This window comes from Oppia nitens, unplaced genomic scaffold (genome assembly GCF_028296485.1).
Source record: "Oppia nitens isolate AA-2021 unplaced genomic scaffold, nextdenovo-longstitch-racon4-pilon3 scaffold5_pilon_pilon_pilon, whole genome shotgun sequence".
Classification (NCBI taxonomy): Eukaryota; Metazoa; Arthropoda; class Arachnida; order Sarcoptiformes; family Oppiidae; genus Oppia; species Oppia nitens.
The window spans coordinates 4,995,755-5,067,843 of record NW_026533243.1 but is presented as its reverse complement, the minus strand read 5'-3'; the positions used below and the strand labels follow the sequence as shown (position 1 = coordinate 5,067,843).

The 72,089-nt window shown below is 25.2% G+C and overlaps 7 protein-coding genes across 9 annotated transcripts in view; 5 read left to right on the top strand and 2 right to left on the bottom strand.

The window, feature by feature from the left end:
• Positions 1-2,425, top strand: part of LOC128961087 (uncharacterized) — a 3,081-nt gene extending 656 nt beyond the window's left edge. The window contains exons 2-5 of the mRNA XM_054307295.1: positions 1-78; positions 138-236; positions 306-744; positions 2,128-2,425. The exon at positions 1-78 is cut by the window's left edge and continues 152 nt beyond it. Of these exons, the coding sequence (XP_054163270.1) occupies positions 1-78; positions 138-236; positions 306-744; positions 2,128-2,411 (900 nt within the window). The 3' untranslated portion in view covers positions 2,412-2,425. The remainder of the gene's footprint in view (positions 79-137; positions 237-305; positions 745-2,127) is intronic.
• A 23,163-nt stretch (positions 2,426-25,588) lies between these two features.
• LOC128960975 (uncharacterized) lies at positions 25,589-27,464 on the top strand. Of its 2 annotated transcripts, none has more exons than XM_054307163.1 (2): positions 25,589-27,100; positions 27,159-27,464. In XM_054307163.1, exons 1-2 carry the CDS (start codon positions 25,702-25,704, stop codon positions 27,407-27,409), a joined length of 1,650 nt encoding a protein of 549 aa, XP_054163138.1. In that variant the 5' UTR covers positions 25,589-25,701; the 3' UTR covers positions 27,410-27,464. The 2 variants fall into 2 exon arrangements, with proteins under 2 accessions (XP_054163138.1, XP_054163139.1); XM_054307164.1 differs by having other exon boundaries at positions 25,589-27,268; positions 27,384-27,464.
• Positions 27,465-29,116: 1,652 nt separating this feature from the next.
• LOC128960885 (E3 ubiquitin-protein ligase SH3RF1-like) lies at positions 29,117-36,120 on the bottom strand. Its single transcript, XM_054307043.1, has 6 exons — positions 35,723-36,120; positions 32,988-33,501; positions 32,186-32,353; positions 31,624-32,082; positions 30,046-30,448; positions 29,117-29,847 (listed from the first exon to the last, which is right to left on the bottom strand). Exons 1-6 carry the CDS (start codon positions 35,964-35,966, stop codon positions 29,587-29,589), a joined length of 2,049 nt encoding a protein of 682 aa, XP_054163018.1. The 5' UTR covers positions 35,967-36,120; the 3' UTR covers positions 29,117-29,586.
• A 6,458-nt stretch (positions 36,121-42,578) lies between these two features.
• Positions 42,579-43,666, bottom strand: LOC128961566 (H/ACA ribonucleoprotein complex non-core subunit NAF1-like; the record flags this gene model as incomplete). The annotated part of the gene is made up of 1 exon (XM_054307816.1): positions 42,579-43,666. A coding segment is annotated over exon 1 (1,008 nt), but the record flags the coding sequence as incomplete, so codon positions are not given.
• A 130-nt stretch (positions 43,667-43,796) lies between these two features.
• LOC128961946 (RNA polymerase-associated protein CTR9 homolog) lies at positions 43,797-48,267 on the top strand. The gene is made up of 11 exons (XM_054308279.1): positions 43,797-44,090; positions 44,165-44,524; positions 44,594-45,063; positions 45,144-45,456; positions 45,521-45,909; positions 45,982-46,285; positions 46,342-46,829; positions 46,892-47,225; positions 47,284-47,613; positions 47,677-47,880; positions 47,947-48,267. Exons 1-11 carry the CDS (start codon positions 43,946-43,948, stop codon positions 48,162-48,164), a joined length of 3,555 nt encoding a protein of 1,184 aa, XP_054164254.1. The 5' UTR covers positions 43,797-43,945; the 3' UTR covers positions 48,165-48,267.
• Positions 48,268-50,889: 2,622 nt separating this feature from the next.
• Positions 50,890-54,598, top strand: LOC128960936 (uncharacterized). Its single transcript, XM_054307106.1, has 5 exons — positions 50,890-51,800; positions 52,212-52,860; positions 52,923-53,360; positions 53,433-54,000; positions 54,073-54,598. Exons 1-5 carry the CDS (start codon positions 50,991-50,993, stop codon positions 54,440-54,442), a joined length of 2,835 nt encoding a protein of 944 aa, XP_054163081.1. The 5' UTR covers positions 50,890-50,990; the 3' UTR covers positions 54,443-54,598.
• Positions 54,599-61,224: 6,626 nt separating this feature from the next.
• LOC128960935 (prestin-like) overlaps positions 61,225-72,089 on the top strand; it is a 14,363-nt gene continuing 3,498 nt past the window's right edge. The window contains exons 1-7 of one of the 2 annotated variants that reach the window (XM_054307103.1): positions 61,225-61,291; positions 64,935-65,480; positions 66,432-66,604; positions 69,243-69,422; positions 69,703-69,864; positions 69,920-70,002; positions 71,584-71,923. In XM_054307103.1, coding sequence (XP_054163078.1) covers positions 65,036-65,480; positions 66,432-66,604; positions 69,243-69,422; positions 69,703-69,864; positions 69,920-70,002; positions 71,584-71,923 — 1,383 coding nt within the window. In that variant the 5' untranslated portion in view covers positions 61,225-61,291; positions 64,935-65,035. Of the gene's footprint in view, positions 61,292-64,934; positions 65,481-65,717; positions 65,770-66,431; positions 66,605-69,242; positions 69,423-69,702; positions 69,865-69,919; positions 70,003-71,583; positions 71,924-72,089 lie in introns of those variants that run through there. The other variant, XM_054307105.1, reaches the window with a different exon arrangement.

Here is a 72,089-nt window from a genome sequence, read left to right as displayed (position 1 = left end):
CCCGGAACCATCACTAATATGAAACATGTTTGGTCTAAGGTATCGGGCAATGAAAAAGAGTTATTAACACAGTTTACGGTAAATATCAATCAAATGTATTATAAATTATATAGTCTTTTCTACATATTATTTAACAGATAAAATATGCACAATATTTACGCAATTTGGACATTACATTATCGGCTACCAGGAGTGAGACACCCGATTTTGTGGCAATTTTGGGCAATCTCACCAATGTATTTGAAAATTTATAATAGCTATACATTTTTTTATTTGAATTTAACATTTATGTTATAATTAAACAGTTATTTAAAATGTCAGTCACAGCAACCGGTGACACACCGATTGACAACCAATTAGGACTTATAGGTGAAAAGTTTGGACCAAACTTTAAAGAGTTAAATATATGTGTTTGGTCTGGTGGTGATCATCTATTAGAAGCGGTCGGTAAGTTTACAAACTTAGAGACACTGACCATCAATGGTCGGTCACCAATGAGACACATTGACTTCCGGCTAAATACAAATCTGGAGAAGTTGTCTGCGTGTAAAAAGTTACGTCACTTAAGACTGATTCTCAAGAACCACAATCCAAATCTCTATGAAAATATTGACACTTATTTGCCACAACTGGAGATCCTTGAGTTAGTTGGGCTCGACATAGGCGACGGTGCGCTCAAATGTCTGGCAAAACTCAAAAATATAAGTTTTCTTGACATTGCTTCTCCTCTGCTCTCTGATGGCGGTAAGTCATCTCAAAACAACACACACACACACACACACACACACACACACACACACACACACACACACACACACACACACACACACACACACACACATACATACATACATTGGGCCTCACATTTGTATGCAAGGGATGCTTATCTTTTTGTGTATATTAATGTATGAGTGCGCCCGTGTGTCAGCATAAACACATGCATTACTACTGTACACATGTGGTGGTGATGTGCGGAACTGGTGTTTGTTTTTTTTTGTTGTTGAAAAATTACGGATTACCTGTTAAGACAGTCACTGAGTGGGAGTCCATCAAACACAACACTCCAACATATTTTTTAGGTTATTTATCTTAAAAACAAACATTTTTTTTTAAATGTCATTAAAGTTTAGAAAACATGTTTTTAAAATAATTATCCAATAAGTCAAAGGGCGGACAAATTAGTTTTAAAAATATTTTAACCAAAAATAGATCTAAAGTAATACTCAAATAAAGATATATTTCAATAAAAATTAGACAACAAAATTAGTGTTACTTTTTAGGGAAACAATTAAATAATCATTTGAGTGACTCCTTAAAAAAATATAATTAATTTAATATAACAACACAAACAAAACAATTATTTTATTACCAAATGTATGACTTGAAACTACCGGTCCTTTATTTAGGTGGACATTAACAAAGAAATAATGAGTTAAGCACACCATTAAACACACGACTATTAGATTAAAATTATACAGATTTTGTGGAGAGGAAATGGCCAGTTTTCACACAACATGTCTCTAAACTCCCGGTGCCTACTACTCATTATGCTATGGCACTGGTAGTATTATTAGATGTCGATAATTATGACAACTGCAATACTTTATAGCAAATTATTTATTCACAAAAACCCTTTCCCGAAGTGTTTCCATTATTTTTGAAAATCACATTAACTTATAATACTATTATTAATATTATATCTACTGTATATTTAAATAATTGTATGTAAAAGTTACCCTGCATATTAAATACACACTTAAATATACATTTATATATTTATATTGTATGTGTGCCCGAAAGGTATACCAAATACGGTATTCATTGACAATTATAATGATGTTTGCTTTCAAATCAAATTAAATGCTCATTAAATTGAAGGCACAGTTGGTATGATTAGACATTGTGTAGTAATAGTGACAATAGTTTGATTAATTAAGAGATATATCTGACTACGAAATTTAGTGTTTCATTTGTTTATCAAAAATTAAATATTATATATTTTCCCAAAACAAATACATTACATCTACTTACTATACTTTACATAATACGAGTTGAATGTCCATTAAAATGTTTGAACGTGTTTTGTGTAATTAATATATTAATGTATGTCTAATATATGTATTGCAGGTGTTATCAACATAATAGATAACAGTGCTAAGTTGACCTGGCTCAGACCTAATGGTAGTGATGTCATTAACCCGGATCACACATCGGTTGGACCGAAAACGTTGGACGCGTTTACAGCGGCGGCCCGGAAGAGACAGGACATTCAGTTTGAAATTACGTTTAACAGTAACGCAAAAATAGATTTGGACGCCAGGAAAGGTAGTCTACCGAACAACCTATCGGTCAAAATCATTGACACACCATTTCTACTGTCGTTTCCCGGCTCTACTCCTCGAGGCTTTTAAACAACTTTTTTCCCATCGAAAGTGCTTATTATTATGATTATTATTACTGTATAAATAACAATCATATGAAATGTTGTTATTATTGATTATATATAATTTATGCTAAAATTGAATTAATTTATTATTATATGACAAGCTTTGTATGCCATATAATTGATGTACTTTTATATTTATCAATATTTTCACTGAACTTTAACAGTGTATAAACTTTTTTTGAATTACTGTTTTCAAAACAATTGTTACTTTTAAACAATAAGTTTTATTTGTTTTTTTGCTTATTCTACTTATATTATAAGCTAATAAAGTTATTCTTTATTATAATAAATAGTAATCTTACTAAAAATAGTTTTTAAAACATTTAAATTAATTACAAAATTTATTTTATAAATTAATAAGAGTTAATATAATTATTTAAAAACGTTTAAATTTATAAATATTAGCATTTATTAAAAATTATTAAATAGTAACTTTTCAATAAATGTGGTATGTGTAATAATAATAATAATAAGCTTGAATTGCTGCAAATGTTGTTTAAATTAAAATTAAAGTGATAAATGAATAAAACATTTGTTTCGGTAAGATTTAAATTGATTGCAACTTATTTATAATCATTAGGTAGAGCACTACAGTATACTACTGTATATGTATAAATGTTTGCATAAATTACAACAACAAAAAAAACACTTTAATTGTGCAACAAATTTATAGTAACTTTGAATATGATTAACAATAATTTGATTTTTTCAGTTTGTATGCCATTCTCTACCAAATTGTGGACACATAACAAAAAGGTCTAATTGTATTGTTTTGATGGGAACTACACTTTCATAACTGAATTGATTAGAGAGAGAGAGAGAGAGAGAGAGAGAGAGAGAGAGAGAGAGAGAGAGAGAGAGAGAGAGAGAGAGAGAGAGGGAGAGATAGATGATTGGGAAGTAGGAAGAGCTGATTATCTAATATAAATCATTGAGTATTATATATTGAAAGCTAAACTCGATTCCAAGTACTGTCATCAGTGACTGAGCTCTGGTAAGTGAGGCAGTGATCAGTGATTCCCTGCTCCTCTCTCACTCTCTCTCTCTCTCTCTCTCTCTCTCTCTATCATTGAGTAAACTTTTAAAAATGAGCTAATATTGAAATACAATGAAATGCTTTTGACGGTTACCAACTCATAATGCGATTGAGAGACACAAGTCTTACGCCAAATATCGTACAACTTTTCAATACATTGAATATACGGTATATAAGCAACATATCAGTAGTGATGATAAGCCGGAAAATAGAGACCAAAATAGTTGTTTAACTGATATTACTATTTCTTGGAAACCATCAGAAAAATACATGCTTTGCAAGCCTATTGTACTGCTATTAATACAAATGATAGTTTAACAAACTAACCAGTAGTAGTATTAGTAGTAGTACGGGTGCTTTCATCAAAAACATGACTGTCCAATGCACACTATATTAAGTAATAAGTACACCAATTTTAGTTTCCCTTAAAATTTCAACATTATATAATATGTCTTATATTATGCTTACCGTAACTTTGTATTACCAGTTTTACTAAATAAGATAAACTACATATATATATATATAGTTAAGAGAGCAATGAATTATTTTATAATATATATATTTGATCTTTTCATCTTTAGTAATAATTACACTATTAATACTGTATTTAATTGTTCAAAAAATTACTGGTCATTCATATTGCTACTAATATATATATATATATATTTACTATATATACTAATATATTGCTATTAAAGAGCATTAAAATAAAAAATATTTTAGTTTGTTAATAATTTGTCATTTATTATAATTTTTTTATTTGATAACTTTAAAAGCAATGAATATGATATACCGTATATATAAATGTTATAAAAGATTGAATAATTTAGATTAAATCCAATTTATTGTATAACTATTGTTTTAACGATTTATTTATAGAAATAATTTCATTTGTTTTATATCTGTATAAATTAATTTTAAATTATTTAAGTTATATTGAATTACTGTTTGACAAAACATGTCTGAGTCATCAATAAAGTTATTTTTAATAATATATTGCTATCTTTGACTTTTTAATACCTTATTTTTCAAATGCAAATTGGTTTTTTTGTAGTAAATATGGTAATAATAATAATAAAGCTTTAGATATAAGATTTGTATTTTTAACGTCATTTGTTAAGTATAAATGATTTACTTTTTATTTTATGGTTTACATATAATCACAAACTTATTTTGGGGAAAATGTTTGTATGTGTTGTTTACTACATAGTTAACTTCATTTGTATATCAAATCAAATTTTATAAAAAAAGAGAGAATAGAGAAACTAATAAAAACTAAATAAAATTTTGAGATAAATTTTCTAAATACAAGTCACTCCTAAAAAACTAATCAATTATTCAAACAAACGGAATCATTGAAAATAAATGTATAAATAAAATAAAATAAAGAGAGAAAACTTTCAAATGAAGTCTCTCTTTATTTTACATAAAAATTCACATAATATATAATATATTTAATATTTTTGGTGAAGTCATAGCAGTGATACCACACGCGTTTCGACCAAATTTATTGGATATATTAGTGAACAAAATGAATAGACATTCACACAATGACATACAGTGTAATGCATTTAATATATGGTATGTCATGTTATGGCTGGAGTGCTGTCCACACAAATCATAGTTTAGTGAACAGTAAAAATTCATAATTTTCTCATAAAAAATGATTGCATAAAACATTATCTTTTAGTTAAGATAATTTTGACGCTTATCTCTCTCTCTCTCTCTCTCTCTCTCTCTCTCTCTCACTCTCACTCTCACTCTCTGTCTCTTAGCAATTTTCCCTCACCTCCCTGTCCTCAATAATTGTCAGTCATTATAGTCATTGATGGCTATGGGGCAACGAGAAACACATAAACATACAACAGTGCAAGTGATGCACACTCTGTTAATGCAATTCAATTGAATTGTATTATAATATATATAATATAATATGAAAACTTTGAGTTCACACACAAAACAACGGATAGTATTTGTGCCGAAAAAATCTTTTTTCATTACCACTGGACTCACGATATGCCGTAACACTAATGAAATTGTTATTACTTATGGAAATGGATGACAACGGGAGATACTCGATGGCAATGTTTAGCCATTATATGTCGTTTCGGGACGTTTTTAATCGCTTTCTGACCCATACTTAACTGTAATCCCAAAACATTTTTGAAAATAATTTGTTTGCAAGAATTATGTCTAATTCATTCACGCGTTTATTGTTATGGCATAACTGCTTCTGTCCCTACTGTCCACTACAATCAAAACTATTACTACCAGCACCCGCTTAAATCACATACACTTACACACGCTTACTGTTTGGCTATAACTACACACTGTTAGTTGAATCCAATATAATTATTGCCAACTTTTGCGGTGCAATACTGTTAGTGTTGTATAACCTAATCCTATATAAATAGCGGCTATTAGTTAGCAGTTATTTCCCTAACAAAAACTTTTTGCTTTCTATCGATAAACACTTGCCTTTACTATCAAATATTCAATATTATAAAACTCTAGATATATAATAAAATACTGAATAAGGCCTTTAAATATTTGTTAATCAAATAGATTTAAGTTTGAAAATTTTATATTATTATATGTAGTCTAACTGAAAAAAATAAACTCTCAATTGTTATGACAAGTCCTAACCTAACCTAATAAAAACTAACAAACAATTAAGACAACACTTGTAAACTTATTTCAAAACTCTCACAAATAAAATTTAAATACTAGTCATAAAACTAAATATATAATTCTCTTGTTTTACACGATTATTATTTGTTTGAAACAACAGTACATTACTATACTGTATATATAATATATTTGAAGCACTATTGTTAAATAAATTGCTATTTATATAAAAGTATACTTTATTTTTGCTAATAAAATGCTAAAAACTGCTAGATTTTTATGATAACTAACAGCTAGTTATATAAAATAATGAGAGGGAGAGTGGGTGAGTGAGTAAATTTTGTTGCAGAGTTGTAATGAATATGAGTTTTTAGTGTAAAATATTATATATTTGCAAATGCATTTCACAATAGCCATGTCCTATAGTATGCCCACTGATATTATAACTAATGGCATGAGAGCCAAGTGCTGTCGATATTATTAGCTTAACGTTACTTAAGCAACAAATCCATTGAATATATTGTTCAACGATTGCGAAACACAATCGAAAATTACAGCAGATGTGAGCCATTGGTTTCAATAGTAAATGCAATGCATTAGCATTATATTGAGTGCACAATAACTATATATACAGTTATAGTCAACTACTGTATTGTATTTGTGTTTAGTAGGTATGGGTATGGTTTGGTTGTCACTGGTTGACTGAGTGGTGTGTGTGTGTGTGAGTAGAGGATAGGAAAGAAGTAAATGAGTGAAGGATAGAGAGGTAGAGGAAAGGGAGACACAAATAACAGAAGAGAGAGAGAGAGAGAGAGAGAGAGAGAGAGAGAGAGAGAGAGAGAGAGAGAGAGAGAGAGAGAGAGAGAGAGAGAGAGAGAGAGAGAGAGGAAGACCACATGAGAAAGACTTTTGATATACAATATACTATATTTGACACTAAAAGTTAGCGTATATTTCACTGGGAATTCTAGATTTTTAGGATACTATTCTTTAATATCAAACCTCATGTGAATTTCAACTCTCATTACTTAAAAATATATACATTTTGTCATTTATCTTAAGATTATATTTGCCTTAATGTTGATCACTAAATGTTTGTTTCCAAATCCCAAACACTGATATATTTTGATGGGAAACTGTCGTTAATTTAATTATGCAAATCATTATAAACCAAACCATCACATTTGTTTAGCATTAAATTAATTTGTGAGACACAAAGTGAGAAATAAAACTTAAGGAAAAAACAGAATATCATATAAAATCTCAATTTAAAATCATATTAAATATTTTTGTGTGTATTATATATGTTTATAATTTCTAATTTGCATTTTTATTAGAAAATTTAATATACTGTATACTCTGAATGTGCAGTAGTTTTACATTTGCAATGAAAAACTTAAAAACACAGAATTATTGAATTTACAATAGTATTAAAAATAAAAAAGCAAACTAATAATTTATAGCATTATAATGTTAACGTTGTATCGCAAATTTTTAATGTTTGTTCAAAAAAAATGTAAGCAAACATACAGTATTAGCTAAAATTTTATTTAATATTATCATATATTTGAGAGGCAATATCATATTTTACATATATGTGTTTGTTGTACAAATTGCAAATACCAGTGACGGTTCAAAATTAGTCAGTAGGCTATTGGGGCACACATTTTAATAGCATTTTTTCTTATACAGTATTCACTATTTGATGTGCAATTTCAATGACTTACTGTATATTTATTAGTAAAAATAACTGCTTTTTCTATTTTTTAGTGATTGTCTCGCACTTTATGACTGTAAGTCCTAAAATAACGACAACATACTGTATATACAACACATTTACTCATTCACTTTTCAAACATTTATATGAAAGTTTTTTTTTATTTTCACTGTTTATTTATCTTTACTTTTTCTTTAACCTCTAGAAAATCTTAATCTTGAAAAGCATTTAAAAAAACAAAAAATAACTATTTTTAGAAATACTACTCAAAAGTACTTTTTGTTGTTCAGACTTATGGGAGGGTTTGGCGATTTGGGAAGAAATTTCTCTCTTTGTATACATAGAAGACTGCTATTGAGAGATAATAGCACTGGGATTAGGTAGAGGTAGTTGTTATTATTTTAATGCACGCTATTTGAGGTTAATTCATGAGAAATGGACAATAAATTAATCTCTCTCTCTCTCTCTCTCTCTCTCTCTCTCTCTCTCTCTCTCTCTCTCTCTCTCACTCACTCACTCACTCACTCACTCACTCACTCACTCACTCTCCAAATTGTTGTTATATACAGTAGAAAAAACTGGTCTATTCTTAAATTATATTTTTAAGTTTAGTCATAAAAGTCAAGTAATGGTTAGTACACACACACACAGTAAATGACCGCTCATTACAGGTATAGAAAAGAAGAGAAAGTTTTTTCTACTAATTTTTCGTTTTTCAAGGATTTTTTGACGACTTTTAACTCAATTTACTTTTTAAAAATTAAGTAAAGTTTGTATTTGCACTCTAAATAAAAATGACTTTTTATTTATAGTGTAACTCAAACAACAATATTGAAGCAAAACTAGATAATCATAGATAATGACATGAATTAGCAAAAAATTAAAACAATTACCTGTTTATTAGTTTTATGATTATAATATAATTTTTATTCATTTATAACTAATGAACTTTTTATTTTCATTTTATTTTTACAAATTATTTATTTTGGTTGTTATGCATTAATTCGTTATTTTACTAAATTAAATGAGTTTATATACTTTACTGTATGTATTAATTTAATCCAACATAACTTTAATTTAGAGCATTTATAGCTTATTCTACTGTAATAAATTTATTTGATAATAAATATTTTATTACATCAACATAAACACTTTGATTTATTTTTATAAACATTAACATAAAATCTTATATCAAAGTCACTGAAAAGAGAAACATTCAAAAAACTATTATTTATATAAAAAATAATGTAGAAATAAGATATAAATTACATCAAAATTGTCACATATATATATATATATATATATATATATAATGTATATTATAAAACATCTATTTTTTATTATATTAAACGAAACATAAATCGGATTATCATTAAAAACAGTACTCATATTGTATTACAACCCAAAAACAGTGGAAATTTATATTTAATAATCACAATATATTTTCTTTTTATGCCTTTTAATAGTTTAAGTTGTTTTAAATAGTTTCACGATTTGAATGCAAATAACAATATTATTTTATACTAGTAGTAAAAGATGGAGAGTAAGCAAATAAGTGAGTAAATGTGTGTTTGTGTGTGTGTGTGTGTGTGTGTGTGTGTGTGTGTCTGTGAATGAGTGAGTGAGTGAGTGTGTGAGAGAGAGAGAGAGAGATTATGTATATTATAGTTGTTTTATTTTATTTTATTTTTATATTTATTTTCTTTTTTTGCGAAACTCTGGCACTTTATTTGACAATTTTAGTTGATATGGCAAAAGTAGAGTTTAATTTGACAATAAGGGCTACCAATGCTACTAAAAGTGTTTGTGTGTTGTGATGCAATATATTTGAACGACTCTATCATAACATTATTAGAATTTAATAACAAAAATCCTTGATTTTAATGTTTATGATTATATATATTCTCTAAATTCAATTCAATAAGCTTTTCGAGTCATTTCATTAACGAGTTTTTCGACAGAATATTCTGGTAGTCATAGCATTCATTCAAATAAAGCTTTTGTCACTATATTGTCTTTCCATTAGTTTATTGGATACCAGTGTTTGTGTAATAGATTTTTGTAGAGGTTTTTGCTCTAATAATACTATCATAAAAAGTTATGATCCATTGATAGCTAACATTGATTTAAATATATAAAAACTTATTTTTAGAATTTAAATTTTCTGTTAAACAAACTGACTATTCTTATATTATTTAAAAACATAATAAATTTTGAGATATATAGTATTGAATATATAAATATAAATTAAATACAAACTAAATATCAGTGACATTAATAAAATAAAGATGAAATTTTGTCATTTACAAATTGTATTACAAATTATTTAAAAACTAATTTAGTATAGTATACAGTATATCAGTGATTAAAATTAAATTTTATAAAATTACTGTATAAATAAGCTAGTACATATTATATAACTAAGTATGAGCTTATCTTATTCATTGTTTAATATAAATTAACAGTCATTATTAAATATCTCTTAAATTAGTTATGTTATATATCATATGTATCACAAAGTTATCTTAAATTATGATTCATAATTAGAGATGGGCAAATAAAAAGTTTCTAATAAATTTCCCTGAGAAAGTTTCTAGAAAATTTCTCAGGAATAAATTTCTATAGAATTTAACTTTATTTATATACTATGGGATCCCCATATCTATAGTTATTGTAATATTATAGATATAATATACTATACAGTATAGTACAGTACTATACAAATGTGATACCTATATATAAAATAATTATAATTATTTAATAATAATTAATTTTGTAAAATTGTATTCATCATTTTATTATGTATAATATATATTAATTAAACTACAGTATGATATATATTATTTTTTAATTTGTAATTTGTAATTTTTTACTTTAATTAATAGCTAAAATACTAATAATAATATTTACGGTAATGTATTGTTATATGATAGCAATATCGAGATAACAAAATTAAAATGGGAATCCCATAGATAGAAATTTCTTTTAGAAACTTTCTAGAAATTTCTCTATTATTTTATAAATTTCTCTTTTTTGCCAACACTATTCATAATACACTTATTTTTAATGACTTGTATATACTTTACTATTTGTTGAATACTCTATTTAAATATATTTTTATAATATTAGGTATTGTAAAGTAAAATAAATAATAGCAATTAAATGGTTATAAAAATAGGTTTGTCCCTAATTTTCCAGTTCTTAAATTTTCTGTATAAAACTCGATCCCTATTAATCACATACTCTTTATTCATATTCAACCCATTACTTCAATATCAGTACTCTTTCATTACTACTGGTAGATGAAAACAGGGAACGGCTGTCACCCTAACTAACAGGCAAATAATACGGTACATACACATTGCATGCTCTCGTATGACCGGTACTGCCATTGAAAGCTGTGATGACAAGATATCTTTCATAGAAACTTAGGTCTATTTATATTGAAATATATATTTATATAATATCTATTATATAATATAATAATTTTTTGTATATATTTGTTATGAGTAAAGAGTTGGTAAGATTTATAGCACAGACATATGCTTTAAAATAGTCGGCAATATTTTAAACACACATTTTGTGTATTATTCTAAACAATAGATATAACGGCATAACCTAAACATTTGAAAAAATTTCTCTATTTTCCGGTTATATGTGAGCACCTGAACTATGGATCAACCCTTTTGTCTTGAACTGACTGTAACCTAAAAAGTCCCTATCATTTACCACCTTTCAAACGAACAGATTGTTTGGTGAAGAAAAAACGATTATTTATATATTTTACTGAATAATATTTTTAAAGTTAAACATTCAAATAAAGACAAAACACTTATCGCTGCAAATATACAATAGAAAGTATACAAAAGCTCAGGTGGTATAGTAGGGATTGGCTCTCAATTTTGGTGATATGGCTTAGAGATAGTGGAACACATAATAAAGGAAAAATATAATATGTGTAGTGAACTAGGTTATTTTGTTATTTTGTTTTTTTTTTGTTTAGTTTAACCAGATTTTATCTTAAAATTTCATTTACGCTTATACACTAAGAATAAATATATAAAAATTTATAAATAAATTATGTTGTTTTTCTTTAAATCTATGATTTTTACTTACTTTTAAAATTATTTCCAAATATAAACATAAAGTTGGCAAAAAAAATATTTGACTATTTTTAGCACTCAAAATAGATAATTATATTTTAGTTGTTTTTGTGTTTCAAACTTTTTAAATGTTTGCCGGAAATTATGGTAAAACTATGGAACAGTTGACAGAGTGGGTGAATGAGTGAATTAAATGGAGAAAGTAGTGATTTGGTAGTCAGTACTATATATTTATAAGATTAGGACAATTTGTGTGTCATTTTCTCAAATAATATAATTATAGCAAATAAGTTATACTTTGCCCCTTATTTTCTCACACTTTGAGCCCTTTCTTACAGCAAAAGGACAAACATTTGGTTAATAGTGATGAAACACCAGATGGTTTCAGAGGAGAGAGAGAGAGAGAGAGAGAGAGAAAGAGAGAATACAAGAGCAAAAATATAATTTTTACTCAAATGCCTATAAACTATATAAAACTATATAATGCAATAGTTATATGACTGCCGGTTCTGTAATTTTGTTTAATTCACACAAACATCGGGAACGACCCGTAATATGTGTTGTGTCACTGTCTGTCCGTCCGTTATAAATATATTGCGTTTACACTTACTTACAGTATATTGAAATGTAAATTATTTGTCATTTTTTCATAGAGTGGAGCCAAACAAAAATCTGCTTCCGTGTTGTCTTTACATAACTTTTCCCTCTAACCATATCATAAATTTTTTGGTAAATTTTAATTATTAACTTTATTAGTTAGGAAAATGTCTATTATATTATAATATATTGTTGAGTTTATTATAATAATGTATTTATGTGATTGAATTATTCATGAGATGATAGTTAATAGATTATAGAGACCACTAAAACATAAGGTGTTTTTAATTTATGTATGTTTTCTTTGTTTACAAAATTATAAATTGTTGAAATAAATTTATAAACCTTTATATTTATATTTACAAATACCGTATATAGCATTTTTGTTTTAAATATGTAAAAACATTTTGATATTTAATTATAAATTAATAATTATATATTTTGAGTGTCCGACTCTCCGGATGTCCGGAAACATTGATACACATAAACACAGACTTATTATTAAATATGTTGTCATAAATTTTATAATTACAAAATTTTATCGATAAAATTATATTAAAATATGTCAATATTTACAATTTTACTAAATTTTTATGCTTGAATTTTTATTATACTTATATACTTTAATGCAAACTTTACAGTAAGTTTAGTACTGTATATATTAAATGATAATTAATATGTGTCATTTATAATATCAGTTATTTAAATTATTAATTAGAAAATTCAAGTCAGTTATGATATTGCAATAAGTTTCACTTTATACAGTATATACTGTAATATTATATAACAAATATAAGAGACGAAACTTTTAATAATATAATACATTTGTAAGCATTTACTAATTTCTATTGAAAATTGTGACAAAACAAACACTAATGAACTTTATTTCACAGAGAAATGACAAATCATATGAAAGTATAACTAATTTTATTTATTCAATTTATTTATCACTCAATGCATATTTGGTTGCAAAACATTTTATTATACAGTATTTGCAAATTATTCTACAAAGTCATAGCTTATTGTTAATAGCTATCACTAAATTTATTTTCTAAATGACTACAAACTTATTTATTAATTAAATTAACTTATTATTAGTACAGTTTGTTACTTCAATTTTATTTTATACCTAATGTAGAGTATTGTACAGTATATTATAGTCATGTTATACACACTGCATCATACAATATATTGCAATTAGTCATTATTATTATTATTCTCTCTTTAAACATACATTAAATTTTGTTGTTTACTAAGAGAGAGAGAGAGAGAGAGAGAGAGAGAGAGAGAGAGAGAGAGAGAGAGCTAATAATTATAAAACAATTACTAATCGAGTATACATACTGTATTTATATAATATCTTAAGTTTCTTGTAACTTATTATAATATCTAAGTGTGTGTATGTGTACTGTATATACTGTATCATAAAATACATTCATTCACATGTCACATGAAATTACACTTAATTCACATTATTTATAACATTTTTGCTTCAATTGTTGGGTCGGATGTCATTTCGGTTTAATCATTGAACAAATTTTAATTATAAGTTTGACTTCAGAGACAAATATAAAAATCTTAGATAAAAAACTGACATATAATTAGAGTATATATTATATTATAGATAATGTGTATTACAATTATATATTTTATTGTTATTTTTGTCTCACATATTTAATCCTTATTTTAGTCAAAAATTTAATATTAAAAAAATTATAAATATAAATATATTAATTAACTCTAAAAAGATTTTGTAAATATTTAATTAGCATCTAAATTACTATTTCTAGAAAAATAAAATTATATAATAATAGATGTTTTATATTATATATGTACTATATATATACTATATTAAACTGCTAAATTTTTAAATACATAAAATGATTCATCGATCTAATAGATATATCATTTGTTATAATACGTTTAATTTAAATTTTGTAAATTTTTACAATAATAACAACATTATTTATTATTTATTTAACAAATTTAAAATAAAGTTAATATTTACATAATAGCATAAAATCTTGTTTTATGCAATAATTTTGTTTTTATTTTAACTGCTGTTAGGAATCAGTTTGAGAATACTTTTTAATATATTGATCACAAAAAAATTAATTGATTTAACAATTGATAAACAAAACAATTATTTAAATTTTCAAAAACAGCTTATTAATAAAAATTTAATTTATTATCGTTCAATAAATTTAAAAAGACATTTAAATAAAATGTAATTATTTATAACTGTATTTAAAATATAAAATAAGTTTATGAAAGACAATAAAGTGAATATATCGGGTTATATAATATTTAACTATGAAATAAATAGAACAAACAAAATGTTTTATTAAAATTAGTTATTTTCAAAACCTAAAAATAAACATTTTGTATAATAAATTTTAATATATATTATAAAAATTCAATAGCCATCAATTATGATTAAAACATAAAAAATAGAGAGAGAGAGAGAGAGAGAGAGAGAGAGAGAGAGAGAGAGAAAAGTTAGCACTTTTAAATTGTAAAGTATCTATAAATCATTAATCACTTATCATTATTAATATCTTATATAAAAATGAAAATGGTTTGAGGCGTACACTGAAAAACATATTATCTATCGACGGATTCTTTAAAAATAATATTATTAATTACAATATTACCAGTCCTTGAATATACTGGAAAATACAATATTATAATTGTAATATAAAATTATTGATTTGTTAGTAATGATATGCAATAGTAATAGTTATAATAATAGTTGAGATGGTTTTGTAAATATTATATTCTATTTATTAAATTATTAAATAATGATTAATATATGATACAAATAACATGATTTGACTTAACATTTTAATTTAATCATTGGTTATGTCAAAATTTTTAGTAATATTAAATTTTACTACCAATAATAATAATAATGTTATCTTTTGTGTTATCTTTACTGGCGGTATACTGTAATAGTTTTTAAAATAATAATATATGATAATTTATAATTTAATAATAAAAATATATACTTAGTCAAATAATTTTGATTTGTTAGTTGATTTGAAAAAACATATAAAAATTTTAATTATTTTATGCTTTAATAAAAAATTATAAAATTCTTCTAAATTACAATTTTGTGTTATAGACTATAACTTATTGACGACATAGTTATTAGCAATATTACAGATATGTATTAGAGGGAGGAACCGAAACGGTTTTATCACGGTTTCGGTTTTAGAGACGGTTCCGGTTTTAGAAACGGTTTCGGTTTTAAAAACGGTTTTATATTTAAAACGGTTTTAATTAAAAACCGATTTGAGTTTAAATTAATAGCACAAATAAAATTATCTTTAGAAATACTTTTGTTAATATAATTAAATATTTTTATTTAACTATTATTGCTTTATAATAATATAATAATAGCATTTAAAAATAATTATTTATAACTTTTAATTATTACTTTTAATTATTATTACTTTTAATTATTTGTTAACTAATTTTTTCTGTTTTTAATTAATTATTAATTTAGTTATAAAATTATATTTATAAGTTTATATGTTATAATAAATATACTAATTATAACCGTATTTTATAACAATAAATAAAAATATGAAAATCAATTTTTTAAATTTTAAGCCCACTTTTTATCCCCTTTATATTATTAACGTAATTTATGTAAGATAACGGTTCGGTTCCGGTTTCATTCGGTTCCTAACTTTTAGTTACGGTTCGGTTACGGTTCTGGATTTTCAGATTTTTCGGTTTCGGTTCGGTTACGGTTCTTGTCTTTGAGATACGGTTCGGTTGCGGTTCCTAAAAACTCTTCGGTTCCCTCCTCTAATATGTATATATATTATAACTTTTTTTTTGTTTTATAAGGTTTTCCTTATTTATTACAAATTGGACTTTTAGTGCACTCTTTTGAGAAACTAAAGCATTTTTGTTATAACTTAAGCTTTATTACTGTAGTATTCATACAGTTTTTCAAAATTAAATACTTTATTTAATATATTGTTATTTATTTGCAAATTAAGTACCGGTATATTGATTTTAACATTAATATTATGTATCATATTATATAAGGTACTGTAAATAGATATATCAAATTTTAGATTACGTATATAATTTTTTCAAATAATATTTTAAAAAGTTAAAACTTGTAATAACTAAATATAAATTTACAAATGTAGCAATTTAAAATATACTTAAATAAATATTTTTTCAAAATAATAAGTTTTGCTATTTAATTGAAATTTGCTTTTAAAATAAATTTGAATAATAATTATTAATTATGGCATATCTTGTCATACAATTGTCTATTTATATGTCACTATAACTGTGTACTAATGTCTAGCAATAATAAGTCATTACTTTAAATATATTTTTGTTTGTTGTGTCTGAAGAGTAATTCTCGACTCATGTTTTTACTGATAATGTCTATCCTTTAGACTAAATAAGTGTTATATTTTTAGTTTTAGTATTTTTCACTCAATGTTTACTTAATAAATGTATATTTGTCTCAATTTTTCCTTAAAAGTCAATATTCGTTATAAATTATTTATATTATTTTTTATTTCATTAAAATTAGTTTATATTTTTATTATATTTTTAAATGACATCAATTAAATTGTAAAATTTTATACACAATTTTTTAAATATTAAATATGTATTTTATTATTTTGATAGCATTATACTGTATTTGTTGAACACAAACACCAAAATTGTTTATTTCCTATAATAAGACACTTTGAATGATAGATTAGCTTAAACTATGCGTATGTGACATGAAATGTGTCACTAATTGTGATTACATATAAATAGTAAATGCTTTAAATTTATACTATAAATGGTTTTTTAAAAAACTACATAAACATTCCCTAAACTTATTTATCAACATTTATTAATATTGAAATCTTAACTATAAGTTTAAATGATTTTAATATTTAATTAAATAATTAAAATAGAATACTATATAGTCACTATATTATAGTGTATAAATTCATGAACATAATAACATTTAATTTTATAAATTATTTTAATATTTTCAAAATAACATGAAATTAATTATTACAAAAATATTTATTTATTATAACATTAATTTGCAATTTTTATACAAATATTTTTTTTGTTAAGTGTTTTATAAATTTAATGTTTTATTGTGAAAATTTGATTACTTTTATAGATATAATTAAATTATTTTTGATGTAATAAATTTATTATTACATAAAACATAGCTCTTTGTTGTTTTCAATGTAAGTACAACATGTCTTACAGTGAAGTATTATTTACATATAAAATATTATTATTAAAGCAACATTTCATTAGAAATTACTATTACTAATAATAACATTTTTCGTGTAAATTTGTAATAATTTTATAAATAACAAACAATTTATTATTTGTTTTTCGTATAAAAAATATTTAGCACTATTTAGTTGTCGTGGAGATATCAATAGAGTCTTACAAAGTTTTAATACAATATAAATAAATGCATTAATGGTATAGCATTTCAAACATCCTTTTCAATCCTCTTGTGATATTTATACTGTATATTCAACTGCTGTATACATACTGTTTATATGTATATAATATATAAAAAGTAATATTACTTAACTAATACTATTACAAATGGGAAGGGAAGATATAAATTGTTTGTTAGCACTGACCTTCAAATTGTCAGCAAATCATTGCATACATACTCGGGTGACACACAAACATACTCTCACTTTTTGACTATTAAAAGCCTCAATTATATGTATGTATAGTAGGATATCATGTTCAGAGCATATTATATAATATTATTTAGCAACACTTATATATATTATATTTTATGTTTTTTAATAATAATATATTATATTTTAGACAAACGCTTCCCCAAAGCTATTTACTAAATAGCTATTAAAATAGCTATTTTTAGGGGTATTGTAAATGAAAAGCTTCAGCGCTATAATCTATTGCATCTGACCTTCAGTTTCATTATTATTATTATTATTTGTTATATAATTATTTCTATCTATCTATCTATTTATATGTTGTTTTAAAAAACAAAACAACAGTGTTTTTAGGCACAAAAAACACATATCACATGATTTGTATGGCAAGTATGAAACACAGCCTATAGTGTAGTGAATCAATAGGTTATATTATATCAGTATTTTGTTTGTTAAAGTTATGCTACGAATAGTTGTGAAACAGTAATGAAAAATAGCCGTCAAATTCATTTGAATAAACATAGAAAACATGCAAATGAATGGCAGCTGTGATAATGAACTAAATTTATATAATTAACAAAAATAAAATTTAATGTTTTGCACAAACACATAGTGAACATACATATTTGTTATATATTTATGACTGTTATATATAATATGATGGTCTCATATATGATATACTGTGTATGTATACTATAGTACTATAGTTTATGTTATTTTGTTTGTGTTTTCAAGGAAACGATTAATGAGACGAAAAAAGAGAGAGAAATCATATTTCAAATCATAAATTCATTTAATTTATTTATTCTACAAGTGTTGTACACAATGCCTATGAGCCATACATTAGTATACATTATTTACTACAAAATATAGACTATAATTTAATTTATTTTTGCAATATTAAACTTTATATCATATGAATTAATTAAGAAGTTTTAGACAAAATTGTTTTATTCATAAAATATAAAATTTAGTTTTACAAGTTTTTTTAGATAATAATGATATATATAAATTTTATTAAGTTTGTTGTCATTATTCAATGATGATAAATAGAAATTGTTTACTTTTATAATATAACTTTTATCAATTGTATAAATACAAGTAATTATATAACTTTAAAAATTAGATAAAAATAGATTTTGAATTATACATACTTTATATATTATAGAAAGCTTATAATAGACAGATAATAAAGTGAAATATAAAGTAGAAATTGATAAATATTTCCGTTTTGGTGGGAATTCAATGAGAAAATAGTAAATTATAATTTTTACCCTAAGATATATCAATTTTCATTATGTATTTCAAACATTTTTTCAGTTAAAATACACTTTTGGTTCACATCTATTTAAAACATTTTGTGTAAAAATCGTATCCTTATATAATATATAAATTTATAGCAAACATTTAAATTTTGTCGATCACTGTGTTATTGTGTATATAATTCATGGTCACTCAGTCCCCATCACACACTCACCCACTTTGTGTGTATATATAGTATATGCCTCTCATATGTATATCAATAGATATTTTATTTGAGAAACTTCTGGCAAATGATTAACAAAAAAAAAATAATACTAAAATAACATAAACTGCATATGTTTTGAGAGAGAGAGAGAGAGAGAGAGCCTCTCATTGTTGGCAATACATAAAACCTTTCCGCAACCTTTCGGTGCATTTATGATGAGAGGACTTTCTCTCTCATTGACTGCAAGTATATAAGAGATGTGTCAGTAAGATATGTAAGAAACAGGAACTGGTGGTCATAAATAAAATGGCAAACTTTTGATATATCATAATAATAACAAAGCAATGGCAGTAGTTATAAGTGTTTTGCAATTTTTAACTCAACGCTTGCATTCTGTCTCCTATTGCCTGTCCTTTCAAACAAATCAATGCTTTTTCCACACAATTTCTATCCATTTAAACCAACTTTTCTTAAAGCCATTCACAAAGTGATATACAACTGTCACACAACTGTCCTAAACCCATAGGCATATATTGTACAAATGTTTCAGATATACTGTGATCTTATGGTTTATACTGTATGGTGTATACACTATACAATACAGTATGTATACGGCCACCGATTTTAATATGCCCTTCCTTTTGATATAAATCTCATTAAATATTTTATGATATTTAACCGAAAAAGAGATAATATATTTGCAAATTGCGATGACTTTTATGATCACCATATACTTGAACTTAACTGTATTTATATAAAGACTGTGATACCCACCCTAAACCATACATTTGCAAGAATACAACTGTCCTCACTTTACTCTCTCCGAGAATATAAAATTTTGTGGACAACTACGGCATTGTATAAGTACTCAAACTATGTATAACTATCACTGGTTTGTGCATATAATAGTCAATACCTTATGTTGTAATTTATATCCTATTTATTAAACATTTTCACATATCTTTCTATTTCCTCATTGTATATCTCGATATGATTGTTATTATATCGGATATAAATATAAAATTTACACCAAAAATATGTTTAAAGCATATATTGTACTATAACTCATGATTTCAAGTGCCTCTCATCTCTTTTTATGATATGTCCCACATTTTTATTATATTTATCATAATAGTCAAATATACACTTATTACAGTTAAAATGATTAATTTTATTTATAACCTTATTAATTATTACTTAAATTTAATAATTAAAGCTAAATAATATGTACAGTATAGAACATTTTAAGTAATACTACTAATATTTTGAGTAATACAATAATTTATTACATTTAAATTTACACAAAATTATAGTTAAAAAATATACTTAAAATATCGTTTATATAAACCATAATCACATTGTTAGTGAAAATCTTAATAAAATCTGAGAAAATTGTGGACAAAAGACATTTTTAAACTGTTGTGTATTAATCACAAAATTAACGGTAACTTTCCCCACAAAAATTACATATATCTTCAATAAATCATTGACTTTCCTTCTGATAATAGTGCAAAGGTTACCACAAAATAGTGGATATTATTTGAGGGACGGGAATACCAAATATAAATTTTTATATTATATGACTACTATTTTTGTCACTTTTGTAAAAAAATTATAGCTTTGGTAATAACTGTAAGCTTACAGTCATTTTTTAAAACATCATAAAGAACTCTCTCTCTCTTTCTTTCTTTCTCTCTCTCTCTCTCTCTCTCTCTCTCTCTTTCTTTCTCTCTTTCTCTCTCTCTCTCTCTCATGATTGTCAACTACCGTATGTGTTCACTGGTACCTAATTGAAGCCTATGATGAACTGGTAGGGCACACGAGAGGCCTTATTAGGGACTTAAAAGTTGCTGTGTGTGTGTGTGTGTGTGTGTGTGTGTGTGTGTGTGTGTGTGTGTGTGTTTGTATTGAGGGTAAAGTTGTTGTTAAAATACTACAGTATATGTATTTCATTGCGGAAGTATAATATCAGTGTATACAGTATTTCCTATACCGGAAAGGTTTGTATCTATTTTCCATTTGCTCTCCCTTTCCACTCACATGACTCTCCAAAACATTAGTTCCCATCTCTCGGATATTTTATTTATATAATAATCGATAAATTTTGGGCGTCTTTAGGACCTAAGTAGCAACTGTTTGATACTATAACATATGCCCTTTCTATATAAAGTAAAGTGGACCCCAACCCCTATGTCCTTGAACACAACCATACTATACGGTTGGGCTTACTTTCCTTCAATAGTATTCAATTGAATACGTGATTCCCTTCCCGTATCTTTTCATATGTTTCCCCTATCCTTTTGCCCACAGCTGACACCCCTTTCATACCCCCAACACATTTATAATATCCTCAAAATTGGGTCAAACATGTGATTACTGGCACAGAAAGGAAGCACACATTTTGGAACATATTTTTTGGGGACCAATAATACGGTTGTTTTGTTAGAGAGAATACAGTCTTTCATTATGGAAGCTAACTGTTTTAGATACCCGTGCCGTGTGTTATATATTATTATAATATACAGTATGTGTGTATTCAACAAAATAGTGGAAAACATTTTTTATTTGACAATTTATGAGACACTTATTAAAAGTGTTGTTTTATACTATATTTTTAATGACTCACTCTATAAAATATATTGTAACTAACATTCAATGAAAAAAGATCATCATTTTTGGTGAAAAGCCATGAATTATATGCCAGAAAACATCGACCATTCATTTGCTGAAACAAAAATATTTATAACATTTATGATTACTTTTTCAAATGTTAACAATTTGATGGCAGATTACAAACTGAAAGATAGATAGATAGATAGATAGATAGATAGATAGACAGACAGACAGAAAGAAAGAAAGAAAGAGAGAGAGAGAGAGAGAGCACAGAGATAGGAAAGTAAGGAAAAGTAGTTTATAGAAAGGGAGAGTAGAAAACTAAGATAATCAGTAAAAATAATTTTTATGTCTCTGAAGACTTTGAGTATAATAAAAGAAGAAAAAAATCTATTTCAAGGTTAACACCATTTCCACCATTACCTCCATTTCCATGATTATCATCAGAGTTGTAATACCATTGGTGACTACATTATTATTGTTAGTAAATATTGACTTCCCTTCCTTTCAATTTTGATTCAAATAATTATTTTTTCACAACAAATGTTTTCATGTACTAAAAGGACAGTTGTTTTCCAGTTAAACAACATTTCAATTGCGAAGACACACATATTTCCAAAATAACCAAATAGTTATATATTTAATAATTATACAAAAAAAATCATTTATATATTTTATCAGAAATATATAATTATAAATTGAAAACATAAACAAAATACTATATAATAATAATGTCAGTTAAATATAGAAATAGTTTTTTATTTTTATACTGTAATAAATGTATTCTATTATTATTATTATCATTTTCACATTATTATTTTGTTTACTGATATTTTTCTAAGCATAACAATAACAATTGAAAAGTAAAATACTAAAAAAATAAATTTAAAATATTATACATGTATATAAAAACTCGAGAATTATATATAATATATATTATATATTTATAATTTTTATGTATTAAAAACAGTGTTATTCTAACTCTAAATACTGTACATTAGATATACTATTAAATTTAGTACATAAATATAGTTCAGTTAAATTAATACAAAAGTTATCAATATGTAATATGTAATAATAAAAGTTTATTATTTTTATTGATTGTTTTTTATGTCAAAACTTTTTATATACAATATAAAAATCTATAAATATTGATGTTTTTCTGGAAAATATAATTAAATCTTCGGAAATCATATCTGTTATAAAAATTTCTTGATATTATTGAAAATATTTGACACAAAATTAACTGATTTGAAATTATGGGTTCAAATATCGGAATTAATATAACGATTTGATTTATATTTATGTTTCACAATATATTATATATATGTTGTTTAATTTTTTTAAGTTATGTATTATATGTTATAATCATATTAATGTTTTTAGACTATTCACGTCAACAAGTTTTAAATGGATTTTACAATTTGCTTAATATAAGCATATATTGTGTATATAAAGAAAGTGGAGTTTTAAAGCATATCATAAATTTTTATTACAAAACTTAAAAATATTTTTGTTGATATATTTGACTTTATATATATATATATAAACTTTATATTGAATGTATTGATATCGATTGTATCATTAACTCAATTCCCAGAATTAAAAAACTTCTCACAAATATCTATATTTAGTTATATTCAGTACTTTATATAATTTATAATATTGATAGTTATAATAAAATTCAATACAATTATCTGTTTTTTGGTTTATTTTATTTGATAGCTTAGAAGTGGGGCACAAATATAAAAAAATTGTTTTAAATCTTGACTTTTTTAATATGATAATGAATTTTACACTTAAATAAATAAATAGTAATTTGATATTTTAGTTACAAAAATATCTTTTGAAGATTATTAAAATATCAAATATCGTTTAATAATCGCATTTTAATGTATTTAACAGTTTCTCTCTAATCATATTTAATGTGTTTTTATTGTTTTTCTAAAATTTTCATTTGTAGTATTTTAATATTATTTAAATCTTCAAATATATTATGTCTATTAATAATGGATTACAATTTTAAACTAAAATCTTACGAAAAACTATCATTATTATTGTATAATACTTATCCCACATTTAAATTAAAAATTATCCAATTATATAAAAGCTAATTATTTGATTTATAATATATTATATTATAATAAGTTATACTTATTAAGTATAATAAAATTATAATAATATCAGAAATGTTTTTAAAATAACAGAAGTTTTTAAAAAATATATTATCATAATATTAATGAAAATTAATTAATTAGAAATAAATATAAAAACTAATTTATTATTACAATAGTTGACTAATATTGTAGTTATTATATCAAATGAAATCAGTGTTAATACTGTATGAATCATACAATAGAAAAGTATTGTATTAAATATATGTATATTTATTAATCCATACGATATATATACTGACATCTATTAGACGATTCTAATAATAATTTTTATTTCAAACGTTATGTAATAGAAAAAACTCAGAGACTCTTAAACATCGGCGACGGCGATGATAGCGGCGATGCTATTAATTACAATTATTTGGTCAACAATACGTTGAATTTAAAAGTGACCAAGGGCAATGTTGTAGATAAATTTAAACTAAATAAAATTGTAATTGGTCATTTTTTAATTAATTGTATTATATGCCAGATAATTTACAGTCGACTGTTTAAAAAATTTATAAATGATAGTCGACTGCAATTATCTGGCAAATCATACAATTAATTAAAAAATGACCAATTACAATTTTATTTAGTTTAAAATTATCTACAACATTGCCCTTGGTCACTTTTTAATTCAACGTATTGTTGACCAGATAATTGTAATTAATAGCATAGCCGTTGTTTAAGATTTTCTCGAAAAAAATCTCAATTTTGATATGAATTTATAACAAATACAATAAATTTTATTAATTTTCATAATTTTATTATTGTCGACATAATTATTTAATATATTTATAAATTTAGATTTTAAATAATATAAATATATTTCATGTTATATTTAAAATACACATATAATTTATATATTAGGCGATAACTAATTATGTTTACTTAAAAAAATAGTTTACCTATTAATATAAATATTTGATTTATTAATAACACAAATAAAACTATTAATAATTTAATATAAAGTATTTTTAATCAAATTTATAAAATAATTATTTTTATTAATTTTGAATTTAATATATTATTAATTATTAAAAACATTGAATAATATAATAATATAAGAAAACTATAAAATATTCACTTTTTTCAAAAGTTTGCGAAAAGTTTTGACAACAGAAACACGTGTCACTCGTAACACAAGAGGGCGTAACACGTGTTGTAAGGCATGAGTTGATCGTTGGTTTGAAAACAAATCCAACGTTTTGTTGCAGTTTTGGTCATAACTAGTGTTGTGTCCGACGATGTCCTCTAAGTTTGAGTGCTATGTGACCATCAATAAGAAGAAGTGGACGATTGTCATCAACAAGAAGATCAATTGTGTCAACTTTGGTGATGTCTATCGACAAATATGTAAGACATGTGATCCCAAACTCAACATTTCTCACGAGACACACGTCTTCGAGATGTTTGACGGCGACCACTTCAAGCCGTTGACCAGTTTCGGGGCACCAATCAAATGTTTGGCCAGAATTCGAGTAAATTTACCGCCAGATGTCGATAAAGACAAAGACCAGTCAACTGAAAGAATCGATAATATAGACAACAATTCACGTGCGAAACGACACAAATCAGATGATAATAGGGATAAAAGTGGTCAACAATTTGTCTCATCATTTAAACCATCAAACGATGCGACGACCAGTGGATCGTCTGTACAGACAACACATCATTCAAACAATGAGTACAAGAAGTCTAAACACAGCAGCAGTTATAAGAAAGAGTCGGATCGCGAGTCCAGACGTAAGGAATCACACAATGCTTTTAAAAACGAAGGAATTGTTGTTAAAGAAGAGAAAACTTGTTGTGAATTGTGTGGCAAAACGTTTACCACAATGACTGACGCCGTCAAACATATCCAGAGCTTTGAACATATGAAGAACAAACGTGAAGACAGTTTTGATGAAATCGATAAACAGTTTTTGGCTGAAATCAGAGACAAGAAGGATATTCGTTGTTTACTGAGTCGAAAGCAAGAGTTGAGTAAATTTGGGGAAAAAGAGAAACGAATTTTTATAAAACACGGCATTCGTCTGAAGGATGGCATCGGTTCCCAGTCTTATGTATGCATCCGATGCGACCAATCATTTCATGACTCACTCCAAATGGTTCAACATTTCAATCATTACATCAATCAGAAACCAATGCCAACCAATGAGTCTATTAATGAGTGTCCGACTAGTGATAAAAGGACAGCAAAGAATGTTACAAATAGTGACGATATTAGTGACACTAAAATTGTTGATTTTAAAGTACCCGAAGACGTGGCCGACAAAGTTAAACAATTAGAAAGACAGGGCTTTCAAGTGATACCTAAAAGTAAGCATAAGTTTGTAATGAAGTGTCGTTTCTGTGATTTCTATACCAAAAGCATATCGAAGTCATTCAAACACATCGAGAGTGAAGAACACATCAAATGGAAGACTGAAATGCCATTCAAAGGAATCGATCGATTGATTGTTACAGAATCGTCAAACAGTTCCGAAATCGATTGTCTTTTGGCCCGAATTGAAGCCATTCGTGAGATTCCCTATACAGTGAAGGAAGAGTTCTTGAGTCACGGCATGAAAGTGAAGGATGGTTTGGGTGCCAATGCTTATGTCTGTACCAAATGCAACGTCTTGTTTGAAAGATTAAGTGACTGTAAGAATCATTTGAAAGATTTTAAGAAAATTAAGAACTCATTGCTTAACAAAAACAGCGATTCGATCGCCGATGAGTTGGACATTGAAAAGAGTGCCGATTTTGAGCTATTTATCAAACAATTGGAAAGTAATTGTGAGTCAATCGATTCAATTCTTCGCAATGAAGGTATCAAATACAAGAAATGTGATAAATCTGTTCACAAACACTTGTCTGTCGATTGTGATGAAGAGATTCCTGACATTTATTATCACTGTTTGTTCTGTAACACCAATTTCTATAGTAAAGAGACGGCATTATATCACGTGAACCGTTCATTTCATAAAAAGATCCGAAGGGGAGAGTATATGACTCCCATTGAGGCCATGTTTACTGTAAAGAGTGATCGCATTGACGAATTGGACATTGGATTCGCTCGTATGGAAGCATTACAACGATTAGACAATAAGACGAAGATTGACTTAAGAGATAAAGGCATCCGACTTAAGGATGGTATCGGTGCTGACGCTTATGTATGTCTTAAATGTAACAAATCGATAGCTTGTGAGACCATTGATTCGGCTCTTTTTGCTATTATTCGGCACAACACGAGTCGCGATCACTTGAAGTTTGTCTCACATTAATTGATATAAATTTTCTAATGAATATGAAATCTCATTAAATGTAAAATAATTGCTTTAAATTGTTATAACTATTACCTAAAATATAATACTTTGTGGTCATCAAAGAATCAAACAATTTGTAAATATTCTGTATTTTTGAACAAATAATTTTCATTTATATTTAATTTTTGTTATGTATTATTTTTGATTCATAATTTAACATGTTCTCCACATTAGATGATTTATTCAAATTTATAAATAATTTAAAATTATTTGTTTAATAGACAAAGTTGTCCACAAAAATTTAATTTTTTTCAGAGTAAAATCAATTATTTTTGAAAATTGCAAAAGTTGTACATTAAAAAATTGAGTTAATAGATATTTAACACATCATTAAATTTATAACAATTTATTTTGTAAATTGTGGCCATAATTGTAAAAATAAAATACCGGTAGTTTTAAAATTTAATGATGTGTTAAATCGCTATTATTAAGTGCAAGTGTTTTACAGAATATGTTAATATAATTCTTACCGTCACTGTTCCCAAAATGTTTCAAAATTTTGCAACACTAGAGAGTATATAAAATTAATTTAAATTATGATTTCTTTTCAATGATAAATATCCTGTAAATTGGATGTAGTATTGATAGCAATGGACAACAAACGACATCCTTATCGGACCAGTTTTATTGACTGCCATTTTATACTTACTAATAACGCATTATAAAACACATAACTTTAAATTATATTTATTATAATATCTATTAAAAAAATAATTCAAATTTGTATTATTTATTACGGTAAATGTCAATGTTTTTTTTTGTTATTACGGTAATTACAATGACTCAAAATATTTATCAATAAATTATATTCAAAAATTGATCATTTTTATATTGGCTTATTATTTTGTTAAAATAAATAATTAATGATTAGTTATTTTAAAACAATGATTTCACAACTTTCTATCAATTTATTATCACTTATTTACTAATTTTTCCTATATAAGTATTATATCGCAAATGTGTAATTATTAATCATTTAATAATTGTATAATACATATAAAAATTGTTGGCATTATTTAAATACAAGTATATTTGTTTTATCATTATATAATATATTATATATAACATATATATATAAAGTATAATCAACGATAGAAATGTTGGCCTCAATAGAGTCGCAACACTTTTTACAAAATTAAAAATCAATGTTAATTAATTGAATAAATTCAAACATTAAATTTCAAACAAAAAACCAATTCATAATTGAATTACAAAATTGTTTTCGTATAAAACAACTTAAATTTAAAAGTTAAAACAACTTATTTGTTAACTAAAATGAATTATAATTATATTAAAAAAGTAAACCTAAAATAAAAGCATAAGTTTTTTGCATAAATTTGATTATAAATTGTCTTAAAATTGCTTAAATCGTTTTTCACACATCTTTAAATATAATCCATAAACAATCATTAAAAGCATTAATTAATAATAAATTCAAAAATGAGTTTTTAAGACTTAAATTACTTTTATCTAACAATTTGTTCGCTATATTTGGTTAAATCTTTCAAATTATTATTTTTAAACAAAGATCAATAAAAAGTTTTGCGAAAAACACTTTAAACAACACAACAAAACACTGAAAAATATATAACAGATATAATAGTAATTTTGATGTCAGTGGTTGTCAAGAGTGTAATACAACAAATAATAACAATATATTATATACTGTAATAACAAACAATAATAACTTAATAAAAGATTTGAGTAAAAGAGTAAATTTTCAAATGGAAAGTCAGATATTTGACTTATGGTATGGATTGAGAGGTCGGGACTCATGAATAATTGCAATGATTGGATAGTCAATTGTGGGTTAAGTGGCCATTAAAAGCTCTCAACAAAAGGACCGGGAAAAAGGCCAGTTTTTCCGGTACGCTGTAGTGTTCCCTTATACCAACCGTCCTCTCGTTTCTTATGGACATAAACTACATCACCTATTTGTAACTGCAATTCATAGTCACTATTTGGTGGATAAGGCACAACACAACGAAACCTTTCCTTAACCACTGGAGGTCCTATCGGTTGCGACACTTGTGGTGAAACCTCTTTCATCAATGTTTTGGAAGTCATTCGATTCTTAATGACCTGTTTTCACATCATATCATATAATTAATTATCAAAATATTTATCTATTATTTTTATATAACTGAGTGAATGTGAAAAATAGATTAACTCAATAGTACTTATAAGTGTATGATTAGTGTATGTCATCGGAAGTGATGATTAGTAAAGTATGAGACAAGCTATTTGTTTTCACAAATTTTATAAACAAATAAAACTTACAGTATTTGAGTCATCAAAAGACGATTGCTTTTTATGTGCGGCCGATTCAGTAAAAGACTCGTTAGGACACGAACCCGACCTAACATGTAATGGAGCCGTACTATTGGTACTATTGGGAGATGTGTCCACAAACGATGGATTATCACATGAAAAACTATTATTAGTGTTCAATTGATTTTTGCGTTTAGGTATTCCTGAAGTGAAACGTTTGATAAAATTTGATTTGTCTTTAGTTTTAGCCTCCTTTTTATCAATTGGTGGCTTATGACTGCTCTGTGTCGACATCGATGATGATGAAGACGACGACACGACCGACACGTTAGGCGGTGGTGTTATTGATGTGTTTGATATCATAGATAGCGTGTTTCGGGTTGCGGCCACTTTCGGCTGATGCCATTGAGTACTTTATATATGTAATCATGTATATAAATAAAATAAAATTTATATTTTAATATCTTATTTAAATGCTATTAAATCATCATAAATATATAATTATGATATATCATATATTATACATCACTACAAAAAAACATATTTTGCGATTTGATAGTAGATATAAAAATTCATTGTTAATATTATGAAAAACATTTGAGAACTTATAATGATATTCAAGACTTTAATGTCATTTTAATAACACTTTTCATATGAGAAATAAATTTTTGACTTTAAAAAATACTAATAGTTGTAATCTTTATGAGCAAAATATTTATACATTATATACTTTGTATAAATAATAATTCTAATAAAATTATAATACTTTTGTCAGTAATTCCCATTAAAATAACTTACAATAAAAAATTATATTTAAAAAAGTTGTTTCTCGGAAAACATTAAAGTGAATTAAATGTTGGCATCAAATGCATGTCTACTCCTCTAAAGCCTATTCAAACTCTAATGGTTTTCTCATTTAAATAAAGTATAGTAAGTATAGTATTTCATTAAACATTTAGTAAAAGCATATGAATTTAGCTTTTTATATCATATTATACTAATATTTATAATTATGTACAAAATTATTATATAATCGGTGAGAATATTACCGGAACTCAAGATTACTCTCTCTCTCTCTCTCTTTCCCTTTAGGGACACATCTAATATAAAAACTGAAATATTGAGTTAATAATACATTATTTCTCTATATATTTGGTTTCTATAAAACATCATAGTTAAAATTGTTAATATAAAAATTATTTCAATTAATATCAATGTTTTTAGTTGAAAATAGAGATCATTAACACAACATTTGTTAGGATAAGTAATCGTTGAAAATAACAGAAATGTCTTATACAACTCATTAATCAATATAAAAATCATTTGTATTATTAAAGACATAGTTTGCAAACTATTTTTAATTTCAAAATCAATTACTTAAAGTGATTAATGATTTAATTGTAATTTAAGAACAATAATATCGAAATAATTCCAAAACTTTTTGTCCTTTAAATCATATAAAATAATGAATTTGTTTTTATATGATTATTCATTGATAATCAATAAATTATTAATAATAATTTAATGACAAAAACAAGTTATTAATTAATATAATTAAATTAAGACATATTTATAAGTTATGCTGACCTTTGAGTAAGTGAGGACTGGGATGTTGACTGCTGTTTCGAGATTAGAAGTGACTGATTGATTGCTTGAGCCAATTGACTTTGTGGTGAGTTTGGATCAACCGATGGTTTATTAGGCACTATAATACTACTTAATGGACGAGAGGGTCGTTGAGTGGGTGGTGGTGGGGGTACTAATGATGTTAAATTTCGAGACATGTCGTAAATGGGTTGACCAGTAGGTCGCGGTCGTGCATAGACTGTTGCATTGTCTGTGGCAGTGTTTGACTGAACACCAGTATCACCTAATACTGGATTTATTGATGGCTTGGACTGTAGTACAGGCTTTGGCTTTAAAACCGGTGGCTCTTTAGACAATTGGTTATTCTGAGACATTGGCTTTACATTTATTATGGATTGCGGTGTCACTACATTACTGACATTAACTGCACAGTGATATTGAGACACAGGAACCGTCATCCTATGTTAACAAATAAATAGATAATATATAAATAAATATATATATTAGTTATATAGTAAACAATATAACAGTACTAATAGTGACATATAAAGCAATGCAATACTTGGCTAATTGGACATAATTTCCGGGAAATACACCAAATGTGCCGCTCTTTAGTGACACCCCTTTATACCATCCGTCGTGACATTTCTGACCGACCGAATAGAGCTCTCCTTTTCGTAATTCTAACTCATCTTTCTTTTGCGGCCTATAGTTATACAGTGCAACATAGCTATTGATACGACCAATTGATAGCGCCATACAATACAAAACAAACAAAACCATGGCATCGACAGACACGACAAGAGATGTCCAGTCAAATAAAATTAATATATATTATTAAATTGTAGTCATTTATAACATAACATAATTAGTAAAATTAAATAAAACAAAATTTGTTTCAAATGTGTTCCTAAAGTCTCAAATACTAATAACAATTCCCACCATTTGATTCATTTTTATAGCTAATAGTCTAGTGTTTAATAAATATAAATAAATTAAAGAACTTATTATTACTTCATTACAAATAAAATTTCATTACTCCCTTAATGCTAGACTCGGAATTAATTAATTTATTATTAAACAGTTACTATTATATAAACTAATTTAATACAAAATTATATTAATAAAGTCATCAGTTAGTTATTTATAAGCCAAAAGTCATGAGCAGATAGGATTTGGTGTAAACTATAGCTATGGATTCAAACATAAAAATGCAGTTAAATACATATTATAGCAGTTAAAGCACAAATACATAGCAAACATGATTGAAACCTAATCTAATAAAAGATGTTTTTTCTATTTTTGTTTGGTATGGCTTTTACTATAAATTAAACATCTATTTAGTTAAGACAAACGGCACGTACAGTATATTTGTTGACTGTTGTTGTTGTTGTGTTTCATTGGGTGGACATGTATTTTGCACTTCTTTTAAGTTTATATTGTTGTTATGATTATTATTGTTATTATTATTAGTATTATTATTATTGTTGTAATTGTGATTATTTTCTCTTAAACTCTTGCGTATGACTGCCGTACGGGCGAACTCAGTGGACCACTGGCTCTCTTCGTCTTCTTCAATAGATGTACTCAACATCTCCATAGAGTGTCTTAATGACGATTGGCTTTGTTTGACGACATTTCGCTCTTGACTGACATGTTGTTGATGTTGTTGTTGTATTGTTTGACTTTGGTTTGGTTGAGACTGTTTTGTCGTTGACTGACTTGTAATGACTTGTTGTTGAGATTTATTAAACAATTGATTTATGGAAAGGCCAGCCATCGATGTACTCGTTTGTGAACTCAACGGAAGCAATTCATTGATACCCTGTTGTTGGCCATCATTGCGATCGCCCGATGGCTTCCTATTGCTTTTGATGCCTATAGTTATTAATTATAATCATATAACAAATTAATAATAATTTTTAAGTCATTAAGCAATAAATGATTAAATATTTTAAAACTTTGTGTTAGCATTCATTTAGTACAACCATATCTTTGTCCAAAACTGACAACTGATTTATCTGATGGACACAAAAATGTCATTAAAGCTAGTAATCCATTGTCTCTCCTATTTCTCTTACAATGCATTTAATTATTAATGAATTTGCAATACTATGTCATTAATTATGTGTATATATATGTGCTGTCATTATATAATACAATTTGTTGTGTATAGAGCACAGTCAGCCCAATACTATTGACAAAACTATTTTATCCCAACACACGTCTCGTCCGGTCAAAGTCATGTCACGGTATACTCCCATAAATGTATGACTTAATCAACAATACAATACACCTTATTGTTTAACTTATAGTACATTAACCGCTTGGTTATAATATCATTAACAAAAAAATATGAAAATATTTTGACTAAAAATACGCTATAATTTACACAATATATGTATGAAAGTGATTCAGTGATTGATTTAAATGAAAGAGTCGCTGAATATAATGGTCTATCAATGAAACGGAAGGTCATATAAATAGCATTTTAGATACGGTTTATGTATTTTGTATGGCATTTCTTTTGCTAGCAAATAAAAATCGATACTTAAATGAGAAAAATTTTGTGGTTTTGATTACAAAATCAATACTCAAAAGGAAAAGCCATTAAAAATGTTAAGAAAATGCGAGAAAAATGTCAATTATTATTATTACGGGTTAAATGTTTAAATTTGATATATTAAAAATCATTTTGAAAATCCTAACTAAATAATAAACATCATTATTATAATATACTCTAACATTGTTACTATTTTATTACGGATGACACTTGCATTTATAAGATGCATAACTACTATTTGTTTTGACATTTTAGTGTAAAGTAGTTACAGTAGTAATAAATTATATATTTCTATTTAATAACTATAATCTATTGTATTAATATATTGAAATATAAAAACAAATTACTGGTAATATAACTTAAAAAACCTAATAAAACAATATCTCTTTCATTTTTTCTTATAATTATGTTGTAGAGCACAAAGTTTTGGAAAAGCAAACAATAAATAGTAATTAAAGTAAATAAAAGATACAAAAAATGAACACAAAAGGCATTATATAATAATATAGTAATAAAAAGTGATAAATAGTTTATCGATAAGAGTTTGTTATAAATTTTACTCAAAATTGCGTTTAAAAGAGAATAAAAATTTTTACAAAAAATCGGTAGTAAAACAACTAAAAACAATAGTAAAGTCAAAGTTTAAAAATCATTTAATAATTAATTAAATTTTCTCATTTTGTTTACTTTATTTTTATTATCGCACTTAAAATAAAATTTATAATACAACCATAAATTATAATTGAAGATTAAATAATGATAATAATTCCAGTAGTACAGTATAATGTATGCGATAACAAAAATAAATATAAAAACTATTATAATAATAATAATAATACATAAGTTAAAGTAAATATAAAGTTGGAGACAAATAATTCAAGATATTGAAGAAAGTGGGTCTCAATTATAAAAATAAAATTTTTAATTAATTCAAGACAACCAATTGAAACATAACTTATTAATTTTTTTTTAATAATTATTGATCAGAGAGTAGATGGGGTCAGACCTTCTTTGCCTTTTTAGGTTTTTTTATAAAAAAATAAATAGTCAACTCATATATTGAAAAATATAACAATTAATTAATTACATGTTTGAATCATTTTTATTAATTTTTCATTCATTACATGATCACTATATAGAATAAAATTATAAAAATATGTAAATAAAGTAAATGTGCAAAAATGTAATTTAATAATTAAACAACCTAGATAACATATGATAAGTCAAGTTAAGTCTAATTATATGAATATCTATGCATATCTCTAATAAAAACAGTTTCATTTTGCTTTACAAATTATATGTCCGTCATTAACATATAATTAACAAAAAAAAGAGTTATTAATAATATAATAATAACGTGAGTGTCGGGAGATTAGTAGCTAAACTATAAGGTGAGCCCTAAACCGCACCCGTAGTACTGTCGCCCACCCCTTCCTCATGTATGTAATAACGTGAGCGTTAAGTAAATGTTTTGCCATTTATATGGCAAACAATTTTAAATGAATGAATAGTTTTATATCATTATATAAGGCATACCTTCGAGAAGACGGATAAGTAATATATTGGGCGGTAATTCATCGATAGGAGTGACGCACTGAACCCGACACTCGGGACATAACAGTTCCCGTCGTGAATGTACGATCTCTAGCAGACATCGGCGGCAAAACGTGTGCTGACACGGCAGCACCCGAGCCGTCGCATCCAATTGATCCAAACATACCGGACATTCAAGAGCTTTGTCCAACAGATCAGTCAACAAATTACTTGTCAACACATCCATACTGTTTGACCAATAATTCAGTTCCCGAGTGTCTTCACTGCCAATACTTGTTTACGGGTCGAGTCTTTGGATGTGATTAACCAAACAAGTGGTCAGAGAATAAATAAACCGTTGATTATTGACATTATATCTATATTTCTCTTCATAAACGATATGATATATATATATATATTTAAATACAATTTAAATATTAAAGTAAACAGAGATTAATGAAAAATCATTTTCATTTGATAGCTATGTTTATAATAAGTTTTTGGCAAATATTTTGTTTCATAAGAAAATGGTTTATAATTTTCAGTTAATATAAATATTATTATTGTTTGTCTTTATTACTAAATCATTACAATAATAATAATAATAATAATAATAATAATAAACTCAATTAAAGTGTTTGAAAATTGTATTCATATTATTATTAGACTCGATATTTATCACAAATGAAAAAATACAAGTTATTATTGTTCACACAATTATATAATTTTAATAAAAATAAATATATATAAAAAAGTAAATGAAAAAAATGATTTCCTTATTATAATAAAAACATGAAAAAAGTAATTGAATTATAATAACACTTATAATGAATGTAATGATAGAAATGTCATTCAATTGGTAAATGCCATCAATTGATCACTCATTTGGTGTCATTTCATTGGTTTATAAGCAATCATATCATTGATTATTGAAATTAATATATTGTTAACACTATTAACATAATAAACACAATTATCATCACTAGTATTGACAATATGTCGACAATTGTGAAGACCAGTCAAGACATACCACAATCACTAACACCAACACAACTGTGTTGTCGTCTCTCTCTCACAACAAACACAACAACATTGAGAGCTTAGAGTCAACTAAAAGTGCAAAGCATTGGTATCAATGAGTGTGTGTTTGCAGACAATCATTGTGTATAAAGTAATAATACACAGTATGTATGGGCCATACAGTATGGCATACATAGACTACACCAGTGCTTCTCAATGGCAGCACAGGGCAGACACAGTCAGTGAGTGAGTGCAGTCTCAGCACATTCCCAAATGCCAGTCCCCCCTCTCACGGCTCACATATGCACTGGCAATGTGTTCATACATACCGTAGCATTGATTTACAGTACACATTGTACTACATATAGTACAGTATATGGCGATAATACCGGTGATGACGCTTAAAGCATAGGCAGTAATATCAGTATTATTTGGTGGCATTTATTTCCTTTACTCTACAGTTAGCCCTAAGGCTATCATTTGATTTGCTTCTCATAACTAAAAAGGAATTCATCGCTTATATAGTTTTTCGGTAAACACATACACACTGTCACTCTCTTTATGAGAGGGGATGGCTATCACACATAGGGATAGCCAACAGGTTTGCCTTTTTTCACTGTTTGCCGACCGGACTATCACTTTATTTATAAATTATAAGATGTATTATATAGTATACCCTTAATATCAATATTTTGTTTGTTTTACTTAAAAGGGTTTAATATTTGAATCATTCAAAAGCATACAATTGATAATTAATTAAACAATTATCATTAATGTTAGCATTTATTCAAAAATGATAACATTTTGTCTAAAATTTGATGACCCCATCAAACATCTGTCCCCCTTATCCGGCACCTAAGGGTATATATGTATTGGTATGAAACACTTGGTTATTCCCTAATTTCAAACCAAACATTTTAGTAAATAGTTTCTCATATCAGACAACAAACATAACTTATTTTTGTTGGAAAAATCGTGTTTAGAAAGCAAATGTTACAATTATTTATTAGTTACAAGTATTAATTATTTTTATATTTTAAAATAAATTGTTTTTAATTTTTATTAATAATCATATTTTGGGGTCATTTTGAAGACAATGATAATGTAATATAATATAATGTAATATATAATGACCAGGGTCATAGTTTTGTGTTTTTTGACAATTTATAAGCAAATCACACAATTTAGTCAAATTTACTTTTTTTATTTCTCTTTTTACTCATTACTTTTGGATTATTTTTTTAAATATATATTTAATATAACCTAAATTTCTAACATAAATTCACTGCATAATAAAAACACACAAATTTATACATATTTTAATTAACACCTGTATTTTTGCCATTTTTGAAAAATTCCGATTATTATGGCTTTGTAAAAAAACTGTTGATAGTTATGTAATTTTTTCACACTATCACTATTATTATTATTTAATTAACCATAAAATTGATTTGCTTTTAACCATTATTTAATTTAATACATGGACTATTACTTTCAATATTGAGATTCTCTGAAAAATAATTTTATTGATAACTTTACAAAAAATATGGTGTATTTAAAGATTATTATATTTTGTATTAATTTTTATAAAATTTATTAATCTTATCAGACACGATATAATCATAAAATTCAAATAAATTTGATACTTTAATACAGTAATAATAATATAATTATAATAATAATTTCTTTTGTTGCAGATGTTTATGATTGCAAAATATATTTTGTGATCAAATATTTATAATTAAAAAACTACAGTAAGTCTATAATTATTAATTATAGACTTATTGTAGTTTATTATAATAAAATTAATTTTTCAATATATGAGACAAAAATTTACATAAAATATATATTTTAGAATTTAAAATTATGCGGTTTTTAAGAAATTAAATATAATTTATTTAAAAAATAACTTATTTTTAAAAATGAAATACATAAAAATTTTGCTTTAATAACATCAGGCATCATAATTTAATAATTATGCCTTAAATTTTATGTACATATGTTTTGCTGAAAATTTGCTATACAAGTAATTCAGTAATATAGCTAATGTTTCCTTTATTTTAAAGAAGATATATATATTACTGATTATAAAAAATAAAACTTAAATATTTTCTCTGAGTTATATATAATTTTTAAATAACATAAAAATCTGGTTTAAACTAATAAAATGTATGGAAAGGAAAGAGAAAAAATATAAATAATTTATGCTTTAATTTTCAGAAAACATAAAATAAGTAAAAAACAAATAAAACTTAATTTTTCTAGAGATTAAATTCTAAATAAAATAACTGTTTTCCCATAAATTTATTTACTGTCCCATTGTTTATTTAATGCATCATTAAAATAATGACAAAAACTACTATATGGTATGTTTATGTTTAATATCATAACAATGATTTTTAGACATTATATTGAGTCAAACAGTTTATGAATGAAATAATTTTACATAATATCTGAAGTTCTGAACTTTAGATTTTGTTGAGATGAGAGAGAGAGAGAGAGAGAGAGAGAGAGAGAGAGAGAGAGAGAAAGAGAGAGAGAGTTATAACTTATAAGCATCTCATTTTATTTATTAATATAACTACTGTTTGTTAATTATATTACATTTAAATTTTTGACGACAGAGACAGTGATTAGGAAATTAACTCAATAATCATTAAAATAATGGAGTAATAGTCTAATAGATAAAGGAATATAAGTCTATGGCCTTAAATAGTTAACAAGTTTGAGTCATTCATTTCAGGGATGAGCTGATCTCCTGTACCTGTATTTCAAGTGATTGTGTGTGAGAAATATTTTTGTATTATAAAAGGGGGACAAAACCTGTAATTTCTCAATGAATGCAAAGAAAAAAAGCAAAAGAGAGATAATATAAGTAATGGATGGGAAAGAATGCTTAACATTACACAACATAACAAACATTATATAAAAAGTCTCATTCATTCAGGCATTTAAGTGAAGGACGTATTGGTTGTTTGAGCAAATAAATTGAGTTACCATTAGTTGGCACTCATGAGTGAAAAACAACTGAATCACATCCACATCACATCACTTCTCTCTTTCTTTTACTCTATGAATGGCGACTAAATAAATGTTAATCAATGAGAACCAAAGTTGACATTTTACAAATTATGTATATAATAATAATTTACAAAATATTTTATTGTATGGAAATTACTGGATATAAATACATGTATATGTATATAATTTTTACAAAACTGTTTTGTAATCTAAAAATTAAAATATAAATATTTGATTAATTAAATCTTTTAAATTGTTTAAATGAACAACAAAATTCAAATAATCACTAATAATTAAATACTATGTAGAATATTAGGATTATATTTACTTGTGACTGAATTTGTGTAACATTAAGTTATTTAACAGCTTATGTATGTAATATACCAACCCTATTGAAAACGCTTTAAGAGCACTTCCTGTCTGTTTAAATAAACTTTCTTTTTGTTGTCTTATATTGACTTATGAGTGTGGGATGGGATGGCCTGTAATGGATGTCTTAAATTATACATATATGATATGATATATCCCATTCTCATATCAAAAATCACAAACACAACACATATTTTATTTTTATATAAAATTTACTCAATTAGAAAAAATCTTTAGAACTGCATATAAGGTATAATGTATTTAGTTATTAGATTATATTGTTTGTATAAATATGTAAATTTTATATATTGAAATCACAATATAAATAAGTTTATGTTATTTAAAAGTTAATATTTTGATGCTAAGTTTATTTTTTAATAGCTTTAGTTATTTAAACAAAATTATAATTATGATTTTTAATTATTATAATTTTAAACAACTAATTTCAACAATTTTTATCATTTTTAATTTTATTAACTCATAACATTTCAAATTTATTTCAAGTTGAAATAAATAATTTTAGGAATGAAATAAAATTTCAATACTTGGAAATAAAATGATGAAATCTTATGAAATACTAATTGCTTTGAATATGTTAATTGCAAACACTATTTGCCAAAAAATAGTTATAACAAAGTCTATTATTATTATTATTTAATGTATGAAAATATTTATACTGTATTTCTCTCTCGTATTCAATGCTCTCTTTGTTAATAACGATACAGTGTTTTATCATTTTATCAGTAGTAGTAATAGTACTCTATCTAAATGTATACTAAATATATAGACAATACAATATATACTGTAATAAGCAAACACAGTATTCAGGTATGCAATGAATCTCTATTAAGATACCAAAGTTATACAATGTATACATTATATTATATATAGTACTGTTTATAAATTAGCCTATAAATACACTTTATATGAAAATCATATTATGAATATTTGTATGTAAATATGAATATTTATAATAAAATATTTTATCAAACAAATATGCATTTTAAACATGAATAGTTTTACTACTTATATAATATTGGTTTATTTAAATAACTTTATCTAAAATTTTCTTTCATTAAAATATAATATTTTTATTTAAATAATTCAATTCAACAGAATAATAATACACAATAAATCTCATTTTGAAGAGTTATTCAAAATCTTTTGATATACATTTATAAATTGCATTCATATATATTCATTAGTTAATACCATTATAATGATTGTACTGTACATACAATGCATAATATGAAAAAATTGGAGTATTTTATTGAGCATCTAATGTGTTAGTCTATCATTTTCTTGAATCAATAGTCTAACTCTAAGTAACTTAAAATAACTATAATTTATTTTGCATTTCCAAATAAAACTTATATTGAATTTTATTGATAGTTAGAAAAAAACAATATAACTATACTTTTTTAATATTAATAATAATTATTTTTAAATAAATTGAATTGCTTTTATGCTGGGTATAATAAATGTATAATCAACTAAAACAAATACAGGTACAATATATACTGTATATAATATAACTTATACTCTAGTAATGGGAATTAATGATATACAAGATTTTGGTTGCAGTAAAAAACCAGTCAATGGTTTCAGTCATTTAACAATTATATATACAATTTATAACGTTATATCCCTTTAAGCCAAATCAGGTTCCGGTAATCATTATATAATTGCATTTAATATTATATCACATTTGACTCTATTAGTAATAAATTAATGCATTAAATATAATAAATTTTGTATACAATTATTTATTCAATATTTTAATCAATATATGAAAATTCATATCTGGTGCCGGGTATAAAAATAAGTGTATGTATGTGTATGTGTGCTAGTGATTGAGTGTCGGCACTTAATAAACATAACCAGACATCGCTATCGATCCCAATTGCCATACCTTTAATGAAAGTATGCCAATCATTTTAAGATGTTTTCCACAATACATGCAATTTATTGATTAATGAGTTTATATATCAATCAATCAATTATATATATATAAGCTATTCGCCAACAAAATTATTATTTCATAAATTACAGTAATAATAATACATATACAGGTAATATAAAAATTTATTGATTAATGATTCTTACGAATATATCTTATATATTAGTAAATTACATTTACCGGTAATATTATAACACATTAAATATACAATTATACCAATTAATAAAAGTATTATTCAGTATACCGTAAGACAAAATGATATAATAAGCTTATTATAACTTTTATATAGAAAATATTAAAGAATTTTTAAGACAATTTATAACAACAAAAATCTTTTCATATACTAAATATTCGTTTAATAAAATAATATTTACTGTATTTTTATACATTATATACATAGCATAAACATAATATAATGATACATAAAAATTATGATTATTTATACAATTAAAATTAATTTAAAAAGTAATTATAATTTAATTGATATGTTTGTTGAGTTGTTGGCTGACATTGTGCTGGTATGACATTATCTAAAACACCATTATTTTGATTCATTTGTTGATTATCTGTACCATTAACTACTGTTTGCATCGCTGATTGAACTATAGATGTGGGTAATGCTTGATCTATCGGTGCTGTATTTGTATGATTATAATAATTAACAGTTTGTTTGCTATGATTGATTGATTTGTTTTGCGGCCGTTTTTGTTGTTTTAATTGATTGTGTGGTCGCTTTGCCCGAAGCTTTTTCATTGTCTGTCGTTCGGCCTCATCGTCGGAAAACTCGATACAGTCTTCGGGGGGTTCGTTATTGTGACGCCACGAGGCATCTGATCCTTTCAATCGTCGGAGTTGTTCAGCAAATATAAATCCTGTTATCGGTTGCTGTTGTTGTGGTGCATAATATATGGGTTGTCCAACTATTATGTTGTCGTCCACAATGTCTTGATTGCTGTTAAATCGGACCGCATATCGCGGTTCAATCACTGGTCCAAACACATCAAATATCTGTCCCAATGGTTGACCGTTATTGAAGAACAGCACTGAATCTAAGTCAAGAGCTGGCATTAATCTAAATGATTGAATGACAACCAATTGGTCGACAATTGACGAAATGGTTCCCAATTGTGTTAGTTCTTCGATTTTGACACTAATTGTCAACTTTTCAATGGGTGGTAAATCATCGAGACTTAGTTCACCCTTTGTTTTTATTTGTCTTTTAGGTTTATTTCTTGTCGTTGTTTGTTCATTATTAAACTCTTTATTTTCATCGTCTTCTATGGTAATACACTCAACATCTTTGTGTTTGTCGATGTCTTCATCCGAGTCTTCACTTGAAGACAAACACCAATCGGATGACGAAGAAGATGAAGACTCATCTGGCGATGGCTCTCGTGATCGGCGGCCAGTTATGACTTGAATCGAGTTTGAGTCCGAGTCTGTGTCTGAATCTGATCCATACTGACTATGAATAAGTTGTAATGCATTTGAAGACATTATTACCACTTAATTATCAATAAACCAATAAATGTAATAAATATTCAAAACATTATCACATGTTTTGTCTAATGTTTCACGTGATTAGTGTTAAGCTTTATAGTTATTACGAAATGTTTGTACTAATTAATACTTAGAGATAAAACATTATTTTAGTATATTATGCCTTATAATAAAAAGGCCTAAATATAAAGTGATATTTTCATTACGCTTTCAGTTTCATACAAAAGTTGTATTGAATTTAGTGTTGAAGTGAACGACAAAACATAACATCAATTAAATCATTGACTTCACTGAACATTGCATTGTTTATCACCATTGGATCAAATTAGTGGTGATAATAGTAGTGGTCATCAATAATGGCGAGAAACACCATTGAGATACCGCTGAAAGAATCGGCCGACGAAGTGATTGAACTCGATTTAGATGAACTGCCCGATTGTCGAGAAGTCCTTCAGATTCTGCAGTCAGAGTCGGCACCGCTTAATGTTTGGATCCAATTAGGTATCAATTGATGGCAATTATCATTACAAATGTTGATATCATATATAATTTGAAATTTAATTTTGTTTGTCTAGCGTTGGCTTATTATAAGCAAAACAAAGAGCAAGACTTTGTTCAACTTCTGGAGAGTTCACGAACTGATGCTTCGCTCAACTATTCGGACTACGAAAGGGATCAGATGAGGGCGTTGGACACATTGGCCGCCTATTATGTCAGTAAAGCTAATCGGGAGAAAAATCGCGAAAAGAAGCGCGAATTGTTCGCTCAGGCGACTGTCCTCTACACGAATGCCGACAAAATCGTGATGTATGAGCCCAACCATCTGGTCGGTAGAGCCCACTTCTGTCTGTCCGAACCCGATAAGATGGAACAGGCAGACGCACAGTTCACGTTTGTCCTCAATCAGGCACCAAATAATATACCATCACTTTTGGGTAAGTGTACAGTAATATGAATAATAGTGACTGAAGTCTAACGATTTGTTCAATAATGATCACCGATAGGCAAGGCTTGTATTAGTTTCAATAAGAAAGAACCAAAAACGGCGCTCACTTTTTACAAGAAAGCCCTACGAATTAATCCCAATTGTCCGGCAAATGTACGGTTAGGAATGGGTCACTGTTTCTACAAAATGAATAAACCAGAAAAGGCTAAACTGGCATTTGAGAGGGCCCTCCAACTGGACCCACAATGTGTCGGTGCACTTGTTGGCCTTGCTATACTTGAGTTGAATTTAAAGGCACCCGAAGCTATTAGACGTGGAGTGCAAATGTTATCCAAAGCTTATACCATCGATCAAACTCATCCAATGGTTCTCAATCATTTGGCTAATCATTTCTTCTTTAAAAAAGATTACAAAAAAGTACAACATTTAGCTCTTCACGCCTTTCATAACACCGAAAATGAGGCGATGAGAGCCGAAAGTTGTTATCAATTGGCGCGAAGTTTTCATATTCAGGAAGATTTTGATCAGGTTTTTTGAATGAAATATTTAGTATTAAAATTTGTTATGTTTACTAATATATTGGTATTGCCGGTAATTGTATTGAACAGGCCTTCCAATACTACTACCAGGCCACTCAATTTGCTTCGGCATCATTTGTATTACCTCATTATGGTTTGGGTCAAATGTATATTCACAGAGGAGATGTCGATAATGCCGCCCAATGTTTTGAGAAAGTACTCAAATCGTATCCAAACAATTACGAAACGATGAAAATCTTGGGCTCTCTATACGCTCAGTCCAATAACCAAACAAAGAGAGATCAGGCGAAACAGTTTCTCAAGAAAGTCACTGAACAACATCCCGATGATGTTGAGGCGTGGATCGAGTTGGCACAGATTCTCGAACAATCAGATCTTCAGGGTGTGTATTGTTTATACCATAATTATTAGTATGTATTTTTTAAATGATTTATCAAAAATGATAGCCGCTCTCAATGGATACGGAACTGCTATTAAGATTTTCAAAGAGAACCAAATGGACATTCCGGCAGAAATTTATAACAATGTGGCCGCACTTTACTTTAGAATTGGAAATCTTAAGGAAGCGATGAATAATTATACGATGGCTTTGAAGAGATGTAATGAAGAGATGGAACACGAAGAACACTATTTCAAATCAATATCAGTGACCATTAACTACAATCTCGCCCGACTTCATGAGGCTAATCATGATTATAATAAGGCAGAAATTATTTATAAAAATATATTGAGAGAACATCCTAATTATGTGGACTGTTATCTGAGATTGGGATGTATGGCTAGAGATTTAGGACAGATTTATGAAGCCAGTGACTGGTTTAAGGAAGCACTTCAGGTATTTATTGATAATTATTTCTATAATTATGGATAAGAATTGTTTGAAAATAATTTGAAAAATGTTGTATAGGTTGAGAAGGATCATCCCGACGCCTGGTCACTAATCGGGAACTTGCATTTGGCTAAACAAGAGTGGGGTCCGGGACAGAAAAAGTTTGAGCGCATTCTGGCTCAGGAATCAACATCACAGGACACTTACTCTATTGTTGCATTGGGTAACGTATGGTTACAAACATTACATCAGCCGACCAAAGAAAAAGATAAAGAGAAGCGCCATCAGGAAAGAGCTATTCAAATGTATCGTCAGGTTCTTAAGATTGACGCCAAAAATATTTGGGCCGCCAATGGTATCGGAGCTGTTTTGGCGCACAAGGGTTTGTTGAAGTTTTTAAATTTATTGATTAAATTATTTGATTTTATCTGTTTATAGGTTACGTAAGTGAAGCGCGAGATATTTTCTCACAGGTTCGGGAGTCGACCGCTGACTTTCCCGATGTCTGGATAAACATTGCACACATCTATGTTGAACTGAAACAATATGTAAGCGCAATACAGATGTATGAAAACTGTTATCGACGCTTCTACTCGTATACCAACACCGATATAATGCTTTACATGGCTCGGGCTTACTTTAAATGGGGAAAAATAAGGGAATGTAAGAATATTCTTCTGCGTAGTCGTCGTGTTAATCCACACGACACGGTCTTATTATTCAATTTGGCGCTTGTCTTACAAAAGTTAGCCGCAAGTGTCTTAGAGGACACAAAAAGTTCATTGAGAACAGTCCTCTCAGCAGTTCATGAGTTAGGTTTAGCACAAAAATATTTTGGATTTCTTAAGAAAAATGGCGATAAAATGAAGTTTGATTTGAGAATGGCTGAGATCGAAGAAAAACAGTGCCAAGACTTGTTGTCGCAGGTATTTATTGGTTAAGATATTAACAAATTAATTATTATTTTTAATATATTTCCACACTTTAGGCACAATATGTTGTCATCAGAGCGAGACGTATGGATGAAGAGGAACAGGAAACTCGTCGTAAACAAGAAGAAGAAAGAGAGACATTCAGACAAAAGTTGTTGGAAGAGCAGCGACAGAAAGAAGAAGAAAAATCTAAACACGAACAACAACTCATTCTTAAGAGACAACAGTTTGTCGAACAATCAAAGAATAAACTTATATTCCCTGAAGTAAGTGAAGACAAACCAAAAGCAAAGAGAAAGCGTTATATGGATGACGACGGCTTTGTCAACGATAGCTCATCCGATGGCGACGGACCCGAACGTATCAAACGACCACTTAATCTGGCAGAAGGTATGATTGATATTTGTTGTTGAATTGTTTCGGTAGTCATTGTTTATTCATGTTTTAGGAGAAACCAGCGAAAGTCATCGCAGACGTAAACGAAAACGAAGAGATAGATCAGAGTCAGGATCTGATGCAGATGTAAAAGAAAGGAATGAAGAGAGAAGAAAACGGAGAGAAGAGGAAAGACTCAAAAGAAAAGAGAAACGAAAGAAAGAGAAAGAAAGTCGAGGACGTGTTCACATCCATCAAACCGCTGATTCAGTAAAATCACAAAAACCCGGAAAGTTTAAGTCGAAAGAGTATATCGATTCAGACAGCTCTTCGTCATCGGGTGAAGACAAAGAAGCAAATCTTGTTATCAATGATGAAAACAGTGATAATGATGGCGACACAGGTTTGACTACATTTTAAGTACACAATAGTTCATTACATTAGTAATCATATCATTAAAATATAGGTTCAAAACGCAAGTCTGTATCCGATAAGTCATCGGATTCAGAGAGATCCAAATCATCGCGATCTCCATCGCCTTCCGGCAAAATATCATCGGATGTGTCGTATAGTTCAGCATCTGATGATGAAAAGGACAAAAAGATTGAAAAGAAAAGAAAAAGAGTTATCAGTGATGACGATAGCGATAATGAAGAGCAGAAGAGGATAGGTTTGAATTTTGTTTGATTACCATTTGAAATGATAATAATATAAATATATCTTATTTGATATAAAGTTGCTGAAGACAAGAAGTCATCGGATAATTTAGATAAATCTGAAAAAGACTCGGATTCAGAGCGATCCGAACGATCGGCTAAATCTCCTTCACCGGTAAATAAACTATCACCAGATGTGTCGTACAGTTCATCTGATGAGGAAAAGGAGGACAAACCGGATAAGAAAAGAAAGATTGTAATCAGTGATGACGATAGTGACGATGAAAAGAGTGACTAATTTTAATTAAATATATTTATAATTATGTAATTTGTTAAGAAAACAGCAATTTATGTATAACTGTATTTCATAATTAATTTCATCCGTGTATTCAAATTAATATCATTTTATAGTTTTAATTTAAAATTATGGTATATTATGTACTGTTATTAAGTCCCAACTATTTTTGTTTTGTCAATGTATTGTTGATCACTGTATAGAATCTGTTTATTATTTTCACTAATTATTATTTTGTTTAATTATTAACAATAAATAAAAATTTTACATTTCATAAAATAATCAATAATTAAAATATTTAATTTGCAAATCTATAAAACATTGTATAATATAACTTTTGATTATTAATTACCGTTTATTAATTAATGGTTAGATTATTACAACAACAAAAAAATGAAACATTACTATAACTATACGATAATACAGTATCTAAACTAATTTTGACTAAATATAAATACATAAAATAAGTTATAGCATCACAATATTGTGCACCTATTCTACAGTATATCTACTAAATCTATGTCAACTACACACACACACACACACAGTACTATCAATTATTGATAATTTATTTTTATCGATAATATACTGTATTATAAACAATTAGACTTTTAATTTAAATGCTTATACAATATAAATGTCATATATATTATAATGAATTTGAATAACAATGTTTCAGGTTTAAGTAAGAGGGGGTTAAGCCAAATGACCCCCACCTAAGATCGAGATTTTATGATTTAACCCAACTTTTTGACAAAAATTGAAACAATTGTGGCATAAAAACGACGAGAATGTCTTTTTTCAAGTTTAAGAAAATTATTTTTTTAATTTAATTTTATTAAAGTGTTATTGTTTTTATAGATTATATGAATGTAATTATTGATTAAAAATAGATAAAAATTAGGTTAAAATTAATCTAAATATAGTATTATTTTAATTAAAATATATAACTAAAAAAATATAAAATTAACTATTTGTTGAAAAGACAGTAATATTACAATTTAAATAAAATTAATAAATAATATATACTGTATATTAATAATAATAAAGTTTTTATTAATAATTTTTAAAATTTTTTCAATTTTATAATTACTTGAATTAAAAATTTAACCAAAATTAAGTTAAATAATTAATATTCAGTCAATATTTATATAAAAATAACATTTAAAAAATAAAAATATGTACCAATAAACTAAAATATTAACTATTATTTAAAAAATTAATTATTTTATATTATATACAACAGAAGCATTTGAATGTAATAAATAATATCATAAATAAGTTTATTAATAAATTATATTATACACATATAATACAGTCTTTCACCTATTTATTTCAAAGTATTTCAAAACTATTTCATAAGTAAACATATTTATTTCACTCTGAACACAGCTATTTCAAAAGTAAACTTATTTATTTCATTACTCAAAACTATGCTTTATTATAATACATTTAATACTTATTAAACATCTTAAAACTCACAAATAGTTTTTTAAAAATTTCAGACTATTAAAATTTTGCACTTTTAAATAAATAAGATGTTTATTTTAAAAGTTTAATCTGAAATACATTTGTAAACAATAGACAAAAGTTTGTTAAGTATGTAAGGTATTGCACTAAAGCAAGAGTATTGAAATAAATAAGTTTACTTTTGAAATAACTGTGTTCAGAGTGAAATAGATATGTTCACTATTGAAATATATTTGTTCGCTTAGAAATAAATACGTTTACTATTGAAATATATTTGTTCAGAGTCAAATAAATATGTTTACTTATGAAATAGTTTTGAACTACATTGAAATAGAATGGTGAAACCCTGTAATACAAATTTTTATTTAATAATATAATTTGATATAAAGTTTGTGGTTTATTTCGGCTTATAAGTAGTGTCTTGATTTTCAACTAAAAAAATTATTTTGTCGGTTCAACGCTTATAACTGGGACTTAGTATGTCCACCGAAGTTGACCAGTGGACGCTATTTCCGAAATTTTATTATAACTATAAATAACTATTTGTTGTGTTAGCAACTATAAAAACTTATAAATAATTATTTCATTGATTTTGAAAAATATAAGCATTAAATTGTAAAATTAAGTACAAATATATGTAAAAACAAAAAGTAATAATTATATAAATTATATAAAATGTGTAAGCTGTTATCAACTCATATTACTTTTTTAACAATAGAAATAATTAGTTTATTTATATAAATCATTTTTGTAAATATGCTGCAAACAAATGAATATATATCAGTTGAAATATTTATAAAAAAAATAAATAACTATTTCAATAACTATTTGGCTTTTTTAGCAACTATATACAACTATTTAATACAGTTTAAATAACTATTTTAAAAACTATTTGATTTTTTTAAGCAACTATTATAACAACTATTTAATAGAGTATAAAAAATTATTAATCAATACACTACTTATAAGCTATTATTCAATATATTGTTTTATTTGATTTCAACTTTAACTCATTCATTCATTCAAATGCTTTTGTTGTATAATTTATAATATAATATAATATAAGTATAATATTTGTTAAAAATAATTCATATTTATATCAATTAATGCTTTGAATAAAAGTTTAAAAATAATTATTTAGTAAATACTATGACTTAAATAAAATTGAAAGACATTACATATTGATATTATAATGCATTTGAAATATAAGTTAACATTTGGGGTACAAAAACATACATTTAATGTAACACTTGTTGTTAATGGCATTGATTTGAATGTTATGAATGAACGCATACTCTGTGACTCACATGTCATGTGTTTATCATTTGAAATCATTTTTGTCATTAATTTACGCAACAAATGGACACAAAACGTATGACCAGAGCGTCAATCGGCGGTCTAAAGACCAAACATGTGATGAATAAATATTTTATGAATGATCTCAATGTTCAACGCTTTTCGGGCATTTTTTCGGCCACTTATTGTTGGCCAAAGTGCGGTACCGACGGTCAAGAAATAGATGCCAAATGTTGGTCACAAGTAATGGTTAACTCTTACGATTGGTTTATGACAAAGATGTGGACAGAAGTAGTGGCCAAAGTACCCATCATTACCAACGATGACTCTTCAGTCCAACAAATTAACGAATTGTTGTTTGCGTTGATTCTTAAAGAGTTAGATCTGTTAACAGTATCGCAGATGAGATACTTTGAGACAGTATTGGATCTGTTTAACGATGAGATATCATTTGGCGTTTTATTTTGGCTTAAATTGTGTTCACAATTCAATTGGCGTCTCGTCTATACTGATCTCATTAGTCAACACAAACACTCCAAAGAGTTGATCCATGTATTGGTTGACGAGATTGAGGCCAATGCTAGTCAAGAATGTTTAACCGAAGATGATATTCAATACTATTATTCATTGATTGATTGCATTTGTGTCCACTCAATGACCACTAATATCATTGACGGAAAATTAACATTAAATGAAAGGACAAACAATTTCTACATTGATATTCAAAAGACATGTCAAGAGAGGTCATTGAAACGGAAACGCGATATCTGTGTCCAACAATTGGCAACATTTAATGTTATGACACAAGAATTGATTGGTTTTGGATTAAACTTATTGTCAAATCAACAATACATTCAACAAGATTTACAAAAAGTTATTTATATTTTTTATTTAAATTTACTTTCAATCTATTATTTATTTAAAGAGACAATTAGTAGTAATAAGTCATTAAAGTTGAACAATGATTGCATTGAATTTACAAGAAATGTTGTAATACAGGCAATAATCACATGATATTAACATATAATTGTTATAAAATAATTTGATTGATTGGTTATCATATGAAATAAGGGTCAAACCATTTGCTAAATTGCACGACAGATACTCATGTTATTTGACATAAACTTGTCATTTAAAGTCAAACAATTAATGTATTAATGAATATGTGATTACTTGAATGCAATCATTGTTTTAAAACTAATTGAAAGGATTAAAGTGAGAGTTATTTAGTTATTATGAATTAATGTTTAAATATTTAGATATATTTCTATTAATTTTTTACAGTTAACACAACTCGAAAACTTGTTTTCCTATCGTTTTGTTGACATCAACGACAACTTCGAAATTTTTGTGGCCGAAGACCTACGCATTCGTGACGATATAGCTGTGGCCCGAAATAATTATCAATCGCTTGAACTGATGAACAGTCAATTCGACATTCTTGAGAAACCAATTGTTTGTATGAAATCTTTGGACACTTTCTTCAAAATTGTCGACAATAAAGCATTTCAAACAATACGTTCAAAGCGTTTCTCTTATTTATCACGCATTTTGCGAGACGAAGATCACCCAAATTTTGGTCAAACATTGGATTTATTATTTACCTTTGGAAACTATCAGTTTTTGGAAATGATGGCAATGGTTAATCCTCAACACATTCACAAATTTGAATTGACCACAAAATTGACCAAAAAACTGGTTAATTATGCTAACAATCCTACCGCCAAATGTTACTTCAAGCGAATGCTATTTAATGCGCTAAAAGATTCACCAAATGTAGACTTAAAGACTCGCATCAAAAACTTTGGAACTGATCCGTTGGTAACCAATGAAGATCTTAGAGATATCTTGAACTCTATTAAGACGAGATTTAATCAAATAACAGAATCGGATAATGAACTCATTGAAGACTTAATTCATGATATAACTGTTGGTAAGTAATAATAGTTTTAAAAATTATTTTAAACATGTATTTAATTTATTATTTATTTAAAGCGAGTTATTTCATGGGTATTGAAATGTTGAGACAATTACTTGAATTGGTTGTCGAGAAGAACAAAGCGCATCAGCCATTTGTGTCGCGAATTATTGCTATTAATTTGAATCCATTGACAACAAACATACCGTCACATACTCTTCATTCAGTTAATATTTTGTTGCATTTACTGATGGAACGGCTTTTAGCCAACCCGTCGATCCAAACGGTAGACGATTTGACTCAATTGGTTAAAGGGTTTGTCAACATTCAAACCAAAGAGGGACTACTCGAAGATGTATTATCACTGCAACAGTTTTTTCTGTATTTGATGGCAGACTTAAACTTCTCAAATGAAAAGCTTGTTTACTCTAAATTATTACTAATGAAAAATATAATTGAATTGAGCGGTAACCAAGAGTGGCCACAATTTCTTTCCAATTTGATTCCCACAATTTGTATGAATTCTTATTTTAATTTAATTATTTTAATTATTTCAATTGTTTTTTTTTAAATTTATTTAATTATAGTATTTTTAATTCAATATTTGGATTATTATTGGCATAGACCACATCAAAAACAAATCACTATTGATGTGTTAAATATGATTTTGGACACAAAAATGGTGTCCAATTTTAGCGAAGAAGACTTTGCTTTGATGGATCAGGTGTTGATGAGTCGTTGGAGAGGAAAACCTGGACTTAAAGCGACGACACCTAAAATATATTTGATTTACTTAGAGAAACGATTCCCGAAACCTATTGAACAACTTTATGACATAAGTAATAACATATTTCACGATCAAATCCTTCACTATTCTGCGGCCACACTCAACACCAAATGGATAACAGATGTCTATCCACAGTATGCAAAGTGCAATGAGTTAACAAAGATAGCACTCGACCACATAATGCCGGCGCTCACCGAAAAAGAGTTCAACGCTGTCTTTAAATTTCTGTTTGACTATTATTATGGTTATGAAGTAATCTCAATGCTTCAGTCATCGATACGTAAGATTAAGGACCAGAAAGTGGATAAAATATTTTATTTAAAATGTCTTATGAATCTCGTTAACGATTACATACTTCAGCCCATCAGGTATTGCATTACATTTGGTGTTATTTTGTTTCAATTTAAATGTTTTTTTAATCTTAAAATTGATTATTTGAGGGATGAAATTGTCATTCGACCCATAAGTGCAATCGATTATAAATACTATGAGGTTGGATGTGGTGTTACATTCAAATCACTGGCGATATTTGATTGCATTGACTTACCAACTGAAGTGATGGTTCAATTGGAACAAATGCTCACCGAATTGGCTCAAAAGTTAAAGCTTGAAATGTTTGTTGACTTCAATCTCTATACAAATGAAAATCTAATTCCACGGATTGCTAAAGAAGTTCTTAGAAAAGTATTCAATGATTGTTCCAATAATATTGGCGAAGAAAAAGAAGCCAAAACTGGAATGAATCCAAAACCTGCCGGAGCTGTCTGTAGCTATAATAGCAAACATATGAATAATGGATGTGAAGAATGATTGAATTGGTTTTTTTCGTGAAAATTACATCATTTATTAATACTGTATAGCATTTTGTTGATTAAAATTATAATTTCTCTAATGATTTAAAAATTTATCTGAAATTGTTATAATTAAATGTTTGTATTTTGTTTATTAGCACCACTTATATTAATGCCGGTGACTATAATAAGTAAAGTAATAATGATATAAAAAATTACTTAATCTGTAAAAATATATAACTTGATTGCTATTTATATTTTTATTCCTCATTATTTACTTTTAGATAACCCAATGTATAAATATTTCTATTTATTATAACTTTAATTATGAATTATATTTTTATTATTCATATAAACATATATAATGTAGACATAAAAAATGTTAATTTTTATATTGAAATATTTTGCTCATTTCAGTCAAATAATTACAATAAAAATGTTATTTAAATGCTTCATAAAGAGAGAGAGAGAGAGAGAGAGTCTTAAACAGCGGCGCCGACGACGACACCGGCGATGCCTTTAATTACAATTATTATGTCAACAATACGTTGGTTTTAAAAGTGACCAAGGGCAATGTTGTAGATAATTTTAAACTAAATAAAATGTAATTGCTCATTTTTAATTAATTGCATGATTGGGTAGATAATTTTTACAATTTTTTAACAGTTGACTATATTATATGGCCAATCATGCAATTAATTAAAAAATGACCAATTACAATCTATTTATTTAGTTTAAAATTATCTATAACATTGCCCTTGGTCACTTTTAAAACCAACGTATTGTTGATCAGATAATTGAAATTAAAAGCATCGCCGCTGTCGTCGTCGGCGCCGCTGTTTAAGACTCTCTCTCTTTGATGAAAATAATTATATAGAAAAATATAAATGAAATAATTATAGTATGCATTCGTAAAACGAGATCTATTTATTCAAATATTACTCTAAATTAGTTAGAATTCAATTATAAGATTTGTGTATTGATTTACTCATTGTATTGTATCTCAAATAAAAAGTAAAAATACTATTTATGTATTAAATGCATACAAATAAAAACAAATATATATATATATATAAACCTAAGCATCTGATGAGCACCGGTCACGTAATGCAAATAAGCCACAATAGACCAACACATAACATAAAGTTGCATATATTTACTGTATAATAGTTGTATCTCTAGTATATTGTCTACACATATAAATATTGAGTACACATAATACCGGTGCTAAACCTGAGATAAGAATATTCTAATGAATTCCGGAGAATAAATATATATTGTATGAGTAATAACTATTTTATCGCTTTTGTATTTGATTTACACTATTTTTTAGCAGATTTTATAATTATTATATTAATGTATATTCTGTACATAATTTTAATAAATAATTTTTAATACTTGTTATACCATATATATTATTAAATATCAGATGCATAGAAAAAAATGTGAACTAAATATGAAAGCATTTGCTACTAAATATAATTATGTATTTTAATACTCTATTTAATATAATGAGATGTTAGAAACATGAATATCCATTATTGTTAGCTCTAATATCTTATTTCCAGTTATATTATATCAAAAAATAATTGTTGTCGTAAATGTATGTCGTAAACGTAAACTGTACATTACTATTTTTATATTAATGATATTTTAAATAATACCAAAAATAATATAAGTTAACATTTTTGCTTGGTAACAAAACGGTATTATAAATAAATTATATAAATTAGAGTATTTTAAGTATCACATATATTTATCTATAAAATAAAAATCAAAAGTTGATTAATTTTGATATATTATACTTTTTAATACTGTATAAGACAAACATAATATAATCTTTATATTCAATTTTACCATAAAATAATTAATTAATAATAATGTTATGGCTATACAATATTTTATGTGGATTTTATTAAATTCATTAAATTTTAAATTTAAGCTAAATAATAAATATATATTTGTATTATAATAATTGCTATAATTATAATTATTATAACATTTTAATTAATTAATGTTTTGTTTAATAAAAACTATGCTTAAATAAATCTGTAACCGTTGTGCAATATTGTCACTATCAATGCAAATGCGTGGGCGCACTAAACATACAAATGTTATTTGTGTTAAATATGGCCACAGAATATTCAGCACAGAATCTCTCTTTTGTTATTATATTTTAAAATTAAAAAAAAATAATTGCGTAATAAAATCTGTGATAATATGTGTTATCAATGATATTAGAGGGTATTTAATAGAAAAAAATTATTTTAATATTTTTATTGTTAAATTGTGATTTATAATAAATTAAAAACATTTTTTGTGATATATTTATATTTATGTGCTTAATTTACTATAAATGCGTGTAATTTTATAATATTGTACATATATGTAATATACAGTATATGTATAATTTATACAATGATTCATTTATACTGTACTTCATAATATTAATAATGGTTTATTTGTAAGTATTAAATTTTTATTTACAGTATAATAATAAATAACTTTACATATCAGTAATTTATTATAAACATTATATGCAGTATATAAATGTACAAATGTATAATTTAAAATTAATTTAGAAATAAAAAGCTATACATTACTTACATTATATGTTTTTTAATTAAAAATATTATTTCTTAAATATATAAAAAGAAATTTCAGAATTACATTAGTATTAACTCGATTTTTAATGATTTAACAGAAAAATCTTGTATCAAATGATAATACTAATAATAATTATTAATTTTATACCTTTATATTTATATATTTAATATAAATAATTTATTAATAATAAAATTAATTTATCTTTATTTCATATTTATTGTAATTTTGATTTAACATAATTAAGTTACATTTTTAACAGTAAAATATTTATAATAAATTAATTTACTCTAAAAACAGAAGTTAAAAATTGTAATTTATCAAACATTAAACTAACAATTCATTAAAATTATTATATCATAACAAAAATGCTTTATGTAATTATTGTTACTTTTTATAGTACATTATAATACTTTTATATACATTGTGTATTTAATTTGATGTACAGTATATGATATTTATAAATTATATAATTATTATAAATGTATCGTAGAGTACATTATTTATTGTATAAAATAATATATTTTAAATAAAGAAAACTTATTATATTTTTTATTTGAATGAATCGTGATTTACAAATTACTTAATTAATTAAACTTTATTATTAATATAAATTATTGATAAAAATCATATAATAGTATTATCTTCATATTTATTAATTGTAAATGACAAACAATTTTTTTTAAAAAAGTAGATATTATTTTTATTATATTCTCTGTTATATTATTATAGTATAATATATAAAGATAATTTGTCAATTGTGTTGTTTAAATCAAGTGTTTAATTTTGTTGAAAATTAATAAATTAAATTTTATAATGATTTGTGATAACTTTTTATAATGATTTACATTTTATTAAAGTATGTAAATTAATTTTATGTTTTTATATCACTAACATTTAATACTATATATCTAAATATTGTTAACATTTACATACTATTTTCAATTAATAATTTAAATCAATATCACAATCAATTTATTTGTCAATTTTTCATTGCAATTCATATGCAATAAATGATTTGATTTATCAGTAATACTGTCATAATTTTAATACATATGAATCACATGTACACACATTTTAAAAAAACCAATGTTTCAAATTTGAATAATTATTACGACTTATTAGATAACAAACTGATTTAATCTAAATCAACACTAAGATATGTCTACCCATTATATTAAACTTTTTTGAGTATAAAAATAACTTTTAATATATGACAATCTATAGATAAATAAGTTATTTATTACACTTTCATAAACATTATATGATATAAAAATGATATAAAATTAATTATTACTTTAAGAACATTTTTAATATAAATTTTTAAAATACAATATTAATTTTACTTTTAATTATACAAACATTATTAAAAAATAAAATTGAACTAATTAGAGACCAAAACTAATAATCAACTATAATATAGTATAGTATAATATACTGTAGTATATAATATAGATTTCATTACACAAAATGATAAAAACTATTAGTTTTAAAATTTTTCAAAAATCATTAAAACATTTATAATTATAAACTTAATAATTAATATATATTTTTCAGTTAATTATTAATTTAAAGATTATAAAGTTATAATAATTTACTTATTTAATAATAATTTTTTAAAAATATTTATAAAATGTTTACAATGAATAATGCAATTTGAATCTAACATAACATCAATATTATAGTTATATTAATTTGAGATGACATTATAATGTTACGATAAAGTTATAAAATGATGTTAAATTAAGTTAGGTTATAAAAATAAAATATAATAAATATAAAAACTAAATTACATACAAAAGATTTTATCAAATTTATATCATAATTTTAATTCTATGATTATATTTAATAATATTTATACCAGTGTTGAGCAATGTTTTGATTTTAGAGGGTATAGTGGGTACAGATGACACAAATCTAGAAAAATCTGGGGGTATAGAGTGGGGTATACTTTTATCGCATTTTAAATGCAATTTTTTCAAAAACCAAAATAAAAAATGTATTAAAAGAAAATTTCATAGAATTCCTTAAATTCCAAAATTTCGACTTAAATTGGAGAAAAATTCCCAGAAAATAGTTAAATACTACCAATAAATTCCATTATTTCTCAAAATATTCAGCGCCTAAATTTGAATATGGTTCATTTCTCATTGTTTTTAAATTATTTTTTTTCAATTTGGTCAAAAATTATGGGGGTAAACTCTCAAAATCTTAGGGGGTATATTGGCCTTACCCCCTACCCTATAGATTAACCCTGATTTATACCCGATTTGGGCAAATATATACAATATATTATATTATAATTTATAATATTATATTATATTTGATATTACAAAGATCTATACTACTATATATTAACAATAAAAAATTAACATTATTTAGTACATTATAGATAATCAAATCAAATAATTAGCAAAAATAATAAATTAATTTAATTTAATTTAATAACAATCAATATATTGCTTATGTTTATACTATATAATATATAGTATAAACATAAGCAATATATTGATTGTTAACTTTTTTATGTAGTGTATACTAATGTTAATCAAATACATTAGTCAATCACAAATAAACTCTTAAAAATAAAATAAAATAATTTTTTACCCCTTTATACTATTTAGTTAATAGTTTATAGTCAATAGTTTTAGTTATGTATTCAATATATTCAATATATTTTGAATTTTAACATTAATTATACAAAAATCATGATAACATGTTTAAAAATATTTATATTTTATTTAGAATTTTCATTCCTTAAATTTTTTTTATATTTGTTATAATCATTTATATTATATTATTTTCAATATAATTATCGTAATGGGGACCAACTAATAATTTACCTATGAGTGCATTACAGCTATATATTATTGAGTAAATACTATATATAAAATAGTTGTTAATTGATTGTATTTTACAAAAAATATTAGTGTCATTGAAAGGAAATTTATACATAAAATGACAAATTTTTAACATTATATACAACATGTACTATAAATTATATACAATTGACGTTATACTGAAAATACTAATCAATCATTTAATCAAACAAAATTGTACATAAAATGTCTTATATTTATATTATTAAATGTGTCTGCTAAAATGTATTATTATTAAATACATGAGCTAGATCATTTAAACTAAAAAAATGATATATAGGTAATTTTATTAATCAATCAACTTTATTTATTTTATTGATTTCACTGATATTAGTGACATTACCAGAAATAACATTATTTTGATTAATATAAAAATAATTTATATAAATGAACTAGTCTAAGTTTATTAATTACAATAGCCAACTATAAGTGCAGTTTTATAATATTGTAAAATGTTGGCTCATGTATCAAATACATGTATACCCTTGTTATAACTGGTTATTCAATATAATTTATACAATATATACTATATATATATAAACATGTGTTAGTTGGGCACAAAAAATCAAGTGTTAAACAGATATATCATTTTATTTGACGGTTTAATTTTTATATTAAATTAATTCAATATCTATAATATTTAAGTTTAAAAATAGATATAAATTAAGTACATTTATATTTATGTGAATAAATAGTCAATTACTTGTGTATTATAATTAAGTGAATTTTGTAATTTATATTAAAATTTAATATATAATAGAAATTATTACAACAAAATGTTGTGACAGTAAATTGAAAAAAATATTAGTTCATAATTACGTTTTAATAAATATATTCAATAATTTGATTTATATAAATATTTGACAAATGAAATGATATAATCATAAAGTTATAATTGTTATAAAGTAAATACTATATATTTATCAAAATAAATTAAAAACATTTTTCTGTATAATGTTTTGATATTATTATTTGTTAAGTAAATATATTTTTATAAATAAACTCATTTTTCGAATAAAAGTGAATTTTCGAAAATTAAAAAAAAACAATAATTTTTAAATTTATAGATAAGTTAAATATAATATTCAAAAATATTTTATAAATATTTTAAAAAGTTGTTATAATTTATATTTATAAAAAATTATAAACAATTAATGTGTTTTTGTATTCATCAATATTATTAATATGAAACTAAAATATAATAATATTTGATTATAATTATATTATAATAATATAACTACAATTGTATTATTGATAAAATTTGATGAATTTATATCATAAATATATATCTAAAACTTAATTAATAAATAAAATGTTTAGTAATTCACATACAAATAGTGCAAAGACTGAAAAGTCGCGTCTATTAGACAACATTGAAATACAAGGTTTGCATCAAATTTTGTGATATTATCTTCATTTTATAAATGCTTTGTAATGATTGGATTGTTGTAATGCATTTGGATATCACTATAATAGTAATATAATGATAATGTTAATGATTTTTGTTTAATTAAGTAAAACAGATAAAATTATGTACTTTATTATCCAAATGTAAATTAATACTAATAATAGTATTTTATTAAGTTAATGTAATAAACTAATAACTAATTATGTTATTTGGCGTAAATTTTTGTGATATTTAAAAATTATAACACTAATCATAATTAGCTATTTAATAATTATTATGCAAAATATTAATCATTTAGTTAGTTGTTATCTATTGGTCTAAATCTAATGTTATGTTTGATGTGACCTATAAAAAGATATACTGTAATCACTACTTAACTTATGAACTTTTCACTTTCATCAACATACACATACATACACATACATACACATACATACACATACATACACATACATACACATACATACACATACATACACATACATACACATACATACACATACATACACATACATACACATACATACACATACATACACATACATACACATACATACACATACATACACATACATACACATACATACACATACATACACATACATACACATACATACACATACATACACATACATACACATACATACACATACATACACATACATACACATACATACACATACATACACATACATACACATACATACACATACATACACATACATACACATACATACACATACATACACATACATACACATACATACACATACATACACATACATACATACATACACACACATACACATACACACACATACACATACACACACATACACATACACATACACATACACATACACATACACATACACATACACATACACATACACATACACATACACATACACATACACATACACATACACATACACATACACATACACATACACATACACATACACATACACATACATGTTTTATATATACATACATACACTAATACGCACATGCACACACACATACATAAAATTATATATTAAATATCATAATAAACTATTATATATTGAGCATGTGTTTATAAATGCAGTAAATAATCAAAATATATTATTAATAAGTAATTAACATCAATAATATGCAAAAATTATAAGTAGAGTATATTATATTTAACACAAATATATTGTAAGATCTGTAATAAATGCTAAATAAGTATTTTCTTAGGAATTACCTCTTGTTTTGTTTTTAATAACTAAGATAAGTATTACTGATTATTGCAATAAACAGGAAATTTATAAAAAAAAGATATGATAAATAATTTATAAAAATATTTACTCATTTTCACTATAAGTCTATAACTATAATTATGACCAATTTTGTAAATAATTTTTGATATATAAATTTATATTATGCAATAATTTAATAAATACTGCAAAAATATAATTTGAAAGATGACTTTTAAAAAAAATATTAAATACAATATAAATATTACTAAATTATAATATCATAATACTTTAATTACTATTATAAATAACAAATGTAATTATAAATATTGTTGATATTCACCTGATTTAGATATTAAATATTTTGTATTAAATAATATACTTTTATATTAAATTTTATTAAAATATACAATATATTCATAACGATTATAATCTAAATGACATTATATTTGACAAAATAATAATAACAACTATATATTTGTTGACATTTTTGGCGAATTTAATTAACTCAAACAATTAAAGTTAAGTCAAATGTCATCTATTATAATGATAGGGCTATGAATTTTCCTGTTGTCGCTAATATTATGTAATAATTTTAATACAAAATATTTTTAATTTATCAAATTTGCATATAAAATTGTTGTATTGAAAATTATACTATTAATGATGTGCTTACAAAAATGTAAAACACAAAGGGATGTCACTTGTTTGCATTTTTAGCATCAAATATCATTAATATAGAAAACAAATATTAAAATTTAATATATTATAGTTTAAAAATAGTAATTTAAAAACAATTAATATTGTTTTATATCATTTATTGATAATAACAATATTTGAAGTATAAGTAAATTTGTAAGTTATGATTGTGATTGTCGTATGAATGTAAGTTACAGTATTAATATAATGTAGACTATTTCTAGTAATATTGAATTATAAGCTAATTTGTGTAAATAAAATATTATCATTTGAAATAAATAATGACTAAATTAAATATAAAAGCAACAAAATAAATGTCAACACAGATTGTAAAATATGATTATAGTTGTAACTTATTTGTAAGTTATTTAATTTAAGTAAATTATAGAATAAAATACATTTAAATTAAAATACTACTGTAATTTATTAACCCTAGATATGAGTGATTGATTTATTATAATAATTAATAACACTTAATTTTAACAAATTTTAAATATATAACAAATGTCTTTTATAACATAAATATTATTATTATTTATTTATTTTTGATTAATTATTTACAATAAAATTTAATTTTATATTAAATTTCTAATAAAATAATAATTAATGAAATTATTTTAATAAAATTTATATTACATTTTAAAGAGCTAAGCAGGGTATTTAATACATTTACATTTACGTAATTGTTATTATTGAAAGTTTAATTACTTTATTAAGAGTTTTATACTAGAGTGCAAAACTTATTTTATTCATATTTAATCTATTAAATTGTTATTTTATAATATGGATTAAGTAATAAATGTGATGGTTTAGTATTCATAGTATTGAATAATAAATAATAGATATTTGAAAATCATACTTTAGTTACTGATAAATAAATTCTTATTAAAATTAACAAATTATTAAACAAACCATTTTTAATTGATAAAAGTATATTTAACAATTAAATTGTATATAAATTATTTGTTATCATCAAAAATATTTATTTAATTCTAATTAATGATGAATTTGATAGAATTGTATTATTATATACTGTATATAATAAATGCTTAAAACTGAGACAATATAAGCATTTTATCTAAATTATCTCAATTATTCAATGTTAGTGGACTTATTGGTTGTTATCAAATATGATAACTAAAACTAATATACTTAAGGGGTATTATTATTTTATATTAGTCATTAACTTACAATACATATAAATACAATTGTAAATAATTATTTATTTGTATTTTAATATTTATATTAAAAAATAATTAATATATGTCAACATATTATTATACAATTTATTTTTTAAAAATATTATGAGTTGTGTTTTTTGGAGAAAAAGCAAATTCACTTAAATATCTGAACTTTTATCTCATTTTACAGATAATATACACTAAATAATTGGTTATTGTAGTTAAAAATTTAGTTTTTTATTGAATAATTTTATAACAGTGAATAAACTTCTTAATAGTGAACATATTTTTTAATAAATTGTGTGATAAAACAAACTAAATATTAATTATTATTATTACTGTTGTTAAACAATATGAAAAACAAATATAATATTAGTATTTATACGATAGATAATAAAAGTAAGAAAGTGGAAGCTATCAAATAAATAATTTATTACAAAAAATATGGAAAATTAGTATATTATTATAGTTATAATGAATTTAACGAATTTCGATATTTTTTAATTAATTAATAAAACAGTTAATGATTTCGATGCCAATGATGACTCAGATGAGAGACGCATCGGAAACAGCAGCTCATCCATCAATGAACAACTGGTCAATGGTTTTGATAATCCAGCGATGAATACCTGTGAAGAAAGTTTACTCAATTATGGGTCAATTAATGGTTCCGAGAGGACCACACCCATTGGCAAACAACATATAGCTATCAATAGACCGGTCATCGACTACGACGATATGAACCAGAATTATGGAAAACGGGAACCAATTAAGCAAACGATTGGACAGAGAGTGAAGCGATCGGTCATCAATTGTTGTGGCAATTGCTCGCCTTTTGGCATATTTTGTCGTTTTTTTCCAATAGTTAATTGGATTAGAAGTTATTCAATAAGAGAGTATCTAATCAACGATATTATCGCTGGTTTTACTATTTTGATACTACATATACCTCAAGGCATGGCTTATGGTATACTCGCGGGTCTGACGGCTATCAATGGGTTGTATGTATCGTTCTTCCCGGTTCTCATCTATTCATTAATGGGTACTTCAAAACATCTATCTATTGGTAAATAAATTGTCAATTTTGCCTAATATTGACATTCATTTAATAAAAACTTTTTTTGTTTTATTCGCAATTTTGTTTGCTTTTGTGTTTCGTTTGATAGTATGATATATACAGTACATGAGTATATATGAGATTATGATTTGCTTTATTACAACAAAAATAGATATTTTGTCTAATTTTACTTTATTTTCTATTATTTTGAAAGAGAAAGAAAAATAGATGAGAGGAAAGAAAGAGAGAGTATTTGATATTATGCTTACCTGAACCCCATTAATGGTCTTGAATTTAGGTTAGTGGCATATGTATGTACAGTATGTATGTACAGTATGTATGTACTGTACTATACTGTACTGTGCGGAACTGTATGTACTTTACTAACTTAGATACAGTGCTTTACAGTCTCTATTAGACTCTATAATATAACTTGAATACAATAGGAAACATCTTTTATAATGAATCAATGAGTTCGTTATACTCTTGTGTTTCTCACCCCTAAACCACACACGTGTTTGAACTTATTTTTATTTTTAAATACAAATTAATTCAAACAAAACGAGTCAATCTATAACTTGATTTACTTTATAATTATTTTGTGATACATTAAGTTATTTATCATAATTTCTAAATATAATTAATTTTATTAATTACATACAACCATTTTATAATTGAAAAATATATAATAAAATAGTATTTCTATGACTTAAATAATTCAATTTATAATAAATGCTATGAATCACAATCAAAATTATTTAAAATAATATATGCATTAAAATAACTTTTATTTTAATAAAAACACTTTTTAAAATCTTTATATTTAATTAGATATATTTAATTAGATATATTGAATATTATATATTAATTATTTGATTATTAGATAATGAAAGAAAAAAGAGTCAAAAATTGATTGCTATAACAAATATATATCATTATATAATTTTATCTAATATTTAGGTACTTTTGCTATAATAAGCATAATGTCTGCCAATGCGGCCGAAAAACTGAATGCCATACCAACCGGTCATAACAGTACCGGTAATTCAGCAGATATTGAACAATATAATGATGTCGACTATACAACACTGGAAGTGCTGACAAGTCTGGCATTTCTTACCGGTATTATTCAAGTAAGCAGTCTTTGGATTATGTCTTTGACATCAAACAGTATTATAGTATATATTCGGCATATTATAAATCTATACATTTATAGTATATATATGTTTGTATCTATGAAAAAACATTTTTAGTTTCACAAATGATTGCTATAAAAAGCACCGAAAAGCTTAACAAAAAAACACTAATATTAGTAGTGAATTGTTGTTCAAAATAAAACAATACTTAACCCGAAACTAAGTTAATGTAAAGGGAATTAATGGCACATAAAAATATATTAAATGATTTTGGATTAGTTTTATAGTAAACTTAGAAAGTAAGTAAAAAATAGAAAAAGAGATTACATTTGAAATTTGTTGTCTATTTTATCTTAAAAACGCAAAGTTTTGGTGAATCGCTCTTTGCTTTTGTTGTTGTTTTCTTTAGCCGTCTTTTAGGCTAATATTTCGCCAAAAAGTTTTTATTATTTTATTTTTATTTAATTTTATAGTTCATTGAATTTAACTTATTTATATATATATATATATTATTGTACAAAAAAGTTTTAACAAAAATAATTTATAAAAAGCCTTTTGGGAGGCTTTAAGAGGTAGAAAATCGGGCGCTATTTTTCAAACAGAGAAACAAATAACACGATATAAGCCTTAATATAAGGTTAAAACTTCGCTTAGGTCTACAAGTTTGCACTTTCAAACTAATTATAACCATTTATCCTGGAGCAATTTTACTTATTTTATATCAAATTACTATTTCCTACTATAGATAGCACACTTGACTTTTATATAAATTTAAATATATTTATATTCACTTAAACATACTTTAATTTGATGATTCGTAAATTTATATAAAGCAAATTTTAAAAAATAAATTTCATATTAATTTTTTAAAAATACACAATTTATCCACATGCATATATATATATATTGTATAGTTACTGTTATATATTTCACCAAAAATATCATTGTTTAAATTGTATATGTATTCCAACAAATAATATTTTATTAATATTGACATAACTAAATTAAAATGTAATTTTATATTAAATTTAGTCAACTTGTTATAAGTTACTTTGTTTGTAAGCTTTATGATTGTATACATAATATTATATACTTTATACATCATATCAAGTTTTAAAGTGAAAGTTTCCAAATGAAAATTTGCAAAATTACTGCTAAATAATAAGTAAATTTTAAACTAATTATACACAGTATTTATCTAAGTATCAAAAGATAAACTTTAGTTAATAATTATACCATAATTATACAAATTGATAATTTAATATAATTTGAAAATTTTCCATTAGTAAAATTCCAACAATTATTATTAATTTTATAGTGACAATTACAGTGCAATATAATAAAAAAACACTAATATCATAATAGTATTATTCATTTCCTAAAAATTATTATTTTCTTAAAATTGCATACAATATAAAAACTATTTTTAATATCAAATTGAAACTATTTAGTTAATTGGTCAACAACTCCGACCATTTTATATGAGATAACCGGTTATTTTGATCACAATATTGGACCGATATTTCATAAGACGAAGTGTGAGAAAGGGATTAACTGAACAAATATTATGTATTATATAAATTGTTATGTAGTTTAGGAAATGATGGGATATTTAAAAATGTTTTTATATAATTTGAACACTTATTGAATAATGTGAAAGTAAAATATAATTTATATGCAATTTAAATGTATTTACATTATATTATGTATCATTTAAATACTGCTAATTAATTAAAAAAAAACTAAAATAAGTTAGTTTACTGTTTTAACTATTTATTTAAATAGTAATAAATATATACATATATTTAAATTATAGAGTTATACCCTTTCCTGGATTTTCGTCTAAAATAGTTATTAAATAATAAGTTATAACTTATATGTTATACAAAAATAGTCACAGTTGTCATCAATTGTTCAAATATTTTCAATATGCCATTAAAAACAATTAAATTTAAATTTTGACATTAATTAAATGTTTTTCTTTAAAACCTTTAGTAAACACTAAATCTTTTACATCACATAATAACTAAAGTGTATTTTATATAAAATGTAACTAATTTTAGTTTAACTACAAAACTAATAACCAATACAGTGTTTTACAATAAATTATATTAAATTTTTGTTTAATTATGAGATATACTTAAATATTAATATAATATGTCAAATATTATTTATAATTAATATTAGCATTTAATATGAAAATTATTTAATAAACTATAACTTTAATGATTTTAATTATTACAGTTGATAGCAATTTTGATAAAAAATGTTAATCAAACAAAAAATATTTTTTAGGACAAAAAACAAAATTAATTTATCTGACATATTGAATAAATTAATAAATTTTTAAAAATGATAAAAGATAAAATATTTATACATTAAATGCCATAATAATTTTAATTAGTTTAGTTAGACAAATAAAAGTAATAAAATGTAACTAATTTTGGTTTTAAATTATTAAATTAGGATACTTTTTTTATAAAAATGTTACGGTATAAAATTTATTATCTTAATTTATTATTTACGAAAAAATATTTTATATAATTTATAAAAAGATAAATAAACAAATTTAAAAAAAAATCAAATCTAATTATAACATAAAAATACATTATAAATACATTAAATGTTTATATAGGCAGCAATGGGTTTGGTTCGTTTGGGCGCCTTATCGGTCATCTTATCTGACACTCTGGTGTCGGCCTTTTCGACCGGTTGTGCCATAGAAGTGGCCACATCTCAACTCAGCAATCTTTTTGATATAAAAGTACCAAAAAATAAAGTTTATGTCAAATGGTTACCCTTTAAATTACCAAACGTATAAAAAACATTTTTTTTACTATTTTTTTATTTATATTTTAAATTACAGTTAATCATTTTAATATCAATATTATTTAGATCAATATACAGTATACTATATATTTATACGTATATATAGTCAATTTATTTCACAATTAAAATCAGATTGTTTATTATATTTTTTACATATTAAATTACATATTAATAGTTAAGTTTTAATAATAGTAGAAATATATTAATTGTACATTTAATAATATGTTAATATTAATAATATGTTAATTGATTATTAATATATTTAGAAATGGGTAGCAATTTGTGAGCAATTAGTTCACACAAATTTGGTAACTCTGGGACTGTCCATCTTTGGTATATCTCTACTTGTTTTGGTTAAAGAGATAATTGAGCCCAAAATTAAAAAACGATTTAAAACAAACATACCGTTCCCCATTGATATTTTACTTGTAAGTTTTTTCTATTAATATAAAACTTGAAAAATATTATAATCTGCTAATACAGGTAATTGGTTTTACTTTGTTTTCTTGGCTCATGGATCTGCATAAAACACAAAGTGTTGATATTATGGGTGATATACCTAAAGGGTATGTTTAAATTATTATGTTATGTGCACTTTATTTTATTTTAAATAGAAAATTATAAATAATCAAATGCAAATAACATTTTATTATATGCAATATATTGTTTTTATTTAAAGAAGTTTAATATTATTTTGAGAATTGTAAGGAAATTACTTCAAAACAAATTTCAATTTATTTTCTTAGGCTATAAACATTATAAAAAATCAATTTTGCTTTATTTTTAAATAAGACAAAATGTTAACAAAACATATATCCAGAAAATTACAACAAAAAACAATATTAAAACATCAAAAACTTAAGCAAACATTTATATAAAACATATATTATAAATAAATATAATATATAATCCCATAATATATTAATATATTGTATTATTAAGAGAAAAATCTATTTAACATTTTCCTTATTTCTAAAACACACGAAATAACATATACTGTATATTGAAAAATATGAACAAAAATAACAAGTAAAGCATACATTCAAGAATAATAATTGAATCAATAATAAAAATAAAAATCATCATAATATCCTCTCTCTCTCTCTCTCTCTCTCTCTCTCTCTCTCTCTCTCTCTCTCTCTCTCTCTTGTAATAGTGTTTCGTGTGTTATATAATAATAAAAGGCAACATAAATGAAATACAATAAATAATCTAAAGCTAGTATAAGACGAGTGCGTTTCTAAATCAATGGTGAGATATATAAAGTTATATATATAAGACTGTAATATAGTATTATCAGTGAAACTATAAAAGCAAATATAAAAATAGAAAATCAATTGTGACAGACATTGGAGTCAAATTGGATTTTCAAAGCAATTTGATTTTCAAAATATACACTCACTCTCTATCCTCACTATTATATATTATACAATATATATACTTAGTTTAATACAAATATATACAGTATATACAGTATATACAGTATATACAGTATATACAGTATATATAGTATATATAAATTCATATAAACTACAACATGTACTACACGTTGATTTTTGATTGATTTAAAATCAGAAATCACAGGAAATTCAGACTTATTAGAGTACATATAGTGAAAGATATAGAGATATATGTCCACACTTTACAGTATTTTATTCGTCAATATAACAATTGTTAAGTTTTACAACTACTTTCCATTGTATATATAAAGTATATTCTGTATATCAAAAGTGTTTATCAGTATTGATATCATATAACAAAACTTTTAAGAAAAACCTATTCGTCTTATTATTTAGTGTTGAGTTAACATTATTTCATGACATGTATTATACACAATGACTGATAGGCAGAAACAGTGTTAGCGACACAATAGATAAACCCGAGTGTCGGCAGTCAAGTGTGTGTTGTGTTCACAACTTTTTGAAAAGTCGTGTTAAAAACAAACTTCAATTGAATTATCTGACAAAAAATAAATGCCTCACACATACAGACCCACATCACTCACCCAACACAACACAGTAGATAACTAACACACACACAGACATACACACAACGATGAGAAATAGAGAGACTTCAATGCCAATCAATTATAAAAGAGTATAATAGTTATAATGTGTGTCCATTTTTTTTGTTGCTAACAATGATAGTCTGCCGGAGCCACGTATACCTCGGTTGGATATATTGTCATCTCTGATAATTGACTCGTTAGTCATAGCAATCGTTGCGTTTGCCGTTTCCCTATCATTAGCCAAGATATTCGCCAAAAAACACAAATATAGGATCGATGCCAACCAGGAGCTCATAGCACTGGGATCTGCAAACATATTTGCATCGCTATTTGCATGCTATCCATCATCGGCCTCATTGTCACGGAGTTCAGTACAGGAAAAAACTGGTGGACGCACTCAAGTGGCCGGACTTGTGTCGAGCGCCTGTATGTTAATATTTCTGCTATTTTTGGGACCACTTCTCTATCATTTGCCAAAAGTAAGACTAATCTTATCACAACCAATGAAAACATTATTTAAATAAAAATATCTTAAAAAGCAACAAAAAATATAAAGTGCATTAACTTATGGCAAAATATATGTATAACTGTAAATACCATGCAATCTGTTTAAAATAATAAATGTTTTTAAAGAGATAAAAAGTG

Coding starts and splice junctions, on each gene's coding strand:
- LOC128960975 (XM_054307163.1), top strand. CDS start 25,702: ATGTCCTCTAAGTTTGAGTGCTATGTGACCATCAATAAGAAGAAGTGG. Junction 27,101..27,158: donor GTTTGAAAGATTAAGTGACT/GTAAGAATCATT, acceptor TAACAAAAACAG/CGATTCGATCGCCGATGAGT.
- LOC128960885 (XM_054307043.1), bottom strand. CDS start 35,966: ATGGATGTGTTGACAAGTAATTTGTTGACTGATCTGTTGGACAAAGCT. Junction 32,083..32,185: donor AATTATGTCCAATTAGCCAA/GTATTGCATTGC, acceptor TTGTTAACATAG/GATGACGGTTCCTGTGTCTC. Junction 29,848..30,045: donor CTTTTGATGACTCAAATACT/GTAAGTTTTATT, acceptor ATGTGAAAACAG/GTCATTAAGAATCGAATGAC.
- LOC128961946 (XM_054308279.1), top strand. CDS start 43,946: ATGGCGAGAAACACCATTGAGATACCGCTGAAAGAATCGGCCGACGAA. Junction 44,091..44,164: donor TAATGTTTGGATCCAATTAG/GTATCAATTGAT, acceptor TTGTTTGTCTAG/CGTTGGCTTATTATAAGCAA. Junction 45,064..45,143: donor TTCAGGAAGATTTTGATCAG/GTTTTTTGAATG, acceptor TGTATTGAACAG/GCCTTCCAATACTACTACCA.
- LOC128960936 (XM_054307106.1), top strand. CDS start 50,991: ATGGACACAAAACGTATGACCAGAGCGTCAATCGGCGGTCTAAAGACC. Junction 53,361..53,432: donor CAATTTGATTCCCACAATTT/GTATGAATTCTT, acceptor ATTTAATTATAG/TATTTTTAATTCAATATTTG. Junction 54,001..54,072: donor TACATACTTCAGCCCATCAG/GTATTGCATTAC, acceptor TGATTATTTGAG/GGATGAAATTGTCATTCGAC.